This window comes from Tachyglossus aculeatus, chromosome Y4 (assembly GCF_015852505.1).
Source record: "Tachyglossus aculeatus isolate mTacAcu1 chromosome Y4, mTacAcu1.pri, whole genome shotgun sequence".
Taxonomy (NCBI): domain Eukaryota; kingdom Metazoa; phylum Chordata; class Mammalia; order Monotremata; family Tachyglossidae; genus Tachyglossus; species Tachyglossus aculeatus.
This window is the reverse complement of record NC_052096.1, coordinates 451,125-523,213: the sequence shown is the minus strand read 5'-3', so window position 1 is coordinate 523,213 and position 72,089 is coordinate 451,125.

Here is a 72,089-nt window from a genome sequence, read left to right as displayed (position 1 = left end):
TCAGCCCTGTAATTCAATTACATGTTAGAGAAATAATAGGGGCTTAGTTATATTCTGGACTCTGTAGGAGTTCTTTCTCAAACATATTTTCTTTCATGTTTGACTGAGCAGTTCACAATTATTTTAGTTGAATAACTTTTGGAGAGAAAAACAATTATCTTATGTTTAGTTAATTTTGCTACTGTGCTGTCCCCCAGAGTACCATGGAGGTAGTGGAACTTAAAATATTTAATACTTAAAATTTTAATAATCGAATCAACCTATAAAGACATCAACATACCTCTAGGACAGTCTATAATAATATTAATTCCACTAATAATAACAACAACAATAATAATAACAGTGGTACTTGTTAAGTGCTTACTACATGTCAATCACTGTTCTAAGCACTGGGGTAGATACAAGTTAATCAGGTTAGACACAGTCCCTGTCCAAAAAGGGGCTCACTCTCTTAATCCCCATTATACAGATGAGATAACTGAGGCACACAAGTGAAGTAACTTGCCCAAGGTCACACAGCAGACATGTGACAGAGCTAGGATTAGAACGCAGGTCCTCCTGACACCCAGGCCAGTGGTCAATACACTAAAGCATATAGTGTGTAGTGTTGCTTCCTTTGCTTATGCTTAGAAACTGAGATGCAGATTGCTAAACAAAATTGCACAGGAATCTCCACCAAGGCCTAGTACGAGGGAATCTTAGTGATTTAGTATGATGATGATGATGATGATGACACTAAAATAATATCTGTGGGATTTGCAAAGTGCTTACTATGTGTTCAGCACTGTACTAAATACTGAGGTACATAATAGATCATCCAGTTGGACACAGTCCCTGTGTCATGTGGGATTTACAAGTAAAAGGGAGACCATCAAACAATCAATGGTATTTATTTAGCACTTCTATTGTGCAGAGCACTGTACTGAATGCTTGGGAAAGTACAACACTACAGAGCCCCATAAGGGACTTAGATCTTATAAGGAAAGATAGATATTAAAATAGATCAGAGATAGGATGTGGCCACTTTTCTCATCCTACCAGGTGCTGCAAGGTAGGATGGGAAAAAGGGGCATAGCAGAAGTTTAGTTGATTATGTGGCCATACCACTATGTTCTGGTGTCACATTATGTGGGGGAAAACATTCTCATTGCTTCAGGAGAGCAGGAGCTCTCCTTTGCTGCTCCTATTCACTGTACCAAAGCAGTCCTCAGTTTGAAAAGCTATAGTTGGGTCCTATATATGCCCAGCATTCCCTCTGTTGAGCCTTCAATTCATGCTGAGAGAGCCACTTGGTTTTAAAATAGGGATATTTTTGCCCAATACTTTAGCACTTCCAGATTAAATTCTCTTACAAAATAATAGCTTGGCTTGGAATGAAATTCCTTAAAAGTTATTATCAGAGTTACTTAAATGGGATCATGTTATGACAAAGCTTTTCTTTCTTGCTTGCATATATTTTTTCTCTTTCCTTTTAAGTATATCTTAAAAGGATTTTCCAGCTTGCTGGGAATTTGAAGTGGCTTTCTGGACCCAGTAATACTCTTTGAAAAGGCTATATTTATTCAGTGGTGGAGCAACGAGGCAGTTATAGGAGTTCAGGATAATGGGTTTATCTGATAGCCTGCAGTGACTGTAGCTGAATGAACAGGCTACTACCACTAACTTCCATTTAACTGGGCTACCATTTGGGGTAAAGCCCCAGAAAAAAAAATAGAATGACTTTTGGAAATAGAGTGAAGCAGGGGCATAAATAGAACTGAACTGATGATGTCCGAGTTCTCTGACCTCTTTGGGGTCAAAACTAAAATTGATTTTCATCTACAGTTCAGAACTGAAACACATTTTGTCCTAAATTGCCTTGCTACTTTTTTCCTTCTGATTCACAACGAGAATGATTTTCCAGTGGCCAACGATCCCTGTCATATCCCAACCAAATGCTTTTAAAGCTGTCTTTATTCCAACTGGGGATAATTCTTCTCCTTTCTCCCCACGAGGGCCTGGGGTTGTGGGTTGGGTAGTAGAACAGGAAGGTCAGGATAGCACCATACTTTCTTATTAATATGGAATTTTTATGATATTTGTTAAGTGCTTAATATGTGATAATAACAATGAACGTGGTATTTGTTAAGTGCTTAGTATGTGCCAAGCACTGGGGTGGATACAAGCAAATCAGGTTAGACACAGTTCCATGCGGGGCTCACAGTCTCAATCCCTGGTTTACAGATGGATTAAGTGAGCACAATCACGTGAAATGACTTGCCCGAGGTCCCACAGCAGACATGCGATCGAGTCAGGATTAGAACCCATGACCTTCAGACTCCCAAACGTGTCCTCCATCCAATACGTGCTGATATGCCAGGCACTGTATTGAAAACTGGGGTGGCACAAGCTGATTAGGACACAGTCTATGTCCAGGTGGGACTCAAAGTCTTAATCCCCATAGGAGGCCTTCCCAGACTGAGCCCCCTCCTTCCTCTCCCCCTTCTCCCCCTCCCCATCCCCCTCGCCTTACCTCCTTCCCCTCCACACAGCACCTGTATATATGTATATATGTTTATATGTATTTATTACTCTATTTATTTATTTACTTTACTTGTACATATTTATTCTATTTATTTTATTTTGTTAATATGTTTTGCTTTATTGACTGTCTCCCCCTTCTAGACTGTGAGCCTGCTGTTGGATAGGGATCATCTCTATATTTTACCAACTTGCACTTCCCAAGCGCTTAGTACAGTGCTCTGCACACAGCTAAGTGGTATTGAGCACACAGTAAGTGCTCAATAAATACGATTGAATGAATGAATGAGGTAACTGAATCCCAGAGAAGTGAAGTGACTTTCACAAGGGCTGAGAGCAGACTAGTGGTGAAAATAATAATAATAATAATAATAATAGTTTTGGTATTTGTTCAGTGCTTACTATGTACCAATAATAATAATAATAATGATAGTATTTGATAAACGTTTACTATGTGCAAAGCACTGTTCTAAGCACTGAGAGGATACAAGGTGATTAGGTTGTCCCATGTGGGGCTCACAGTCTTAATCCCCATTTTACAGATGAGGGAACTGAGGCACAGAGAAGTTAAGTGACTTGCCCAAAGTCACACAGCTGACAATTGGTGGAGCTGGAATTTGAACCCATGACCTCTGACTCCAAAGTCCATGCTCTTTCCACTGAGCCATGCTTCCAAGCACTGGGGAGGATACAAGGTGATCAGATTGTCCCATGTGGGGCTCACAATCTTAATCCCCATTTTACAGATGGCGTAACTGAGGCCCAGAGAAGTTAAGTGACTTGCCCAAAGTCACACAGCTAAGTGGTGGAGGTAGGATTTGAACCCACAACATCTGACTCCCAAGCCCGGAGTCTTTCCCATGAGTCATGCTGCTTCTCTGAAGCAATGTCCTAAAGTAAGCACTCAATAAATGTGATTGAATTATTGAATGAATGAATAAAATGGTTAGAGGATGGTCCTAGGATTCAGAAGGCCATGGGTTCTAATCTCTGTTCTGCCAGTTGCCTGCTGTGAGACCTCAGGCAAGTCACTTCACTTCTCTGGGCCCCAGTTACCTCAGTTACCTCAACTGTAAATTGTCCCTATGTGGGACAGTGCTTAGTACAGTGCTCTGCACATAGTAAACGCTCAATAAATATGATTGAATGAATGAATGAATGAATGTCTAACCTGATTTGCTTGTATCCACCCCAGCACTTACTACAGTGTCAGGGGCATAGTAAGCACTTAACGAATACCATAATTATCATTATTATTATTACTTACCTCCTGACTTCAGTCTCATTCTAATTCTGCTAGGCCACACTGTTAATATAAGAATAATGGGATTTATTAAGCGCTTACTATGTACAAAGCACTGTTCTAAGCGCATGAGGAAGAAGTATGTATGAGGAAGCAGATCTGACTTTTCAATACTTCAGCCACTGGGAGGAAGATGGCAGTTGTGAACTCAATATTCATGGCTGGAGATTTGAAAACTCAGGGAGTTGAATTCCTTCCTTAGAGAGCTGCCTCCATTCATGCACAAGGGGCTGTTCCATTTTCCCTTATAGAGTCCTGTGAATTGTAGCGTTTTACTTCAGCCTCTGAGACCCTTCCAAAACAGAACGTATGCATCAGACAAAAACTCCTCACCCTCGGCTTCACCTCGCCCCCTCCTACCTCACCTCCCAGTCCAGGCTGCACCCTCCACTCCTCTGCCCCTAATCTCCTCACGTACCTCGTTCTCACCTGTTCCACCGTCGACCCCCGGCCCACATCATCCCCCTGGCCTGATGCCCTCCCTCTGCAAATCTGCCAAGCTAGCTCTCTTCCTCCCTTCAAAGCCCTACTGAGAGCTCACCTCCTCCAGGAGGCCTTTCCAGATTGAGCCCCCTTCTTTCTCTCCATCTCCTCCCCCTCCCCATCCCCCCTGCCTTACCTCCTTCCCCTCCCCACAGCACCTGTATATATTTATGTATGTTTGTACGTATTTATTACTCTGTTTATTTATTTTATTTGTACTATTTATTCTATTTATTTTATTTTGTTAATATGTTTTGTTTTGTTCTCTGTCACCGCCGTCTAGACTGTGAGCCCACTGTTGGGTAGGGACCGTCTCTATATGTTGCCAACTTGTACTTCCCAAGTGCTTGGTACAGTGCTCTGCACACAGTAAGTGCTCAATAAATATGATTGAATGAATGAATGAACAGAGACTGTCAGTTCATTGTCTTGCTACCCTCTGCTACAGAACCGAGTCTGTGTTTCACAGTGTGTAAGTGCTTAATAAATGACTAGGAAAGCAGTGATTGTAATTTTAAAGCACATTGGTCTTCACATGACATACCTGTCTGTCACTGCCTCCAGGGAAAAGATCGCTTTTGTTTGTTGTTGTTTCCCCAGTGATTTGTGGAACTTCATAACCCACCAAAGGGGAGTTAAATTCCAAATAATCTACTGGACTGATTATTTAAATGCAGTGCAATGGGTTGAATTTGTATGACCATTCTAAAAGCGGCCCAGGCCAACCTGTCAGGTTTTGGTTAACTGTTAAAGAAATAATTGGCTTGTTTACAGTGAATGGAGCCCAGTGCTGGAAATCAGAGGTCCTGCGTTCTGGCCCTGAATCTGCAAATTGAAAGACCATCAATGATTAAGGAGTCTGACTCAGGAACCACTTAGGGTTAGGGTGTTTTGTGAGATGCACAGGCAACATGTCAGTTGCCTCACCTGTAAAACAGGGATTAAGCCTGTGAGCCCATGTGGGCCAGGGACTGCGGCCAACTTGATTAACTTATATTGACCTCAGAACGTAGAACAGGCTTTGACATATAGTAAGCACTTTGCAGTTACCGTAATTATTATCATAATTATCATAATTATTACTAATATCATTGCACCATACCAGAGTTCATTCATTCATTCAATTGTATTTACTGAGCAGCTACTGTGTGCAGAGCACTGTACTAAGCACTTGGGAAGTACAAATAAGCAATATATAGAGATGGTCCCTACTCAAGATCGGGTTCACATTCTAGAAGGCGGTGACAGACAACAAAACAAAACAAGTAGACAAGTGACAAAACAAGCAGAGTTGGTGTATATGTTCCCTTCCCACAAGGACCTTACAGTCTAGAGGGAAACCACTAGGCTTCCCATTAATTGAACAGCAAAATTTTTCATGAGACTCATTTAACACTTAGAACAGTGCTCTGCACATAGTAAGTGCTCAATATACACCATTGATAATAGTGATGAATAGCTCCACCATTATCAGAAACTGACAACAGCATAAGTACAACATCAGGTATAAAAGTTATTGTGACTTGAAATTAATTTTGGGAGTTAGTGAAAGATGATATAGTGGCTATCGAAATACATGGGTCCCTCGGCAAGAATCAGGAATAAATCATTTATTGGCATGGATTAGCTTTTTGGAGGCAGGAGTTTAACCTAGATAATGTCAAAGATCCTCTCGGCTCAAGTCTGTGATTGTACATAAGAAGGACTCTCTACATATAAATCAAGGGAGAAGTAAGTATATTCACTACACACACACACACACACACACACACACACACACACACACACACACACACACACACACACACACACACACACACACACACACAAGGATTAGAGAAAATGATGAATTAGATAACCATGATGTGTTACTTACGGGAAATTTAAGAATTCTAGATAGTACATTCATAACCTTTAGGGTGTGTGATCTTTTGAATATCTTGGAGGTTCATTAGCAGCAAACTCTAGTTTGGATGAGCTATCCGCTTGACTCAGTAAAGGTGTTTCAGAGATAATATTGATAACCGCTATGTGCAAAGCATTGTGCTATGAGTTTGGGGGAATACAATAGAAGGGGAAGACACAATCTCTGGCCACAGTGAGCTTACAATTAGGCAATCCATTCATCAGTAAGTAGTGTTTTTTGAGTACCAACTATGTACAGAACACTTGCATGGCTTAGTGGAAAGAGCACGGGCTTGGGAGTCAGAGGTCATGGGTTCTAATCCTGGTTCCACCATTTGTCAGCTGTGTGACTCTGGGCAAATCACTTAACTTCTCTGTGTCTCAGTTACCTCATCTGTAACATGGGGATTAAGACTGGGAGCCCCATGTGGGACCACTTGATAACCTTGTATCTATCCTAGTGCTTAGAACATTGCTTGGCACATATTAAGCGCTTTTGCAATTTGTCAGCTGTGTGACTTTGGGCAAGTCACTTAACTTCTCTGTGCCTCAGTTACCTCATCTGGAAAATGGGGACTAAGACCGAACAGTACTTTGCACATAATAAGCACTTAATAAATGCCATTATTATTATTATTATTATTATTATTATTATTACCACAATTATTAATAGGAAAAGCTAGATGATGATCACTGTGCTCAAGGAGCTTAAACTCTATCTGTTTTTATCTCTCTCTTCTTTCCTCTCTTTCTGTCTCTCTCTTTTTGTATATATTCATATATATTTATGCATATATGTAATGCAATACACATTTTATATAACCTTTTCATGACATTTTAATATAAGATTTCATTGAATTTTGGTAAGTAACATGAGGAAATAAAACCTCATTTAGTTCTAGATAAGTCTGTAAAATTGATGTTATTGTTAATAATAATAATGGTACTTGTTAAGCACTTACTCTGTGCCAAGCACTCTTCTAAGCACTGAGGTAGATACAAGTTCATCTGCTTGGACACAGCCCTGTCCCACATGGGGCTAACACTCTTATCCCCATTTTACAGATGATGTAACTGTGATGTAACTGAGGCACAGAGAAATTAAGTGACTTGCCCAAGGTCACACATAAGACAGGGGTGGAGCTAGGATTATAGCCCATAACCTTCTGATTCCCAGATCCATAATCTATCCAATAAATTGCAGTGTTCTTGGTTAACAATAAACAACAAAACTTTTTACAGGTTTCATTTTCTCCTGGATCCAATGTTTCAATTTTGTTTATCATGAGGGAAAAAAAGCAGATGATATTCCCCAAGCTACAACAAATTTTTCTCAACAGTAGCCTTTGAGATACCAAGATTTTTCAGTGCCTTTAAATGAATATGGTTGCTTGCTACAATCCATACTTAGCAGCTTTCCAGAGTTGAAGGGTAGCAACATACCCCAGGTGAAAAGACATGTCCTAAGGGTATACTGAAAGAGAAACCAAAGCAAGGTAATAAAACCTAATAACAGCTGGGAAATGACAGTTCTATACAGAGTGCAGTGTGCTGACATACGGGATGACAAATTATCAAAAGTGAAACGTTCAAATATCAGTAAAATTTTTATCAACAGAAACAAGGTTTAAAGTTTAACCTCCACTTCACTGAGGTTTTGTGGGCACAAAAGTTCGATTCATGAAATAAACAAACTTGTAGCTACAAGTGATTAAAAAGGCAGGGGTAGTCAACAAAGAACAAAGACAAGCAAGAAAGTATTTCAATCCTTTAACAGAAAACAGCACAAATTCATATCACCTTTTCTTTCTGCCTATCTATAAAGTATTTCAGTGTCCCTGCCAAAATGTATGCTTCTTGCGGAGGAAGAGGAAGAGTAATAATGATATTTATTAAATGTCTACTCTATGAAAAACAAAAATCAATCAATCAGTTATACTTATTGTGCACTTATTGTGTACAGAGCACTGTACTAAGCACTTTCATTCATTCAGTCATATTTATTGAGTGCTTACTGTGTGCAGAGTACTGTACTAAGCGCTTGGGAAATACAAATTGGCAACATATAGAGACGGTCCCTACCCAACAATGAGCTCACACTTGGGAGAGTACAATAAAAAAAAACTTGATAGACACATCCCCTGGCTACCAAACAATCAGTAGTGTTTACTGAGTACCTACTATGTGTAGAGTACCATACTGTTGGCTTGGAAAGGTGCAATACGACAGAATTAGCTGACGTGCTCCGTGCCTGTAACGAGCTACAGCCTAGAGGGGGAGACAGACATTAAAATAAATTATGGATATGTAGGTAAGTGCTGTGGTAGAGAGACTGGGGTAATTATGAAGTGCTTAACAGGTGCAGAGCCAAGTAAATAGGCATTGCAGAAGGGAATGAGTGAGTCAAGGAAAATGAAGGCTTAGTCAGAGAATCAATCAATCAATCAATCAATCATATATATTGAGCACTTACTGTGTGCAGAGCACTGCACTAAGCACTTGGGAAGTACAAGTCAGCAACACATAGAGACAGTCCCTACCCAACAACGGGCTTACAGTCTAGAAGGGGGAGAAAGAGAACAAAACCAAACTTACTAACAAAATAAAATAAATGGAATAGATATGTACAAGTAAGATAAATAAATAAATAGAGTAATAACTATGTACAAACATGTATACATATATACAGGTGCTGTGGGGAAGGGAAGGAGGAAAGATGGGTGAGACGGAGAGGGGGACAAGGGGGAGAGGAAGGAAGGGGCTCAGTTTGGAAAGGCCTTCTGGAGGAGGTGAGCTCTCAGTAGGGCCTTGAAGGGAGGAAGAGAGCTAGCTTGGCAGATGGGCAGAGGGAGGGCATTCCAGGCCCGGGGGATGACCTGGGCCGGGGGTCAATGGCGGGACAGGTGAGAACGAGGCACGGTGAGGAGATTAGCGGCGGTGGAGCGGAGGGTGCGGGGTGGGATGTAGAAGGAGAGAAGGGAGGTGAGGTAGGAGGGGGCGAGGTGCTGGAGAGCCTTGAAACTGAGGGTGAGGAGTTTCTGCCTGATCTGCAGATTGATTGGTAGCCACTGGAGATTTTTGAGGAGGGGAGTAACATGCCCAGAGCGTTTCTGGATAAAGATAATCCGGGCAGCAGCATGAAGTATGTTTTGAAGTGGGAAGAGACACGAGGATGGGAGATCAGAGATAAGGCTGATGCAGTAGTCCAGACGGGATAGGATGAGAGCTTGAATGAGCAGGGTAGTGGTTTGGATGGAGAGGAAAGGGCGGATCTTGGCAATGTTGTGGAGCTGAGACCGGCAGGTTATGGTGACGGCTTGGATGTGAGGGGTGAATGAGAGAGCGAAGTCGAGGATGACACCAAGGTTGCGGGCTTGTGAGATGGGAAAGATGGTAGTGCTGTGAACAGAGATGGGAAAGTCAGGGAGAGGGCAGGGTTTGGGAGGGAAGACAAGGAGTTCAGTCTTGGACATGTTGAGTTTTAGGTGGCGAACAGACATCCAGATGGAGATGTCCTGAAGGCAGGAAGAGATGCGAACCTGGAGAGAGGGGGAGAGAGCAGGGGCAGAGATGTAGATCTGGGTGTCATCAGTGTAGAGATGATAGTTGAAGCCGTGGGAGCGAATGAGGTCACCAAGGGAGTGAGTGTAGATCGAGAACAGAAGGTGACCAAGCACTGTGCCTTGGGGAACCCCCACAGTAAGGGGATGGGAGGGGGAGGAGGAGCCTGCAAAAGAGACTGAGAATGAATGACCGGAGAGATAAGAGGAGCACCAGGAGAGGATGGAGTCTGTGAAGCCAAGGTTGGATAGCGTGTTGAGTTTGGCAAGCAGGAGGTCATTGGTGACCTTTGAGAGGGCAGTTTCCATGGAATGTAGGGGACGGAAGCCAGACTGGAGGAGGTTGAGGAGAAAGTTGGTGTTGAGGAATTTGAGGCAGTGCGTGTAGACGACTCGTTCAAGGAGTTTGGAAAGGATTGGTAGGAGGGATATGGGGCGATAACTAGAAGGTGAGGTGGGGTCAAGAGAGGGTTTTTTTTTCAGATGGGAGAGACATGGGCATGTTTGAAGGCAGAGGGGGAGGAACCAGTGGAGAGTGAGCGGTTGAAGATGGAAGTTAAGGAGGAGAGAAGGAATGGAGTGAGAGATTTCATGAGATGAGAGGGAATGGAGTCTGAAGCACAGGTGGCCGGAGTAGCACTTGAGAGGAGGGAGGAGAGCTCCTCTGAGGATACTGGTGGGAAGGATGGGAGAGTAGCAGAAAGTGTTGAGAGCCAGGGGTTTGGAGAAGGTGGGGGGGAGTGACTTTGGGGAGGTCGGACCTGACGGATTTAATTTTGTTAATGAAGTAGGAGGCCAGATCGTTGGGGGTGAGGGAAGGAGGAGGGGGAGGAACCAGGGGCCTGAGAATGGAGTTGAATGTAAGGAAGAGCTGGCGGGGATGATGGGCATGGGTGTCAATAAGGGAGGAAAAATAGCTTTGTGTGGCAGAGGAGAGGGCTGAGTTAAGGCAGGAAAGGATAAACGTGAAGTTAACGAGGTTGGCATGGTGTTTAGACTTTCGCCAGTAGCGTTCGGCAGCTTGAGCATAAGAGCGAAGGAGGTGGACAGTGGCAGTGATCCAGGTCTATGGGTTAGTGGTACGAGAGCAGCGAAGGGAAAGGGGAGCGAGTGAGTCTAGCTGAGAAGAAAGGGTAGAGTTGAGAGCAGTAATCTGATCATCAAGACTGGGCAGAGAGGAGAGGGAGGTGAGGTGGGGTGTGAGGCACTCAGAAAGATGGATGGGGTCAAGAGAATGGAGATCTCTGTGAGGGAGTAATATGGATTTACAGGGGAAAGGAGTGTGAGTGAGGAGGCAGGTGAGAAGATTATGATCAGAGAGAGGGATTGCAGAGTTGGTGAGGGTGGACACAGTGCAACCTTAGGGGATGATGAGGTCGAGGGTATGACCAAGTTGGTGAGTGGGTGAGGTGGAGTGGAGCAAGAAGTTGGCAGTGTCGAGGAGAGATAGAAGACAGGTGGCAGAAGAGTCATCAGGGTTATCCATGTGGATGTTGAAGTCTCCGAGGATCAGAGTGGGCATGGAAAAGGAGAGAAGAAAGGTGAGGAAGGGGTCAAAATCGTTAAAGAAGTTGGAGGTGGGGCCGGGGGGGGGCGGTAGATGATGGCTACAAGAATCTGGAGGGGGTGGTAGAGGCGAATAATGTGGATTTCAAAGGAAGGGAAGGAAAGGGAAGGGAGAGGAGGGATAGTGCGAAAGCGACATTGGGGGGTGAGAAGGAAACCAACACCTCCTCCTTTTCCGGTGAGTCTGGGGGAGTGGGAGAAGAAAACGCCTCCACTAGAGATAGCAGCAGGAGAGACCGTGTCGTCTGGAGACAACCATGTTTCAGTTAGGGTGAGGAGGTGTAGAGAGCTGGAAAGGAATAGGTCCAGGTTGAAAGGGATCTTTCTTAAAACGGAGCGGGGGTTCCAGAGGCCACACTAGGCAGTAGCTGCTGAGGGAGTGGAGGGAGGGGGAAGGGTGCGAGGGGTGGGGAGGGTTTGGATGAGTTGGTGGGGGCCTAGGCGGGGAGAGTGGGAAGAGGGGTGGCGATGAGAAAGGAGAACTGGGATGGAGTGGGGGTGGGGAGAAGGGAAGGGAGGGGGCTGGGAGGGAGGAGCAGAGGGCTGGCGCTGGTACACAGGGATCCTTGGTAGGGGGTCAGGGGGAGTGGTCTTGGTTGGGGAGAGGGAGGGAAAAAACTGAGTGGGAGAGGGGAAAGAGAAGGTGAGGAATGGGAATGGCAGTTGGGAGCAAGGGAATTGCAAGTTCATGGTGAGGTCAGCAGGGCGAGTGACAGTACAACGGGAGGTTAGCAATTGAGATGCAGAAGTGATAAAACAGTAGCAATGATATAAGTAGGTGAGGGCATCACAGGGGGTAGTTAAACAGTTAACATGGTATGGCAATATTAAAATTGGCAGATAATGATGTCATAAAGAGCAGACACAAACTATTATGTGCTGGAGTAGGGTGGACCTGTTAAGGGGGTCAGGGAGCAGAGATACCTGCGGGGAGGAGTGAACAGCCAACTAGCATGAAAGGGCTTGAGTAGGTGCGAATGAGGTTGTCGTTAATGTAACTTGGTGATAACAAGGGCCTTTTTCCCGGGGTTGGGGGGGTGGGGGGGAAGAGTCAGTCAGGACTGGACCGGGAAGGTGGGGGATGGGGGGGCACTTTAATGAAGGTCGCTTAAATGGGGGGGTGGAAGCAGGGGGCGTCTATGGGGGGCGCTGTGAGGGGAGGATCCTTCCGGGAGCAGCGGGGGCCATGCGGTGTGATGGCGGGTGGGCGGGCCTCTCGGGAATGGAGTCCCGGACGTCTATGGCGGTGCTCTGAGGAGAGTATCCTTCCGGGAGCAGCAAGGCCGCTTGGTGTGATGTCCTCTTAGTGGAGATATGATGTGTCAAGAGTGAGTGGGAAATGAATGCCATCATTATCTTTCAAGGGAATCACAAGGGAAAAATAAAGGAGAAATTGGAGACTTGTGTCTGACAAACAAGGAAAGATGGAACTATAAAACTTGAATAACATCAAACAAGGAAAAAATAAATATATATTTAAAACAATGAAAGCAATAGCCTTGTGACTAGAAGAGAAGAATTTCAGTGTCCTTACATGTTAGAATTCAGGGGTCCCACCAGCAGACACAGTGACCACCATAGCTGAGGCCTTTTCAGTCTTCAGCCTTTGTCGGAGGTGGCGTATGTCTGCTTCATTCATTCAATCGTATTTATTGAGTACTTACTGTGTGCAGAGGACTGTACTAAGTGCTTGGAAAGTACAATTCAGCAATAGAGACAATCCCTGACCACACAGGGTTTACAGTCTAGAGGGGGGAAGACAGACATCAAAATTAGTGTACAGGCATCAATATAAATAAAAAAGAATTATACATTTGTTCTGTGGGGTGGGGAGAGGGGGAATGAGCAAAGGGAGTGAGTTGAGGTGATGTGGACGGGAAGGGGAGCTGAGGAAAAGAGGAGCTTAGTCTGGGAAGGCTTCTTGGAGGAGTTGAGCCTTCAGTAGGACTTTGAAGTGGGGAAGAGTGATCTTTTGGCAGATTTGTGCTCAATAAATTCCACTGACTGACTGATTATGGAAAAGAAATCATACAAGAGAAGCAGCATGACTCAGTGGAAAGAGCACGGGCTTGGGAGTCAGAGGTCATGGATTCTAATCCTGCATATATGTTTGTACAGATTTATTACTGTATTTATTTTACTTGTACATATTTACAATTCTATTTATTTTGTTAATGATGTGCATTTAGCTTTAATTCTATTTGCTCTGGTGACTTGACACCTGTCCATATGTTTTGCTTTGTTGTCTGTCCCCCTTCTAGACTGTAAGCACATTGTTGGGTAAGTACCGTCTCTATATGTTGCCAACTTGTGCTTCCCAAGGGCTTAGTACAGTGCTCTGCACACAGTAAGCGTTCAATAAATATGATTGAATGAATGAATTTGAGGAGGGAGGGCATTCTGGGCCAGAGGCAGGGCATGGGCCAGGGGTCAACAGCAGGACAGGTGAGATCAAGGCACGGTGAGAAGGTTAGCGCCAGAAGAGTGGAGTGTGCAGGCTGGGCTTTCCGGAGAAGACCAGGATGCCAAACTGGAAGTGCTGGGTTTAGGCCAGATGCCACTTGTCTGGTAGCTGGCCCACTAGGCTGCCCCTCCTTGGGAGCAGGAGACCCCAGCCCGAGGAGGCCCCCGGATATGGGGAGACCCTGAGAATACAGTGGAAGCATCTCCTTGTGCTGGTTCAGAAGACAAGGTTGTACGGAAGCGATTCTGCTGGATTCCCGGGCCGCGGGGGCCGGTGGCTCAGTCATCTTGATCATTCGGTCAGCTTCCTCACCTTCTGCAGCACCTCTTGCACATAGTAAGTGCTTAACAAATACCATGGTTAATGGAGAGCAACCTTTGAGGCTGGGTAGGATCCACGCTCTCCCATGGCTCTAGATTTGAGGACCTGCTGAGGCAATCCGTCTGGCTTCCCCAAGGTTCCTGAAGATAGTTCCATGTCACAGGAGTTTCAAGGAGTCTGGACCCCACAACATGCCATCCTGGTTCACATCTTAAGTGCTTAGATGCTTTGGCCTTTGCTTCTTATGTCCTTCCAACTACGTTGTTGCAGTATAGGCTGGGATGGTAATAATATCAATAATTATGTTTCTTCTTAAACACTATATGCCAGGCATTGTACCAAGTGCTGGGGTGGATATAAACAAATCAGATTAGATACAGTCCCTGTCCCACATAGGGTTTACAGTCTTAAACCCTAGTGACTTCTAGACTGTGAGCCCATTGTTGGGTAGGAACCATCTCTATACGTTGCCAACTTGTACTTCCCAAGTGCTTAGTACAGTGCTCTGCACACAGTAGGCACTCAATAAATACGATTGAATGAATGAATGACTCTGGGAGGGAGAATCAAGCACAGGCAGATCCTTCCCATTCTTAGCTTGGCCAGTGGCTAGTGAGTGGGAAGCAATCTGTTACAAGTCAGAACTCGCCTGTGCTGGGCAACAGAGGCATGGAAGAGAGTTGAGGGCAGAGATTCTAGTTGACTGTGTGGAAGGAGGCAATGGTAAAACACTTCTGGATTTTTACCAAGAAAGTTCTATGGATCCATGACCAGAACGATTGCAGATGGAGGTGGGGCGTTCTGGCAGAGATGTGTCCGTGGTGTCACTATAGGCTGGAGATGACTCGACAGCATGAGACAAGACAAGTATTTGCTCACAAAGAATAGTTGTGTATGCAGTGTCATCCAGTGCAAAGAGCACAGACCTGTGAAGCAGTGTGGCTCAGTGAAAGAGCACGGGTTTGGGAGTCAGAGGTCATGGATTCTAATCCCAGCCCTGCCACTTGTCAGCTGTGTGAATGGGCAAGTCACTTAACTTCTCTGTGCCTCAGTTCCCTCATCTGTAAAATGGGGATTAAGACTGTGAGCCCCACATGGGGCAACCTGATTATCTTGTAACCCTCCCAGTGCTTAGAAAGGTGCTTGGCACATAGTAAGCACTTAACAAATACCAGCATTATTATTATTATCAGAGGTCCTGAGTTCTAATTCCAGCTCCATTGCTTTCCTGCTGTGAGCAAGTAATTTAAGTTGTCAATACTTCAGTTTCCTCATCTGTAAAATGGAGCTGAATACCTGCTCTTGGACCATCTCTATATGTTGCCAACTTATACTTCCCAAGCGCTTACTACAGTGCTCTGCACACAGTAAGCACTCAATAAATACGATTGAATGAATGAATGAAAAAACATAAGCCTCATTTGGGACAGCGACTGTGTCCATCAGTCAATTGTATGTATTGAGTGTTTACTGTGAGCAGAACACTGTACTAACCACTTGGGAGAGTACAATCTTGCACCTACCCTTTTGTTTAGTTTGCTGCTTGGCACATAATAAAAGCTTAACAGGCACCACAATTATTAGTACTGTTGTGTAATTACTTGCTCCCAGTGTGTTGCACTCTGTCTTACATTCTGTCTTTCTCCCAAGCAAACCTCCTACTTGTAGCTCACGGATGACGTTCCCTTTTCCAACAAACTGTTCATACCTTTCCCTCTGCAAGAGAGTCTCCTCTGTTCAAGTGAATGAAGCTGTGTTCCTCCCAATCAATCAGTCGATGGTATTTATTTAATCTCGTTGTGGGAAGGGAATGTGACCGTTATACTGTACTCTCCCAGGTGCTTAGTACAGTGCCCTGCAGGCAGTAAGAGCTCAATAAATACCACTGACTATCAGAACTCAATCCCTGCTCACACAGTCAATCAAAAGCACAATATTAAACACTTGGGAGAGTACAGTGCAAAACAGTTGGTAGACATGATCCCTGCCCACAAGGAGCTTACAGTCTAATGGGGGAAACAGTCGTTAAAATAAATTGTAGCTGTGAATAGATCAGAGGGAGGAGCTTACAGGCCAGAGGGAGGAGCTTGCAAGAGTACAGGAAAGAGCAGGGACTCCCCTCACCTTCTTAACCTTTCTAAAGAGGCATCTCTTCGAAGGAGAATTCTCTGACTAACCTTCAACTCCATCAACCACATTACCATTGATATGTTCAGCTATTTGCCTATTATCTATTTTATCACTTAATTGCTTACTTTTGTTTTTATCATTATTTCACAATTACTCTAGTAATTACAGTAATCAATGTAATAACAATAATAATAATGATAATTGTATTGGTTAAGTGCTTACTGTGTGCCAAACAACTGTACTAAGTGCTGGGGTAGATAACAAGATACTCAGGTCTCACAGTCTTAGTATGAGGAAGAACAGGCTTTGAATCCACATTTTGCAGGTGACAGAACTGGGGCATAGAGAAATTAAGTGACTTGTCCAGAGTAGACCAGTGGTGGAGAATGGATTAGAACCCAGGTCCTAATCAGTACTGCTTAAGCCATTACTGTGTGCAGAGCACTGTGCTAAGTGCTGGAAGAGATACACAGGTGGGAATTAGTCATAATAATATAATAATAATGATGGGATTTGTTAAGCACTTACTATGTGCAAAACACTGTTCTAAATGCTGGGGAGGATACAAGGTGATCAGGTTGTCCCACATGGGGCTCAGAGGCTTCATTCCCATTTTACAGATGAGGTAACTGAGGCACAGAGAAGTGAAGTGACTTGCCCAAAGTCACACAGCTGATAATTGGTGGAGTCAGGACTTGAACCCCTATCCTCTGACTCCCAAGCCTGTGGGCTCATTCCACTGAGCCACACTGCTTCTCTCACAATCCCTGACCACAGGCCTCACAAAGTAAAAGGAGTACTCTTTCCCCTAGATAATCCTCTTCACTACCCTGCAGAATAATTGCAATATAGACTGTAAGCTAGTCCTCTAGACTGTAAACCCGTGGTCAGGGAACCTGTCTACCAACTCTGTTTGTTTGTTTCATTTTAGGGTATTTGTTAAGTGCTTAATATGTGCCAGGTACTGTTCTAAGCACTGAGAGGATACAAGCAAACCAGATTGAACAGTGTACATGTCCCCTTGGGTTCACACTTTTAATCCCGATTTTACAGATGAGGTAACTGAGGCATAGAGAAGTTAAGCAACTTTTCCAGGGTCACACAGCAGACAAGGGGCAGAGTTGAGATTGGAACTCAGGTCCTTCTGAATTCCAGGCCCGTGCTTTATGCGCAGCCCAAAGTAAGTGCTCAATAAATGCCATTGATTGATAAATCTAGAATTCCAAATCTGTTCTTTTTTCCTCCAACAAATGTAATATTGATTCAGCCCAGGCTAGTGGGCTACAAAGAACAAAGTAAATAACAAGAGGCCACACTATAGTCTAAGAGGCCTTGCGGGTATATTTCACGTTCCCTGACTTATAGTTACAATAGAAATGAAAATGGCCACTGATTCACACTTCAGCAACAGGACACATTGTCATGTATCCCTTGTTCCCCTGAGATCCTGATAAACGAATTTACATGTCAGTGAACTTCTCTGTGCCTGTTACCTCATCTGTAAAACGGGGATTACAACTGTGACCCCTATGTGGGACTGTGTCCAAACAGATTGCATTGTGTAACAATAATGATAGCATTTATTATGTGCTTACTATGTGCAAAGTACTGTTCTAAGAGCTGGGGAGGTCACAAGGTGATCAGGTTTTCCCACGGGGGGTCTACAGTATTAATCCCCATTTTACAGCTGATGTAACTGAGGCACAGAGAAGTTAAGTGACTTTCCCAAAGTCACACAGCTGACACGTGGTGAAGCCAGGATTTGACCCCATGACCTCTGACTCCAAAGCCCGTGCTCTTTCCACTGACCCACATACCCCAGCACTTTAGATCAGTGCATGGCAGATAGTAAGTACTCAACAAATACCATTAAAAAATAAAATAAAAACTGTGGACTGAGTCCAACCTGATTAGCTTGTATTCATTTATTCAACTTTGTTTAGTTAGTGCTTACTGTACTGAGCACTGTACTTACCACTTGGGAGAGTACAGCGTAAGCCAGCACAGTACAGTGCCTGGCACACAGTGAGAGCTTAACAAATGCCATTAAAAAAAGAGAGACTGAGAAAAAAATGCATATTTTAGTGATGCTGTGAATGTAGAACCAACAGGACTTGCTGAATGAATTTATGGATTAAATGAGACAGATGAGAAATGGAGAAGCAGCGTGGTTCAGTGGAAAGAGCATGGGCTTTGGAGTCAGAGGTCATGGGTCATGGGTCATGGGTCTACACTCACTCCCTTGGTGACCTCATCCACTCCCATGGCTTCAACTATCATTTCTACGCTGATGACACCTACATCTCTGCCCCTGCTCTCTCCCCCTCTCTCCAGGCTCGCATCTCCTTCTGCCTTCAGGACATCTCCATCTGGATGTCTGCCCGCCACCTAAATCTCAACGTGTCCAAGACTGAACTCCTTGTTTTCCCTCCCAAACCCTGCCCTCTCCCTGAATTTCCCATCTCTGTTGACGGCACTACCATCTTTCCCGTCTCACAAGCCTGCAACCTTGGTGTCATCCTCGACTCCGCTCTCTCATTCACCCCTCACATCCAAGCAGTCACCAAAACCTGCCAGTCTCAGCTCCACAACATTGCCAAGATCTGCCCTTTCCATCCAAACCGCTACCCTGCTCGTTAAAGCTCTCATCCTATCCCATCTGGACTACTGCATCAGCCTTCTCTCTGATCTCCCATCCTCGTGTCTCTCCCCACTTCAATCAATCGTATTTATTGAGCGCTTACTATGTGCAGAGCACTGCACTAAGCGCTTGGGAAGTACAAATTGGCAACATATAGAGACAGTCCCTACCCAACAGTGGGCTCACAGTCTAAAAGAAAATCCATACTTCATGCTGCTGCCCAGATTGTCTTTGTCCAGAACCACTCTGGGCATGTTACTCCCCTCCTCAAAAATCTCCAGTGGCTACCAATCAATCTGCTGATCAGGCAGAAACTCCTCACCCTCAGCTTCAAGGCTCTCCATCACTTCGCCCCCTCCTATCTCACCTCCCTTCTCTCCCTCTACAGCCCACCCCGCACCCTCTGCTCCTGTGCCACTAATCTCCTCACTGTGCCTCGTTCTCGCCTGTCCCGCCATCACACCGCGCAGCCTTGCTGCCCCCGGAAGGATCCTATCTTCAGAGCGCCGCCATTGATGCCCGGGACTCCGTTCCCAAGAGGCCCACCAGCGCACCAACACACCGCGTGGCTCCCGCTGCTCCCGGAAGGCTCCTCTCCTCGGAGTGCCCCTATAGATGCCCCCTGCTTCCACCCCGCGCTCCCCCTTAAGCGACCTTCCTTAAAGTGCCCCACATACTCCCCTTCCCGGTCTGGTCCTGACTGACCCTCCCCGCCCCCCGCCCCCCCGGAAAAAGGCCCTTGTTATCACCAAGTTACACTAAGGACAACCTCATTCGCACCTACTCAGCCCTCATTCGCACCTACTCAGTTGGCTGTTCACTCCTCTCCCCAGGTATCTCTGCTCCCTTACCACCTTAACAGGTCCACCCTACTCCAACACATAATAGTTTGTATCTGCTCTCTGTGACATCATTATCTTCCAATTTTATTAGTGCCATAGCATGTTAATTGTTCATTGCCGCCATGATGCCATCGCCTATTTATATCGTTGCTACTGTTTTATCGCTTCTGCACCTCAATTGTCAACCTCCTGCTGTACTGTCCCTTGCCCTGCTGACCTCATCATGAACTTTCAATTCCCTTGCTCCCAACTGCCATTCCCATTCCTCACCTTCCCCTTCCCCTCTCCCACCCAGCTTTTCCCTCCCTCTCCCCCACCAAGACCACTCCCCCTCACCCCCTACCAAGGATCCCTCTGTACCAGCACCAGTCCTCCGCTCCTCCATCCCAGCCCCCTCCCTCCCCTCCTACCCACCCCCACCCCATCCCAGTTCTCCTTCCCCATTGCCACCCCACTTCCCACTCTCCCTGCCTAGGCCCCTGCCAACTCATCCCTATCCAAACCCTCCCCACCCCTTGCACCCTCCCCCTTCCTCTCCTCCCCCTCCTACTGCCAAGTGTGGCCTCTGGAACCCCCGCTCCATTTTAAGTAAGATCCCTTTCATCCTGGACCTATTCCTTTCCAGCTCTCTACTCCTCCTCGCCCTAACTGAAACATGGCTGCCTCCGGACGACACGGTCTCTTCTGCTGCTCTCTCCAGTGGAGGCCTCTTCTTCTCCCATTTCCCCAGACTCACCGGAAAAGGAGGAGGTGTCAGTTTCCTTCTCACCCCCCAATATCGCTTTCACATTATCCCTCCTCCCCCTTCCCTTTCCTTCTCTTCCTTTGAAACCCACATTATTTGCCTCTACCACCCCCTCCAGATTCTTGTAGCCGTCATCTACCACCCCCCCGGCCCCACCTCCAACTACTTTAACGGTTTTGACCCCTTTCTCACCTTCCTTCTCTCCTTTTCCATGCCCACTCTGTACCTCGAAGACTTCAACATCCACATGGATATCCCTGATGACTCCTCTGCCGCCCACCTTCTATCTCTCCTTGATGCTGTCAACGTCTTGCTCCACCCCACCTCACCCACTCACCAACTTGGTCATACCCTCGACCTCATCATCTCCTACCGCTGCACTGTGTCCACCCTCACCAACTCTGAAATCCCTCTCTCTGATCATAACCTTCTCACCTGCCTCCTCACTCACACTCCTTTCCCCTGTAAATCCGTATTACTCCCTCACAGAGATCTCTGCTCTCTTGACCCATCCATCTTTCTGAGCGCCACACACCCCACCTCACCTCCCTCTCCTCTCTACCCAGTCTTGACGATGAGATTACTGCTCTCAACTCTACCCTTTAACTCAGCTGGACTCACTCACTCCCCTTTCCCTTAGCCACTCTCGTACCACTAACCTACAGCCCTGGATCATTGCCACTGTCCGCCTCCTTTGCCCTTATGCTCGAGCTAATGAACGCTGCTGGCGAAAGTCTAAACACCATGCCAACCTCGTTCACTTCACGTTTATCCTTTCCTGCCTTAACTCAGCCCTCTCCTCTGCCAGACAAAACTATTTCTCCTCCCTTAATGACACCCATGTCCATCATACATTCAGCTCTTCCATACATTCAACTCCCTTCTCAGGCCCCCAGTTCCTCCCCCTCCTCCTTCCCTCACCCCCAACGATCTGGCCTCCTACTTCATTAACAAAATTAAATCCATCAGGTCTGACCTCCCCAAAGTCACTTCCCCACCTTCTCCAACTCCCTGGCTCTCAACGTTCTGCTACTCTCCCATCCTTCCCAGCAGTATTCTCAGAGGAGCTCTCCTCCCTCCTCTCAAGCGCTACTCCGGCCACCTGTGCTTCAGACCCCATTCCCTCTCATCTCATGAAATCTCGTGCTCCGTCCCTTCTCCCCTCCTTAACTTCCATCTTCAACCGCTCACTCTCCACTGGTTCCTCCCCCTCTGCCTTCAAACATGCCCATGTCTCTCCCATCCTAAAAAAGCCCTCTCTTGACCCCACCTCACCTTCTAGTTATCACGCCATCTCCCTCCTACCATTCCTTTACAAACTCCTTGAATGAGTCGTCTACATGCGCTGCCTCGAATTCCTCAACACCAACTCTCTCCTCGACCTCCTCCAGTCTGGCTTCCGTCCCCTACATTCCACAGAAACTGCCCTCTCAAAGGTCACCAATAACCTCCTGCTTGCCAAATCCAACGGCTCCTACTGTATCCCAATCCTCCTCGACCTCTCAGCTGCCTTCAACACTGTGGACCACCCCCTTCTCCTCAACACGCTATCCGACCTTGGCTTCACAGACTCCGTCCTCTCCTGGTTCTCCTCTTATCTCTCTGGTCGTTCATTCTCAGTCTCTTTTGCAGGCTCCTCCTCCCCCTCCCATCCCCTTACTGTGGGGGTACCCCAAGGTTCAGTTTTTGGTCCCCTTCTGTTCTCGATCTACACTCACTCCCTCGGTGACCTCATTCGCTCCCACTGCTTCAACTGTCATCTCTACACTGATGACACCCAGAGAAGCAGCGTGGCTCAAAGGAAAGAGCACTGGCTTTGGAGTCAGAGGTCATGGATTCGAATCCCGACTCCGCCACATGTCTGCTGTGTGACCTTGGGCAAGTCACTTAACTTCTCTGAGCCTCAGTTATCTCATCTGTAAAATGGGTATTAAGACTGTGAACCCCACATGGGACAACCTGATCACTTTGTACCCTCCCAGCGCTTAGAAAAGTGCTTTGCACATAGTAAGCGCTTAACAAATGCCAACATTATTATTATTATTATTATTATTATCTACATCTCTTCCCCTGCTCTCTCCCCCTCCCTCCAGGCTCGCATCTCCTCCTGCCTTCAGGACATCTCCATCTGGATGTCAGCCCACCACCTAAAACTCAACATGTCCAAGACTGAACTCCTTGTCTTCCCTCCCAATCCCTGCCCTCTCCCTAACTTTCCCATCACTGTTGATGGCACTACCATCCTTCCCGTCTCACAAGCCCACAACCTTGGTGTCATCCTCAACTGCGCTCTCTCATTCACCCCTCACATCCAAGCTGTCACCACAACCTGCCGGTCTCTGCTCTGCAACATTTTCAAGATCCGCCCTTTCCTCTCCATCCAAACTGCTACCCTGCTCGTTCAAGCTGTCATCCTATCCCATCTGGACTACTGCATCAGCCTCCTCTCTGATCTCCCATCCTCGTGTCTCTCTCCACTTCAAAACATACTTCATGCCGCTGCCCGGATTGTCTTTGTCTAGAAACGCTCGGGCATGTTACTCCCCTCCTCAAAAATCTCCAGTGGCTACCAATCAATCTGCGGATCAGGCAGAAACTCCTCACTCTCGGCTTCAAGGCTCTCCATCACCTCACCCCGTCCTACCTCACCTCCCTTCTCTATGTCTGCAGCCCAGCCGGCACCCTCTGCTCCTCTGCTGCTAATCTCCTCACCGTGCCTCGTTCTCACCTGTCCCACCGTCGACCCCCGGCCCATGTCATCCCCCTGTCCTGGAATCCCCTCCCTCCCAACATCCACCAAGCTAGCTCTCTTCCTCCCTTCAAGGCCCTACTGAGAGCTCACCTCATCCAGGAGGCCTTCCCAGACTGAGCCCCCTTCTTTCTCTCCCCCTCGTCCCCCTCTCCATCCCCCCGTCCCGTCTTACCTCCTTCCCTTTCCCACAGCACCTGTATATATGTATATATGTTTGTACATATTTATAACTCTATTTATTTATTTATTTATTTTACTTGTACATATATATTCTATTTATTTTATTTTGTTAACATGTTTGGTTTTGTTCCCTGTCTCCCCCTTCTAGACTGTGAACCCACTGTTGGGTAGGGACTGTCTCCATATGTCACCAACTTTTATTTCCCAAGCGCTTAGTACACTGCTCTGCACACAGTAAGTGCTCAATAAATACGATTGATTGATTGATTGATTCACCCCCGGCCCACGTCATCCCCCTGGCCTGGAATGTCTTCCCTCCCAACATCCGCCAAGCTAGCTCTCTTCCTCCCTTCAAGGCCCTACTGAGAGCTCACCTCCTCCAGGAGGCCTTCCCAGACTGAGCCCCCTCCTTCCTCTCCCTCTTCTCCCCCTCTCCAGCCCCCCGCCTTACCTCCTTCCCTTCCCCACAGCACCTGTATATATGTCTATATGTTTGTATATATTTATTACTCTATTTATTTATTTATTTTACTTGAACATATCTATTTTATTTATTTTATTTTGTTAATATGTTTTGTTTTGTTCTCTGTCTCCCCCTTCTAGACTGTGAGCCCACTGTTGGGTAGGGACCGATTCTATATGTTGCCAACTTTTACTTCCCAAGCACTTACTACAGTACTCTGCACACTCTGCACACTATGTCCTCGACCCCCTCCAGTCTGGCTTCCGTCCCCTTCATTCCACGGAAACTGCCCTCTCAAAGGTCACCAATGACCTCCTGCTTGCCAAATCCAACGGCTCATACTCTGTCCTAATCCTCCTCGACCTCTCAGCTGCCTTTGACACTGTGGACCACCCCCTTCTCCTCCACACGTTATCTGACCTTGGCTTCACAGACTCCATCCTCTCCTGGTTCTCCTCTTATCTCTCCGGTCGTTCTTTCTCAGTCTCTTTTGCAGGCTCCTCCTCCCCCTCCCATCCTCTTACTGTGGGGGTTCCCCAAGGTTCAGTGCTTGGTCCCCTTCTGTTCTCAATCTACACTCACTCCCTTGGTGACCTCATTCGCTCCCACGGCTTCAACTATCATCTCTATGCTGATGACACCCAGATCTACATCTCTGCCCCTGCTCTCTCCCCCTCCCTCCAGGCTCGCATCTCCTCCTGCCTTCAGGACATCTCCATCTGGATGTCCGCCCGCCACCTAAAGCTCAACATGTCGAAGACTGAGCTCCTTGTCTTCCCTCCCAAACCTTGTCCTCTCCCTGACTTTCCCATCTCTGTTGACGGCACTACCATCCTTCCCGTCTCACAAGCCCGCAACCTTGGTGACATCCTCGACTCCGCTCTCTCATTCACCCCTCACATCCAAGCCGTCACCAAAACCTGCCGGTCTCAGCTCCACAACATTGCCAAGATCCGCCCTTTCCTCTCCATCCAAACCGCTACCCTGCCCATTCAAGCTCTCATCCTATCCCGTCTGGACTACTCCACTAGCCTTCTCTCTGATCTCCCATCCTCGTGTCTCTCTCCACTTCAATCCATACTTCATGCTGCTGCCCGGATTATCTTTGTCCAGAAACGCTCTGGACATATTACTCCCCTCCTCAAAAACCTCCAATGGCTACCGATCAATCTGCGCATCAGGCAGAAACTCCTCACCCTGGGCTTCAAGGCTCTCCATCACCTCGCCCCCTCCTACCTCACCTCCCTTCTCTCCTTCTACTACCCAGCCTGCACCCTCCGCTCCTCCACCACTAATCTCCTCACTGTACCTCGCTCTCGCCTTTCCCGCCATCGACCCCCGGCCCACGTCATCCCCCGGGCCTGGAATGCCCTCCCTCTGCCCCTCCACCAAGCTAGCTCTCTTCCTCCCTTCAAGGCCCTGCTGAGAGCTCACCTCCTCCAGGTGGCCTTCCCAGACTGAGCCCCTTCTTTCCTCTCCCCCTCGTCCCCCTCTCCATCCCCCCGTCTTACCTCCTTCCCTTCCCCACAGCACCTGTATATATGTATATATGGTTGTACATATTTATTACTCTATTTATTTATTTTACTTGTACATTTCTATCCTACTTATTTTATTTTGTTGGTATGTTTGGTTCTGTTCTCTGTCTCCCCCTTTTAGACTGTGAGCCCACTGTTGGGTAGGGACTGTCTCTATGTGATGCCAATTTGTACTTCCCAAGCGCTTAGTACAGTGCTCTGCACATAGTAAGCGCTCAATAAATACGATTGATTGATTGATTGATTGATTTAAGCACTCAGTAAATACAATTGATTGATTGATTGATTCTGTACCACCTAAGTACTTGGGTTGCCATACCCTCCGTATTCCATAGCACTTATGCGCATATTTCTACATTCTTACTTCATCCTTACCTGAATTTTATTTTAATTTCTGCCTTCACCATTTGATTGTAAAGTCTTGGAGGGCAGAGAATTTTTCTACTAATTTTATTTCATATTTTGAAACACTTGTTCGGTGCTCTGGATTCTCACTAAATACTACTGACTCGCAAAAACTTCTCACTCTCGGCTTCAAGGCTCTCCATCACCTCACCCCCTTCTACCTCACCTCTCTTCTCTCCTTCTCCAGCCCAGCCTGCACCCTCTGCTTCTCTGCCACTAATTTCCTCACCGTGCCTCATTCTCGCCTGTCCTGCCATCGACCCCCAGCTCACGGCATCCCCCTGGCCTGGAATGCCCTCCCTCTACACATCCACCAAGCTAGCTCTCTTCCTCCCTTCAAGGCCCTACTGAGAACTCACCTCCTCCAGGAGGCCTTCCCAGACTGAGTCCCCTTCTTGCTCTCTTCTCTTCCCCATCCCCATGCCCCCCACCTTACCTCCTTCCCCTCCCCACAGCACCTGTATATGTGTATATGTTTGTACGTATTTATTACTCTATTTATTTATTTCATTTGTGCATATTTATTCTATTTATTTTATTTTGTTAATATGTTTTGTTTTGTTGTATGTCTCCTCCTTCTAGACTGTGAGCCCACTGTTGGGTAGGGACCATCCCTATATGTTGCCAACTTGTACTTCTCAAGTGCTTAGTACAGTGCTCCGCACACAGTAAGCACTCAATAAATATGATTGAATGAATGAATGAATGCCCATTTTACAGATGAGGTAACTGAGGGCACAGAGATGTTAAGTGACTTGCCCAAAGTCACATAGCTGATAAGTGGTGGAGTAGAATTAAAACCCATGACCTGCAACTCCCAATCCCATGCTCTTCCCACTAAGTCATGCTTTTTCTCATAATTTGATAATGGTTCTGAGGAGATTCAAAGGTCACTACCTTTGACCTATAAGCTCAGTCTATAAATTCTCCCCAAGTTCATTTAACTACCTAATATTTAGTGTGTGTGTGTGTGTGTGTGTGTGTGTGTTTAGTAGCAGTATTTATTAAGCACTTACTCTGTATAATTGTGGCATTTGTTAAGCACTTTCTATGTGCCAGGCACTATACTAAGTGCTTGAGTGGATACAAGCAAATCAGGTTGAACACAGTCCTTGTCCCATATAAGGCTCACAGTTTTAATCCCCATTTTATAGATGAGATAACTGAGGCACAGAGAAGTGAAGTGACTTGCCCAAGGTCACAAGCAGACAAGTGGAAGAGCTATAATTAGAACCCATGGCCTTCTGACTCCCAAGTCAGTGCTCTATCCAATACACCATACTGCTTCTTAGTACATGCTGGGAAAGAATGCACAGGTTGTAAAGTGACTCCCCCACCCAGGGCAGTCTAGTCAACCCCACATTATGGAAAACGTTTACGGAAATATACTGACCTTTCAACCTCACGGATGGCTCCTAGGACAAGACTGGAGGTCAGGAGGTCCTGGTTCTCATCCTAGCTTGGTCACAACCTTGCTGTGAGATCTGGGGCTGACCACTGACTCTCTTTCCACCTCCACATCCAACAGGAAGTCTTTACCATAATCTTTAAGGTGCCCAATCAATTCTCTCCCTCCTACCTACCTTCCTACCATACGGAGAAGCAGCATGGCTCAGTGGAAAGAGTAGAGGTTTTGGAGTCAGAGGTCATGGGTTCATATCCCAACTCCACCACTTGTCAGCCATGTTGACTTTGGGCAAGTCACCTAACTTTTCTGTGCCTCAGTTGCCTCAACTGTAAAATGGGGATGAAGACTGTGAGCCCCCTGTGGGACAACCTGATCACCTTCTACCCTCCCCAACACTTAAAATAGTGCTTTGCACATAGTAAGTGCTTACTAAATGCCATTATTATTATTATTATTATTATTATTATTATTATTATTATTACCTTACCTTACTGATCTTCCATTACAAGCCAATCCATCCACTTCACTCCTCTCATGCTAACCTATTCTCTGAACCTTAAATATTTCTGTCTCTCTGTTGGCCACATTGCCCACTTTCTCCCTCTGGCCTGGGATTCACTCCTCCCTTACATCTGACAAACCACTTCCCTCCTCACTTTGAAGCCCTGCTGAAATTGCACTTCCTCTAAGAGGCTTTCCATGTCTAGGCCTTCATTTCTCCCTTCTTTTTGCCTATGCAGTTGGAGCTGTACCTTTTAAAAATTTTATATTTACCCCATCTCCAGTTCCACTGCACGTATGTACATATCTGTATATTCTTTCATTCTCCCATCAATCTCCCCCTCTAGACTGTATGCTCCTTGTGGGCAGGAACAGTATCTACCAACTCTACTTTATTATACTCTCCCAAGTACAACATGGCCTCGTGGATAGAGCACAAACATGGGAGTCAGAAAGATGTGGGTTTTTATAATGGATATGCCACTGGTTTGCTGTACGACCTTGGGCTTAACTTAACTTGGCACTTAACTTTTCTGTGCCTCAGTGACATCATCAATACCATGGAGAATAAGATTGGGAGCCCTTTGTGGGACAGAGACTGTGTCCAACCTGGCAGAGAATATGTCTGTTTATACTGTACTGCCCCAAGTGCTTAGTAGAGTGCTCTGCACACAGTAAGTGCTCAACAAATATGGTTGAATGAATGAACTTGTATTTGTTCATTATTCAGTCATATTTATTGAGCACTTACTGTGTTCAGAGCACTGTACTAAGCTCTCGGAAAGTACAGTTTGACAATATCTAGAGACAGTCCCTACCCAACAAAGGGCTCACAGTCTAGAAGGGGGAGACAGCAAAACAGAACAAGTAGACAGGTGTCAGTACCATCAAAATAAATAGAATTATAGATATATACACATCATTAATAAAATGGAGTAATAAATATGTACAAATATACACAAGTGCTGTAGGGAGGGGAAGGGGGTAATGCAGAGGGAGGGAGTGGGAGTGATGAGGAGGGGAAGTGGAAAGAGCATGGGTTTTGGAGTCAGAGGTCATGGGTTCAAACCCCAGCTCTGCCAATTGTCAGCTGTGTGACTTTGGGTAAATCCCTTAACTTCTCTGTGCCTCAGTTACCTCATCTGTGAAATGGGGATTAAGACTGTGAGCCCTCCGTGGGACAACCTGATCACTTTGTAACCTCCCCTGTGCTTAGAACAGTGCTTTGCACAAAGGAAGCACTTAATAAATGCCTTTATTATTATTATTATTACCCCAGCATTTAGTACAGTGCCAGGTATATCATAAGATATTAACAAAAATAGGACCTAAGATTGTGCCCGGCATACAGTAAGCACTCAATAGATAACATTAATTGTATCTGACTGAATCCGACCCAATTACCTTATACCTACTATGGGATTTAGATCTACTCCTTGGCATATAATAAACCTTTAACAGATATCGCTTTCATTTGAGTTTCTAATCTGAGCAAGATTAGGATTACCATATATGTATATATGCAAGATTACTATATATGTATATATGTTTGAACATATTTATTACTCTATTTATTTATTTATTTATTTTACTTGTACATATCTATTCTATTTATTTTATTTTGTTAGTATGTTTGGTTTTGTTCTCTGTCTCCCCCTTTTAGACTGTGAGCCCACTGTTGGGTAGGGGCTGTCTCTATTTGTTGCCAATTTGTACTTCCCAAGCGTTTAGTACAACAATGGGCTGACAGTCTAGAAGGGGGAGATAGACAACAAAACAAAACATGTGGTCAGGTGTCAAGTCATCAGAATAAATAGAAGCAAAGCTAGATGCACATCATTGACAAAATAAATAGAATAGTAAATATGTACAATGTGTACAAGTAGAATAGAGTAATACATGATAGAGTAATTAATCTGTACAGAAAAGTTGCATAAGGGATGTTTGGCCCAATAAGTGAATGAACTTCACCCCCCATGCCTTACCTCCTACACCTCCCCACAGCACCTATATATATGTATATATGTTTGTACATATTTATTACTCTATTTATTTATTTATTTTACTTGTAAATATTTATTCTATTTATTTAATTTTGCTAATATGTTTTGTTTTGTTGTCTGTCTCCCCCTTCTAGACTGTAAGCCCACTGTTGGGTAAGGACCATCTCTATATGTTGCCAACCTGAACTTCTCAAGCGCTTAGTACAGTGCTCTGCACACAGTAAGTGCTCAATAAATATGATTGAATGAGTGAATAAGTGGAGAGAATGATGCTACTAGAAATTCCTGTGAACGTCGGATGGAATTCAAAAGCAGTGCCCACACAGCTGTCTTGAGGAGATATAAATCACATTAGCTGTATGACCATTTTTGGAGCAAGCTGTCCTCACAGCTTAGGGGTCATCTTTATGCACTGTTTCAGAACCAAACAAGGTTTTTCATGTGAAAATATATAGTAAGATCCATAATGAATCTCTTTTACATTGATGAACTGATCGTTACATCCCTTCCCGAGCGATAAAGTAATCTATGCCCTAATTATCCAAGGTTGCACAAGGGGAATCATTACCCAGCCTCAATGAAAGCCACACCCCTTTACCTCCTAAGCAAAAGTAGATGATTTCCCTAACCATATCCTACCTATTTTGTGGACAATAAAACTTAGGTTTTCCATCCAATGAATACAAACAAGTCGTTTGTTAACAAACTCACTAGCTTTTAAGCAATCCATTTTACTGGATCTGCAAGGAATTACAGACTCAGTTTAAATCACAACTCTTCCAGAAGGCCTTCCCCTCTCCCTCTCCTTTCTGCTTCACCTATGTACTAAGTTCTGTTCCCTTTATGTACTTGATATTTCCCCAACTCGCAGTCCCAAAAAACTTATGTACATATCCCTAAGTCACTTATTCATCTTAATGTCCATTTTCCCCTCTAGATTGTAAGCTCCCGGTGGTCAGGGGCTCTGTCTACCAACTCTGTAGTAGTGTATTCTTCCAAGTGCTTAGTACAGTGTTCTGCCCACAGTAAGCACTGAATAAATTCCATTGATTGCTTGATTAAGCATGCCAATTACAAAGTAGATAATGATGTTTAGTTTGAGTTAGAATAAACTTAAGCATTTGCCAAAGAGACCAAATCTCTTATTTCTGTACAACAAACTTTTCAAGTGTTATATTTCCTGAGATTCTTCACTGGTTCTCCGTAGCCAGTGCAATCTCAGTGGAAAACCCTTCCACTCACGGATTTTTGCTTTCCAGCCTCAAAATTATGTCGAGAAAATTAGACTTTATATCACTGAAAGGAAAAGGAATCTATCTACACAAATTAAATGAAACTATTTTAATATTGTCAAAATAAAGTATATCATATGCAAAAATTCTGGAGAATATGGTATTTTCTACTTATGTATGATGGATAATCTGCACATACCTGTGGAGAATGGCAAGCGTTTTATAATTTCCATCATATCTGAGTTGAATTCACTGTATTCATTTGCAAATGATATCTTTCTCTTTGCCAGTGTAGGAACTGTATTCTATCTATTATTTCCTAGATAATTGATCAATCAGTCATTTATTGAATGCTAACTCTGTGCAGAACATTGTATAGAAGTGCTTGGAAGAGTACACTAGAGATGATACTTGCCCTCAAGGAGCTTAAAGCTTAGTGGGGAAAACAGACATTAAAATTAAATTATAGGCAGGGAACCAATTTAGCATAGAGATATGTGGATAAGTACTTTTGAGGTAGGAGATGGGATAGGTATCTACATGCTTAGGGGGCAAAGACAAAATTCATAGGTGAATTTCACCTCACATCGAATAGTAACTCCTCACCATTAGCTATAAAGCAGTCAATCACCTTGCCCCATCCTACCTATATACAGATATTTGTATATGTGTGTGCATGTGTGTGTATACCTTTACCCCTTCTAATTAGACTAAGCATGGAATAAATTTTTCTGCTAAAGTCCAAGACTGAGGTCCTTATCTTCTCTCCCAAACTCTGTCCTCTCTGTGACTTTCCCGTCACTGTAGGCGGTACTACCATCCTTTCCGTCTCACAAGCCCGCAACCTTAGTGTCATCCTTGACTCCACTCTCTCATTCACCCCACACTTCCACTTCCTCACCAAAACCTGCCAGTCTCACCTCCACAGCATCTCCAAGATCCATCCTTTCCTCTCCATCCAACCTGCTATCTTGCTGGTTCAATCTCTCATCCTATCCTTACTGGATTACTGCATCAGCCTCCTTTCTGATCTCCCATCCTCCTGTCTCTTTCCCACTTCAGTCTATACTTCACTCGGTTGCCTGGATTATCTCTGTACAGAAACGCTCTGGACATGTCACTCCCCTCCTCAAAAATCTCCAGTGGTTGCCCGTAAACCTTGAAATCAAGCAAAAACTCCTCACTTTTGGCTTCAAGGCTGTCCATCACCTCGCCTCATCCTACCTCACCTCCCTTCTCTCCTCCTCCGGCCCAGCCTGCAACCTCCACTCCTCTGCCACTAACCTCCTCACTGTACCTCGTTCTCGCCTGTCCCACCATCGACTCCTGGCCCACATCCTCCCCCTGGCCTGGAATGCCCTCCCTCCACACATCCACCAGTCTAGCTCTCTTCCTCCCTTCAAAGTCTTACTGAGAGCTCACCTCTAGGAGGCCTTCCCTGACTGAGTCCCCTTTTATCCTCTCCTCCTCCTCCTCCCCTCCCCATTGCCCCCGTCCCTCCCTCTGCCCTATCCCCCCACGACAGGACTTGTATATATTTGTACATATTTTTACTCTATTTATTTTATTTGTACATATTTACTATATTCATTTTACTAAAGATGTATATATAGCTATAAGTTCTATTTATTCTGATGGTATTGACATCTATCTACTTGTTTTGTTTTTTGTCTGTCTCCTTCCTTCTAGACTGTGAGCCCGTTGTTGAGTAGGCACCTTCTCTATATATTTCTGATTTGTACTTCCCAGTTGCTTAGTATAGTGCTCCGCATACAGTAAATGGTCAATAAATATGATTGAATGAATATACAGTAATGGTTTAGTTTCACTTTGAACTTTCATTCATTCATTCAATCATATTTATTGAGCGCTTAATGTGTGCAGAGCACTGTACTAAGGGCTTGGGAAGTACCAGTCAGCAACATATGGAGACAGTCCTTACCCAACGACGGGCTCACAGTCTAGAAGGGGAAGACAGAGAACAAAACAAAACATGTAGGTGTCAAAATCGTCAGAACAAATAGAATTGAGCTATATGCACATCATTAACAAAATAAATAGAATAGTAAATATGCACAAGTAAAATAAATAGAGTAATAAATCTGTACAAATATATACACAATTGCTGTGGGGAGAGGAAGGAGGTAGGGTTGGGGGGATGGGGAGGATGAGAGGGAAAAGGGGGTTCAGTTTGGGAAGGCCTCCTGGAGGAGGTGAGCTTTCAGTAGGGCTTTGAAGGGAGGAAGAGAGCTGGTTTGGCAGATGTGTGGAGGGAGGGCATTACAGGCCAGGGGAAGGACATGGGCTGGGGCTCGATGGTGGGACAGGTGAGAATGAGGCCCAGTGAGGAGGTTAATGACAGAGGATCAGAGGGTGTGGGCTGAGCTGGAGAAGGAGAGAAGGGAGGTGAGGTAGGAGGGGGTGAGGTGATGGAGAGCCTTGAAGCCAAGAGTGAGGAGTTTTTGCTTGATTGACAGGCAGCCAATGGAGATTTTGCAGAGGGGACTAACATGCCCAGAGGGTTTCTGCACAAAGATAATCTGGATAATAAATTTTCTTGATAAACAAGATAATAAACAAGATAATAAACAAGATAATAGACTTGTCATTGAGCACCTGACCATAGGGGGAGGTGACTCCCCAGAATAGGGCTCATGGCAAGGTTATACTGGGAGAAGAGTGAGGATACATTGTGGGGAGATGTCAGATAGACTGCCTTAAAAGCAATGATGAGTAGTCTCTCCTTGATGTGGGGAAGGATGAGCAAACTTTGGAGGTTTCTGAAGTGTGGGGAGTTGTATGCAGAGTGCTGTTTTAGAAACATGATCAGGGCAGCAGAGAGAAGTATAATCTGGAATGGTAGAGGCTGGAGCCAGCAAGGTCAGGAAGGAGGATTCTCGTAGCTGCGATAGTTGTGTGCAGTATTCATTCATTCCTTCACTCCAGAGTATTTATTGACTGCTTATTGTGTGCAGAGCACTGTACTAAGCGCTTAGGAAGTACAAGTCAGCAACATATAGAGATGGTCCCTTCCCAACAATGGGCTCATAGTCTAGAAGGGGGAGACAGATAACAAAACAAAACAATATACTTTAGATGTGCAGGAAAAAAGATCATATGGCCAAAAGAATAGATACTAGGTTTTATCAGTGGTCCAGGGGATAAATGGGTCCATGGCATACCAACTGCAGAATAATCACAGTAAGATTCCCACACTGAGCCAGCATCTATCACTGGCGGACAATCTGGTCATCTCTGGAATGTCTCAAAGAGAGGTTCACACACACTACCATTAAAACAAAGATCTCTCAGCAAAAGAGTTTCCACATTCTACCAACAGAAGGGGAGAATCAATGCTGTTTGCATCATCTCTCTGCTACTCTCCCATCCTTCCCAGCGGTATCCTCAGAGGAACTCTCCTCCCTCCTCTCAAGTGCTACTCCGGCCACCTGTGCTTCTGACCCCATTCCCTCTCATCTCATGAAATCTCTCGCTCCATCCCCTCTCCCCTCCTTAACTTCCATCTTCAACCGCTCACTCTCCACTGGTTCCTTCCCCTCTGCCTTCAAACATGCCCATGTCTCTCCCATCCTAAAAAAACCCTCTCTTGACCCCACCTCACCTTCTAGTTATCGTCCCATATCCCTCCTACCATTCCTTTCCAAACTCCTTGAACGAGTTGTCTACACGCGCTGCCTAGGATTCCTCAACAACAACTCTCTCCTCGACCCCCTCCAGTCTGGCTTCCGTCCCTTTCATTCCACGGAAACTGCCCTCTCAAAGGTCACCAATGACCTCCTGCTTGCCAAATCCAACAGCTCATATTCTGTCCTAATCCTCCTCGACCTCTCAGCTGCCTTTGACACTGTGGACCACCCCCTTCTCCTCAACACGCTATCTGACCTTGGCTTCACAGACTCCGTCCTCTCCTGGTTCTCCTCTTATCTCTCCGGTCGTTCTTTCTCAGTCTCTTTTGCAGGCTCCTCCTCCCCCTCCCATCCTCTTACTGTGGGGGTTCCCCAAGGTTCAGTGCTTGGTCCCCTTCTGTTCTCAATCTACACTCACTCCCTTGGTGACCTCATTCGCTCCCACGGCTTCAACTATCATCTCTACACTGATGACACCCAGATCTACATCTCTGCCCCTGCTCTCTCCCCCTCCCTCCAGCTCGCATCTCCTCCTGCCTTCAGGACATCTCCATCTGGATGTCCGCCCGCCACCTAAAGCTCAACATGTCGAAGACTGAGCTCCTTGTCTTCCCTCCCAAACCTTGTCCTCTCCCTGACTTTCCCATCTCTGTTGACGGCACTACCATCCTTCCCGTCTCACAAGCCCGTAACCTTGGTGTCATCCTCGACTCCGCTCTCTCATTCACCCCTCACATCCAAGCCGTCACCAAAACCTGCCGGTCTCAGCTCCGCAACATTGCCAAGATCCGCCCTTTCCTCTCCATCCAAACCGCTACCCTGCCCATTCAAGCTCTCATCCTATCCCGTCTGGACTACTGCACCAGCCTTCTCTCTGATCTCCCATCCTCGTGTTTCTCTCCACTTCAATCCATACTTCATGCTGTTGCCTGGATTATCTTTGTCCAGAAACGCTCTGGGCATATTACTCCCCTCCTCAAAAATCTCCAGTGGCTACCAATCAATCTGCACATCAGGCAGAAACTCCTCACCCTGGGCTTCAAGGCTCTCCATCACCTTGCCCCCTCCTACCTCACTTCCCTTCTCTCCTTCTACTGCCCAGCTCGCAACCTCCGCTCCTCCACCGCTAATCTCCTCACTGTACCTCGTTCTCGCCTGTCCCGCCATCGACCCCCGGCCCACGTCATCCCCCGGGCCTGGAATGCCCTCCCTCTGCCCCTCCACCAAGCTAGCTCTCTTCCTCCCTTCAAGGCCCTGCTGAGAGCCCACCTCCTCCAGGAGGCCTTCCCAGACTGAGCCCCTTCCTTCCTCTCCCCCTCGTCCCCCTCTCCATCCCCCCATCTTACCTCCTTCCCTTCCCCACAGCACCTGTATATATGTATATATGGTTGTACATATTTATTACTCTATTCATTTATTTATTTATTTATTTATTTATTTTACTTGTGCATTTCTATCCTATTTATTTTATTTTGTTGGTATGTTTGGTTCTGTTCTCTGTCTCCCCCTTTTAGACTGTGAGCCCACTGTTGGGTAGGGACTGTCTCTATGTGTTGCCAATTTGTACTTCCCAAGCGCTTAGTACAGTGCTCTGCACATAGTAAGTGCTCAATAAATACGATTGATTGATTGATTGATTGATCATCATGAGAAGAATTTCTTATGAGAAGAGAAGCAGCGTGGCCTAATGGAAAGAGCCCAGGCCTAGAATCAGAGGGAGTCATTAGGATAATTGCAGTCAATCTGTATACACATAGTTAGGAGAGCGTCATAAAGAGCTAGATATAAAGGAGGAATGATACCATAGCAGCATTCTTCTGCTTTGAGGGAGGTCTGGGTTCTCAAGCAGACCTTCTGTTCTCACACTGTTTCTGGTTGCCTGGCATCACCTGCAGCATTTCTGGACCCAAGGCTGAGGTTCAGCTTCCTAGATCTTTCCAGGATTCATTCCTTCATTCAATCGTATTTATTGAGCACTTACTGTGTGAAGAACACTGTACTAAGTCTCTTGGGAAGTATGTCAGCAACATGTAGAGACGGTCCCTACCCAACAACGGGCTCAAAGTCTAGAAGGGGGAGACAAAGGAGCTTGGCTTAGTGGATAGACCATAGGCCTCGTAGTTGGAAAGACCTGGGTTTGTATTTATTGAGCGCTTACTGTGTGCCGAGCACTGTACTAAGGCTTTGGAAGTACAAGTTGGTAACGTATAGAAAGGGTCCCTACTTGTCACAAGCCCCTGGCTCGTACCAACCAGGATTTTCCTGTACCAGGGGAGCCTCAGTGACACACAGTACAGTCAAACAACACCACTGACCACCGAGGTTACTGTGGAAAGTTTTTTTACTTAGTTTTACCAATCTGCAAAAGAGCAAAACATAGTATCAATCTCGCACTCCTCTCCACCAAGGGTCCAATCCTAGTCTGCCAACACAGACTGCTGATACCATATGCCTCCTCTGCACACCACTACCCCCAAATGCTGCTTCCTCTGTGCTTCTAAGTTCTGCTACCTTCTGCTGCTTTTTAGTGCTGCTCCCCTGCTACCTCTCTCCTCATGCTTCTGATTCTTCTGCTTCTGCTTTGAGTGCTTCCCTTTATCCTTGCTTCTGCATGCCTTTTCGTGATTCAAACCTTCTGCCTTTTATCTGCCTTAGGCATCGCAGCTTTGGCTCTATGTGGAAATCATTGATCATTCCAGTACACATTGGGGAGAGTAAGGCGAGAAGGTAACACTTCCCTACATGTTCTACCCCCTCAGTCTAGCAATCACCTCAGGTAGAGCCCATTAGTGCCCTCGCCAGTCTCTTCTTTGTTGTTAGCGGGATCACAAACAGTCGCCAGTAGGGCAGCTTGTTGTGGGGTTCACCACACTTGTCCGCTATGTGACCTTGAGTAAGTCACTTCACTTCTCTGTGCCTTGGTTCCCTCTGTAAAATGGCGAATAAGACGATGAATCCCATGTTGGACATAGTCCATGTCCAACCTCATTACCTTGTATCTTTCCCAGTGCTTACTACAGTTCTTGGCACATAATGAGTGATCAACAAACACCATTAAAAAAAAAAGACTGTCCAGCATGCATATGTTGCTGGGCCTCCAAGGCTTGCCAATTGATAAACATCTCTTCCTGATTTGTGCCCATTTGATTGCCTGTCAGAATGCTTAGTGCTTTTGTGGAAGCACACATATCAAAGTGTTATGGAAACTGTGTTGGGATCCCACAGGAACTGTGGTCAATTTATTCCTCTGCTTAATCCTAGATTTTCCTCCTTGAGTACAACGTTCTTGTGCTGGGCCTATGTGTACAGACATAGGCGTGCAAACATCCTTCAGTCTGCTGCCCTGCTCATTTTTCTACAAAAACTTTCAGGACATGTCACCCCACTTCTCAAAAAACTCCAGTGGTTGCCCTCCACCTCCGCATCAAACAAAAACTCTGCTCCATTGGCTTTAAAGCACTCCATCACCTTGTCCTTTCTTACCTCACCTTGCAACTCTCCTACTACAATCCAGCCCACACACTTCACTCTTCTAATGTTAAGCTTCTCAAAATGCCTCGATCTCTCCTACCTCACCACTGACCCCTTGCCCATGTCCCGCCTCTGCCCCGGGAGGTCCTCCCTCCTCAAATCTGACAGTCAATTACCCTCCCCCCTTTCAAAGCCTTATTGAGGGTGCACCTCCTCCAGGAGGCCTTCCCAGACTGAGCCCCTTCCTTCCTCTCCCCGTCACCCCCCTCTCCATCCCCCCATCTTACCTTCTTCCCTTCCCCACAGCACCTGTATATATGTATATATGTTTGTACATATTTCTTACTCTATTTATTTATTTATTTATTTATTTATTTTACTTGTACATATCTATCCTATTTATTTTATTTTGTTAGTATGTTTGGTTTTGTTCTCTGTCTCCCCCTTTTAGACTGTGAGCCCACTGTTGGGTAGGGACTGTCTCTATATGTTGCCAATTTGTACTTCCCAAGCGCTTAGTACAGTGCTCTGCACATAGTAAGTGCTCCATAAATACGATTGATTGATTGATTGATTGATTGATTGATTGGTTAGAACAGTGCCTGGCACATAGTAAGCACTTAACAAATTACCACCATTATTATTATTATTATCTTGTAGAGAAGGAGCGTGGCTTAGTGGCAAGAGCTTGGGCCTGGCCTGGGAGTCAGAGGACATGGGTTCTAATTCTGGCTCTGCCCTTGTCTTCTCTGTGACCTTGGGCAAGTCACTTAACTTCTCTGTGCCTCAGTTACCTCATTTGTAAAATGGGAAGTAAGACTGTGAGCCCCACGTGGGACAACTTGATTAGCTGGAATCTATCCCATTGCTTAGATCACTGCTTGGCACTTAGTAAACACTTAACAAATACCATAACAAGTATTATAAATATTATTATTGTTATTATAACCCAAAGCTTAGTTCAGTGTCTGGCACATAGTAAGCATTTAACAAATACCATTTAAAAAAAGTCTTAGTAACAGGTGTTCAGTCAATAAATGGTATTCATTGAGGACTTACACTGTGTCAAGAACTTAGGCCTTGGAAGAATACAGTATAACTGAGTTGATAAACACATTCCTTACCCACAGTGTGCACCCAACACAGAACTGGATGGGACCAAGAGTTTCCCAGAAAATGTCCACCTACTGAAAGTATTCCATAATTAGAAGGGGCTAGAACTGCTGAATTGTTTTGTAAAACCAATTAAACTTTAATGAGTATTGGTTTCAGCTGTGCTGGGGGATGATTCACTGTTTAAGTGGACCATCTTTGCACAGGGTTATCAATCCACCCTTTCTGCTTTTATAGGTGTTTCTAAATGTCCCTTTGAATCTCCTTAACATGCAAAATCAGAATGTTTGCTGTCATAGACAACAATGATAACTTGCTCCAGGGAGCAGGTCCCAAGATAAACAGCCTTTTAGGTTTCCTAGCTATTAGCTATGTATTCATTTATTCAATCATATTTATTGAACACTTATTATGTGCAGAGCACTTACTAAGCACTTGGGAGAATACAATATAACAACAAACACATTTCTTGCCCACAATGAGCTTACAGTCTAGAGTACAGGAGACATTTTAATATAAAAAATAAATTACAGAGATATACAAATGTATGCAGGGCCTTGAAGGGAGGAAGAGAGCTAGCTTGGTGGATGGGCAGAGGGAGGGCATTCCAGGCCCGGAGGATGACGTGGGCCCGGGTTCGATGGTGGGACAGGCGAGAGCGAGGTACGGTGAGGAGATTAGCGGCGGAGGAGTGGAGGGTGCGGGCTGGGCTGTAGAAGGAGAGAAGGGAGGTGAGGTAGGAGGGGGCAAGGTGATGGAGAGCCTTGAAGCCCAGGGTGAGGAGTTTCTGCCGGAGTTCTAAGCGCTGGAGGGGATACAAGGTGATCAAGGTTGTCCCCCATGGGGCTCACAGTCTTAGGCCCCATTTTACTACAGTTCCAGATGAGGGAACTGAGGCTCAGGGAAGTGAAGTGACTTGCCCAAGATCGCAGAGTTGACAAGTGGCAGAGCCGGGATTAGAACCCATAACCTTTGACTCCCAAACCCAGTCTCTTTCCACTGAGCCACGCTGCTTCAGGTGATCAGGTTGGACACAACCTATGTCATTCATTCATTCATTCATTCATTCATTCATTCATTCATTCATTCATTCATTCATTCATTCATTCATTCATTCATTCATTCATTCACTCACTCACTCACTCACTCATTCATTCATTCATTCATTCACTCATTCATTCATTCAATTGTATTTATTGAGAGTCTACTTTGTGCAGAGCACTGTACTAAGCACTTGGGAAGTACAAGTTGGCAACATATAGAGATGGTCCCTACCCAACAGCGGGCTCACAGTCTAGAAGGGGGAGGCAGACAACAAAACAAAACATATTAACAAAATAAAATAAATAGAATAAATATGTACAAATAAAATAAATAGAGTAATAAATACATACAAACATATATACAGGTGCTGTGGGGAGGGGAAGGAGGTAAGGCAGGGGGATGGGGAGCGGGAGGAAGGAGGGAGGAAGAAGAGGGTTCAGTCTGGGAAGGCCTCCTGGAGGAGGTGAGCCCACATGGGCTTCACAGTCATAATCCCCCATTTTACAGATTTGAAAATTTAGGCACAGAGAAATAATATGACTTGCCCATGATCCCACAGCAGATGAGTAGCAGAACCAAAATTAGAGCCCAAGTCCTTCTGACTTGAGTAGATCCATGCTCTATCCAGTGCTTTGAACAATCAAGCACTCAATAAATACCACTGATTGATTGATTTACTATCTGCTCAGATATCTCGATACCACAGAACCTTTGGTTTCCTCTCCATTCCATCCCAAGGCTGGTAAGCTCAGTATCTTGGACCCCTCGAAGCCACCTCCACTCTGTCCAAGTAGCCAACTGGGATCATGGGATATTGTGTCCCCCATTTTTTTTTGGTACTTTTTAGGCACTTACTATATCTCAAGTACTGTTCTAAGCACTGGGGTAATAATAATAATAATAATAATAATTATATATATATATATATATATATATATATATATATATATATCCAGTGCTTACTATGTGCCAAGCACTGTACTAAGCACTGGGGTAGAGTCAAGGTAATAATAATAGTAATAATATTTGCTAAGTGCTTCTATGTGTCAGGTATTGCACTAAGTCTTAGGGGGTTACAAGTAAATTGGGTTGGACACAGTCCCTGACCAGAGTCTTAAACCCCATTTTACAGACGGGGCAACTGAGGTACAGAGAAGTGAAGTGATTTGCCCAAGGTCACACAACAGATATGTGGTAGAGCAGCAATGAGAACGCATGTACTCTGACTCCCAGACAATTCTCTTTCCACCAGGCCAAACTGGGATAGATGTTCCAGCCCTGTGATTCCCATCATCAGTTTGTTTGCACATGTGTGTGGCTTTGCAGTTGTGTGTGTTTGTCTATCCAGAGTAGTGATAGTGAGCACCTACAATCAGTCCTCTCATGCTGGGCTGCCAGAAACATGCTTTGGGAGAGATGGGATACACCCCCTTGCTCTCCCAAACTCCTGTACTCCTATAGGTCTTGCCTTCTTTCATTCATTCTTTCAATCATATTTGAGTGTTTACTGTGTGCAGAGCACTGTACTAAGCGCTTGGGAAGTACCCGCTGGGGAGGGTGAGGTGACAGTGTCAGTGAGAGCCCAAGTTCACTCTTTGTTCACTGGGCAATGGGGAGGTAGGCCACTCTTCCCAACCCCCCCCACCACACACACAAACACGCACTCCACTAGGACTCTCAGCAGTCTCTCCTTCTCCACAGGGGAGAATGAGACAGCGGTGAGAGCCCAAGCCCCCAGTCTTCTTTCACTGGACTGTGGGGGCTGCTAAATGGAGGGGGGGAAGCTAGGTCACCCCCCTCCACTCCACAAAACACACATAAGCACACACTCACACTCCACCAGGACTTCCACAAGTCCTTTCATCTCCATCGGGGAGTGTTAAGTGGAAATTGCAGGGAGAGCACCAGAACAGTGTTCTTTGACTGGACGCTGGGGCCGGCCAAGTCGGGGAGGTAGAACACTATCACTAACACTATGACTCTGGGCAAGTCACTTAACTTCTCTGTGCCTCAGTTACCTCATCTGTAAAATGGGGATTAAGATTGTGAGCCCCCCGTGGGACAACCAGATCAGCTTGTAACCTCCCCAGCGCTTAGAACAGTGCTTTGCACATAGTAAGCGCTTAAAAAATGCCATCATTATTATTATTATTATTATCAGCCTTCCACCGCCCCCCCCTCCCCCCAACACACAAACACACACACTTTACCAGGACTCCGATCAACCTCTCCTCCAGTTGGGAGCGTGAGGAAGCATTGATGGGGAGAACCCATGCCCAGTTCATGGGAATCTTCCCCTAATATTCTTTGTTCCTTCCAAATCTATGTTCCACCTTTCCCTCATCCTGCCCTTCTCTTTTCTCTCCCCCTCACACTCCATCAGAATTCCCATCATCTCTTTCTTCTCTTACAGCCCAACTGAGAAAATAGCAGGAGCATGAGGTTTTCTCAGCTTTCTAAATATTAGGAACTCTGTGGCTGCTGCAGTAACTATAACTGCAGCTGTGGCAGTGACTGCTGGTCTACTAAATTCACAGTTCTTCCAAGCGGCCTTCACTAACTAAATCTTCAGAAACTCCTCACCACTGGCTTTAAAGCACTCAATCTCCCTGCTCCCTCCTACAACACCTCACTATTCTACTACATCCCAGCCTGTACACTTTGCTCTTCTAATGCTGATCTTCTCACTGTACCTCAATCACATCTATCTCACTGACAGTGTTTTGTTCATGCCTCTGGCTTGAAACACCCTCCTTCTTCATGTCTGACAATTACTCTACCTGCCTTCAAAGCCTTACTGAAGGCGAAATTCCTCCAAACTTCCCTGACAAAGCCCTCCTTTCTTCTTCTCCTCCCACTCCCTTCTGTGTCATTCTGACTTGCTCTCTTTATTCATCCTCCATCCCAGCCCCCCAGCACTTATGCATATACCTGTAATTTATTTATTTATATTAATGTCTGTCTCCCCTTCTAGACTGTAAGCTTGCAGGGGACAGGAAATGTGTTTATCTATTGTTGTATTGAATTCTCCGAAGTGCTTAGTACAGTGCTCTGCACAGAGTAAGCACTCAATAAATGATTGCCTGACTCACCCTATCTCACCTTCATTGTCAATGTATTTGGATTTGTACTCGTTAAGCACTTGGTTTTCACCCACCTTCAGCCCCACAGCACTTATGTACATGTCTATAATGTATTTATTATATCCCCTGATATACAAGCTCTTGGTGGGAAGAGCATTTTTTCTACCAACTCTGTTGTACTCTCCCAAGAGTTTTGTACAGTGCTCAGTACAGAGCAATCACTCATTCAGTGTCATTGATTGATTGATTGATTCTAAGCCACAAGGAGCCAAAATTCTGCTCTTGTAGCAACAACGCCTAACCCCTCTGGTATTATATCACTGTCCTTTTCTTTTACATTGCTTTTGTGTGCTCAGAGAAACCAGGGCAACATGTCAACCAAGGAACCTCAGTGAAGAGCAAACCCCAGATGTAACAAAACTTCATAGGGCCTCTGAGAGATGGGACTCTGATCTGGGGAAATGAGGAGAACCAGTCCCCAATAATGATATTAGTAATGCTCAATCGATCAAACAGTTCTATACATTAAGCATTTCCCATGTGCCAAGCACTTTACAAAGCATATGAGGCAATGCAATGGAGTGTGTAGACATAATTCCTGAACTCAGTGAGCTTTCAGTCTATTGGGGGAGAAAGACATTAAAATAAAGTACAGGTAGTATAAAAGGCAGAGTACATAAGCAAAGTACATAAGTACTGGGGGCTGAGTTTTGGAAAGTATCAAAATACTAAAGGGGTGATTTGGGGTTAAGTTGGGAAAAAATCAAAGGGTTTAAGGGATACAGACCCAAGGGCATAGATGGTACAGGAGGGAGGAAGACTTGTCAAGGAAGAGGGAAGTCCTAATGAAGGAGATATGAATTTAATAAGGCTTTACTTCCCCGCTTCAAAGCCTTATTGTAAGTGCATCACCTTCATGAGGCCTTGCCTCACTAAGCCCCCCTTTTCTGTTCTCTTATTCAACTGCATATTCAGTCTGTCTTCAAATCTTGTCAGTTCTTCCTTTACAACTGCTCTAGAATCCATCCCTTTGTCTCCATCAGAACTGCTAGATGGTCCGAGCACTTATCACATTCACTCATTCGTTTATTCATTCATTCATTTATTCAATCATATTTATTGAGCACTTACGGTGTGCAGAACACTGTACTAAGCGCTTGGGAAGTACAAGTTTGCAACATATAGAGACAGTCCCTACCTGACAGCGGGCTCACAGTCTAGAAGAATCATATTTACTGAGCACTCACTGTGTGCAGAGCACTGTACTAAGCACTTGGGAAAGCACAAAACAGCAGAAAATAGGGACAATTCCTGCCCATAATTAGCTTGCAGTCTAGAGGGGAGAGGCAGACATCAATTGAAATAAACAAAATTACAGATACGTACATAAGTGCTGTGAGGCTGGGGGTGGGGGGCATAGAGTAGCAGTGTGGCACAGTGGAAAGAGCACGGGCTTTGGAGTCAGAGGTCATGGTTCAAATCCTTGTCCCACCACTTGTCAGCTGTATGACTTTGGACAAGTCACTTCACTTCTCTGTGCCTCAGTTACCTGATCTGTAAAAGGGGGATTAAGACTGTGAGCCCCATGTGGGACAACCTGATTACCCTGTATCTACCCCAGTGCTTAGAACAGTGCTTGGCACATAGTAAGCACTTAACAAATGCCATCATTATCATTATTATTATCCCACCCTACTACTGCTATTTGGATTATTCTTCTAAAAACATTGTTTACATCTCTCCACTGCTCAACAACCACCAATGGTTGCCCTATTGGAAAGTATGGCCTATAGGAAAGAGCACAGGCCTGGGATTCAGAGGACCTGTGTTGTCATCCCATCTCTGCCCATTGCTTACCGGGCAAGTCACTAAACCTCCCTATGCCTCAGTTTCCTCGAATGTAAAATGGGTTTTCAGTGCCTGTTCTCCCACCTGCATAGACTGTAAACTCAAAGTAGGACAGGGAGTGCATCCAGCCTGAATAAATTGTATCTTCCGCAGCACTTAATAGGGTGCTTGAATAAGAGAGCTGAGGATAAAGCCACGATTACCAACTCATGAGGTGAAGAAGATGGTGGTGCTGTCTGTGGTGATGGGAAAGTTTCAAGGAGAGGGAGATTTGGGAATCATCTGTGTCAAGCTGGTTGTTGAAGGCATGGGAGCAAGTTGTTTTACAGGGGAATGGGTGTAGAATGGAAAATAAAAGTGGACCTAAACTGAACTTTAGGGGACTCAATCAATCAAACAATCACATTCATTGAGTGCTTATTTGTGCAGAGCACTGTACTAAGCACTTGGGTAGATACAAACAAATCAGGTTGGAAACAATACCTGCCCCACGTGGGACTCAAAGTACTGATCCCATTTTACAGATGAGGTAACTGAGGCCCAGAGTAGTGAGGTGAGTTTCCCAAGGCCACACAGCAGACAAATGGTGGAGCTGGAATTAGAACTCATGACCTTTCAACTCCCATTCTCATGCTCTATCCTCTATGTCATGCTGCTCCATACTATGCTATGCTGCTTCATATATAGATTCATGTGTGGATGTATATATAGTTATATGTATGTATATATAAAGATGTATATGTGGTAATATTATCATGATATAAATATGTTAAGTATTCACTGGTTTGCTTTCTTCAAATAGCCTTCTGTCCCGATTTCCTTGAATAACACAACAATCTGTCACTTAGCTCTTGCAATTCCCCTTGCCTGATACTCTCACTTCCAAATCATCTGACCAGACTCTCTCAGTCCTTTCAAAAGCCCACTTCCTCCAGGAAGCCTTTCCTGTTTAAATCTTGTCTCCTCCAGAAAGTCTTGTCTGATTAATTAGTTACATCATTTTACAACCAAGATTCCTTGTGCATTTGCAGTTGTCTTCAGGATGTGCATATTTAGCAATATTTAGATTGATGCTATAATTGGGGTCTACCTGTTTCTCCATTAGATTATAAAATCCTTGAGGGTACTGAGCAAGTATTTTTTCCCTTCTAATGTACAGCTACTATCGATCAATCAATCAGTTAGTGGTATTTATTGAGCTCTTACCATACTAAGAACAATCAATCAATCAATCAATCAATCAATCAATCGTATTTATTGAGCGCTTACTATGTGCCGAGCACTGTACTAAGCGCTTGGGAAGCACAAATTGGCAACACATAGAGACAGTCCCTACCCAACAGTGGGCTCACAGTCTAAAAGGGGGAGACAGAGAACAGAACCAAACATACCAACAAAATAAAATAAATAGGATAGAAATGTACAAGTAAAATAAATAAATAAATAAATAAATAAATAAATAGAGAAATAAATATGTACAACCATATATACATACATACAGGTGCTGTGGGGAAGGGAAGGAGGTAAGATGGGGGGATGGAGAGGGGGATGAGGGGGAGAGGAAGGAAGGGGCTCAGTCTGGGAAGGCCTCCTGGAGGAGGTGAGCTCTCAGCAGGGCCTTGAAGGGAGGAAGAGAGCTAGCTTGGCGGAGGGGCAGAGGGAGGGCATTCCAGGCCCGGGGAATGACGTGGGTCGGGGGTCGACGGCGGGACAGGCGAGAACGAGGTACAGTGAGGAGATTAGCGGTGGAGGAGCAGAGGTTGTGGGCTGGGCAGTAGAAGGAGAGAAGGGATGTGAGGTAGGAGGGGGCGAGGTGATGGAGAATCTTGAAGCCCTGGGTGAGGAGTTTCTGCCTGATGTGCAGATTAATTGGTAGCCACTGGAGATTTTTGAGGAGGGGAGTAATATGCCCAAAGCGTTTCTGGACAAAGATAATCCAGGCAACAGCATGAAGTATGGATTGAAGTGGAGAGAGACACGAGGATGGGAGATCAGAGAGAAGGCTGGTGCAGTAGTCCAGACGGGATAGGATGAGAGCTTGAATGGGCAGGGTAGCGGTTTGGATGGAGAGGAAAGGGCGGATCTTGGCAATGTTGCGGAGCTGAGACCGGCAGGTTTTGGTGACGGCTTGGATGTGAGGGGTGAATGAGAGAGCGGAGTCGAGGATGACACCAAGGTTGCGGGCTTGTGAGACGGGAAGGATGGTAGTGCCGTCAACAGAGATGGGAAAGTCAGGGAGAGGACAAGGTTTGGGAGGGAAGACAAGGAGCTCAGTCTTCGACATGTTGAGCTTTAGGTGGCGGGCGGACATCCAGATGGAGATGTCCTGAAGGCAGGAGGAGATGCGAGCCTGGAGGGAGGGGGAGAGAGCAGGGGCAGAGATGTAGATCTGGGTGTCATCAGTGTAGAGATGATAGTTGAAGCCGTGGGAGCGAATGAGGTCACCAAGGGAGTGAGTGTAGATTGAGAACAGAAGGGGACCAAGCACTGAACCTTGGGGAACCCCCACAGTAAGAGGATGGGAGGGGGAGGAGGAGCCTGCAAAAGAGACTGAGAAAGAACGACCGGAGAGATAAGAGGAGAACCAGAAGAGGACGGAGTCTGTGAAGCCAAGGTCAGATAGCGTGTTGAGGAGAAGGGGGTGGTCCACAGTGTCAAAGGCAGCTGAGAGGTCGAGGAGGATTAGGACAGAATATGAGCCGTTGGATTTGGCAAGCAGGAGGTCATTGGTGACCTTTGAGAGGGCAGTTTCCGTGGAATGAAGGGGACGGAAGCCAGACTGGAGGGGGTTGAGGAGAGAGTTGTTGTTGAGGAATTCTAGGCAGCGCGTGTAGACAACTCGTTCAAGGAGTTTGGAAAGGAATGGTAGGAGGGATATGGGACGATAACTAGAAGGTGAGGTGGGGTCAAGAGAGGGTTTTTTTAGGATGGGAGAGATATGGGCATGTTTGAAGGCAGAGGGGAAGGAACCAGTGGAGAGTGAGCAGTTGAAGATGGAAGTTAAGGAGGGGAGAAGGGATGGAGTGAGAGATTTCATGAGATGACAGGGAATGGGGTCAGAAGCACAGGTGGCCGAAGTAGCACTTGAGAGGAGGGAGGAGAGTTCCTCTGAGGATACCGCTGGGAAGGATGGGAGAGTAGCAGAGAGTGTTGAGAGCCGGGGGGATGGAGAAAGGGGGGAAGAGACTTTGGGGAGGTCGGACCTGATGGATTTAATTTTGTTAATGAAGTAGGAGGCCAGATCGTTGGGGGTGAGGGAAGGAGGAGGGGGAGGAACTGGGGGCCTGAGAAGGGAGTTGAATGTACGGAAGAGCTGGCGGGGGTGATGGGCATGGGTGTCAATAAGGGAGGAGAAATAGTTTTGTCTGGCAGAAGAGAGGGCTGAGTTAAGGCAGGAAAGGATAAACTTGAAGTGAACGAGGTTGGCATGGTGTTTAGACTTTCGCCAGCAGCGTTCGGCAGCTCGAGCATAAGAGCGAAGGAGGCGGACAGTGGCAGTGATCCAGGGCTGTGGGTTAGTGGTGCGAGAGCGGCGAAGGGAAAGGGGAGCGAGTGAGTCTAGCTGAATAGAAAGGGTAGAGTTGAGAGCAGTAATGTGATCATCAAGACTGGGTAGAGAGGAGAGGGTGGCGAGGTGGGGTGTGAGGCGCTCTGAAAGATGGGTGGGGTCCAGAGAGCGGAGATCTCTGTGAGGGAGTAATACGGATTTACAGGGGAAAGGAGTGTGAGTGAGGAGGCAGGTGAGAAGATTATGATCAGAGAGAGGGATTACAGAGTTGGTGAGGGTGGACACAGTGCAGCGGTAGGAGATGATGAGGTCGAGGGTATGACCAAGTTGGTGAGTTGGCGAGGTGGGGTGGAGGAAGAGGTTGGCAGCGTCAAGGAGAGATAGAAGGCGGGCGGCAGAGGAGTCGTTAGGGATATCCATGTGGATATTGAAGTCTCCGAGGATCAGAGTGGGCATGGAGAAGGAGAGAAGGAAGGTGAGGAAGGGGTCAAAGTCGTTAAAGAAGTTGGAAGTGGGGCCGGGAGGGCAGTAGATGACGGCTACAAGAATCTGGAGGGGGTGGTAGAGGCGAATAATGTGGGCTTCAAAGGAAGGGAAGGAAAGGGATGGGGGAAGAGGGATACTGTGAAAGCAACATTGGGGGGCGAGAAGGAAACCGACACCTCCTCCTTTTCCGGTGAGTCTGGGGGAGTGGGAGAAGAAGAGGCCTGCACTGCAGAGAGCAGCAGAAGAGACTGTGTCGTCCGGCGACAGCCATGTTTCAGTTAGGGCGAGGAGGAGTAGAGAACTGGAAAGGAAAAGGTCCAGGATGAAAGGGGTCTTACTTAAAACGGAGAGGGGGTTCCAGAGGCCACACTTGGCAGCAGCTGTCGAGGGTGGGGAGGGAGGGGGAAGGGTGCGAGGGTTGGGGAGGGTTTGGATTGGGATGAGTTGGCGGGGGCCTGGGCGGCGAGAGTGGGAAGGGGGGTGGCGATGGGGAAGGAGAACTGGGATGGGGTGGGGGCGTGGAGAAGGGGAGGGAGGGGGCCGGGAGGGAGAAGCGGAGGTCCTGCGCTGGTACAGAGGAATCCTTGGTAGGGGATGAGGAGGAGCGGTCTTGGTGGGTGAGAGGGAGGGAAACAGCTGGGTGGGAGAGGGGAAAGGGAAGGTGAGGAATGGGAATGGCAGTTGGGAGCAAGGGAACTGAAAGTTCATGGTGAGGTCAGCGGGGCGAGTGACAGTACAGCGGGGGGTTAACAACTGAGATGCAGAAGCAATAAAACAGTAGCAATGATAAAAGTAGGTGATGGCATCACAGGGTGTAGTTAAGCAATCAATATGCTATGGCAATAATAGAATTGGCAGATAATGATGCCACAGAGAGCAGATACAAACTATTAAGAGCTGGAGTAGGGTGGGCCAGTTAAGGGGGGTCAGGGAGCAGAGATACCTGGGGAGGGGAGCGAACAGTCAACTAGCATGGGACGGCTGAGGATGAAGAGGGAGGATGGGAGGGCTGAGGATGAAGAGGGAAGATGGGAGGATGAACTTACAGTACAGCAGAACAACCTTAGGAATGTTTGCAGTACTGCAAACTCATATGTAGCAGAAACAGTGTGATCCATTGGAAAGACCATGGGCCTGGGATCAGAAGGAACTGGGTTCTAATCCAGCCCCTTCCACCTTTCTGCTGTGTGACCTTGGGCAAGTCACTTTGCTTCTCTGTGCCTCAGTTTCCTCACCTACAAAATGGGGATTTAGACTGTGAGCCCCACGTGCGACAGGGACTGTGTCCAACCTGATTATCTTGTATCTACCCCAGCACGTAGATTAGTGCTTGACACACAGTGACTGCTTAACAAATACCATTACTATTTTTCTATAATCCAAGCTCATAGTGACTCTACAACCACTGGGTTAAAAAGTGGCCTCCAAGATGCCAAGACACCCCTGGAAAATGAGAACGTCCTCAAGAGACTCTGTAGCAATATTTCAATGAGCCTTTGGAAACAGGAAACCCAAACCACAGACCCCATTGTAACTAAAAGATGTTCATTTTCCCATGATTCTTTCCATGTCATAGGCAGTATTCAACCCAGTGGCTATAGCTAAGTGTAGTCAATAAGACCGAATCAAAAGAAAATGACTTTGAGATTAAATGGCAGCTTGCTACAAATTAAGAGCAAGTCCTCCTAGAGCAAGTTCAAGCCTCTGCACTTTGGTCACTGCACCAAATTGATTCCAAACAGAAACTTTCACTGTAATATGCAAATTAAATTGAAGAATATGACCACCAGACTACATTTGTCGACTGTAAGCTTTTCCTCTAGATTATACATTCCTCCTGGGCAGGGACTACATCTACCAATTCTGTTGTATTTTACTCTCCCATGGACTTAGTACGGTTCTCTGCACGCAGTAAATGCTCAATAAATACGATTGATTGATTGGCGGGTGGGGGGATACCAAAGCTATTCAGCTCACCACAAAACCAACAACCTTTACACAATTATTGAAAATGAAATACGACCCCATTTATGAGGGCGACTTCAGCCTCATCGAGAACAAGGAGGGAATTTTGACGAGATGACAACAGTCAGACAGTCAATCATACCTATTGTGTGCTTACTCTGTGCAGAGCACTGTACAAAGCGCTTGGAAGAGTATAGTACAATAATAAATAGCCATATTCCCCTCTCATAATGAGTTTATGACCTAGAGGACAGTTTTTAAGTGTCCACTTCAACACAACTGCTGAAGAGTCCCTTCAAAACCCAGGATCCCTTCTGATGACACAGCACTTGACCCAAATCTTAACGAAGTTACCATAAAAGTCAGATCCATAAAAATAGAGAACACTGCAACCCAATGTCTTACCTAATCAAGATCTTCAGGCAAGGAAGTCTCCATCTGCTCTCTAAAATTTACACAAGCTTTTCCCCAGCATATCCCTGGTAATACTCTGATTTCTGCCTTCCCACTTTCCTCTGAATCTTTCTGTCTTTACTGATCATAGTGAAAACTCCATGATGGTCTGTTAATAATTTAATAGACTGCTTATCAGCATTCACACATCACTAATGAAGAGCTGCTTTCCTTCTGGGCAAATTCCAACTCACTGGGTTTTCCCCTCAGCCACAACTTTGGCTGTCATTCATCATTTCCCTTGCTTGCGGTTCTGTAAACTCTGCTAAAATCCATATGAAAAGGATCTTCAGTAAGTCGATTTGAATTAGATCTTGAGTATGATTCTATGAGACTCCAAATCAAATTCTTTAGTAAAATTAAGATATATTGTGTCTGCTGCATTCTCCTCCTCTACTAATCTTGTAATTTTATCTACAAAGCAATTAAATTAGCCTGACCCTACTTGTCCTATTTAAACCCCAGTGTCACTCCCTGTTCTTGTTTCTGCTGTTCTGGGGATGGTTTAAGAGAGAAAAAAAGATCTGTAATTTTCTTCCATTGCTTTGCCAGAGATTGAGTATAGACTTTCAGGAAGGCAATTGCCATATTTGATTTACTTCAGTTGATTTATAAGATGCTGAGGGCTTTAAAGACCTTTCCCAGAGGAAATTTATTTTCTATGACTTTATTTTGCTAGTGGAAGTTTCCTCACTAGGCTTCTGGTGCTTTTATAACCTACAGAGGTGTTTATTCAATAAACTTTATTAATGTTTGCATAAGAACTTCTCTATTTTTTTTGTCTGGAAGTTTGATAAAGGATGAGCTCTGAACACTGGCCCAGATTCAGAACTACAAGGTCTAGATCCTGTCATGGTCTCCAGAAATACTGCTATCCCGTAGACAACGGTATCTGATGACGATGATGGCATTTGTTAAGCACTTACTATGTGCAAAGGACTGTTCTAAGTGCTAGGGGGATACAAGGTGATCAGGTTGTCCCACGTGGGGCTCACAATCTTAATCCCCATTTTATAGATGAGGTAACTGAGGCTCAGAGAAGTGAAGTGACTTGCCCAAGGTCACACAGCAGCCATGTGGTGGAGCCAGTATTAGAACCCATGACCTCTGACTCCCAAGGACCATACCAATCTCTGTTCCACATGCCAAGGCAGTCTATGGTCTAACCACTGTTGTCGCTTTCCTGCTGAGTGAACTTGGTTAAATGATCTGACTTCTCAGTACCTCAAACTGCTCATCTGTAAAATCAAAAATAAATATCCACTTCCCTCCCTCTTAGATCGTGAACACTGTGTGGGATAGAGACTGTGTCTGATCTGATTTCATTTTATCTGTACTTATCACAATGCTTGGATTAGTCAGTCAATGTTATTAATTGGGTGCTTACTATGTACAGAGCACTGTGCTAAACACTTGGGAGAGAACAATCACAGGTGGTAGACAGAAGCTAATACTAATTATAATAATGAAAATTGTGGTATATGTTAAGTGTATACTATGTGACATGCAATATACTAAGCCCTAGTATACATACAAGTTTATTCATTCAATCAATTGTATTTATTGAGTGCTTACTGTGTGCATAGCACTGTACTAAACGCTTGGGAAGTACAAGTTGGCAACATATAGAGAGGGTCCCTACTTAACAACGGGCTCACAGTCTAGAAGGGGGAGACAGACAACAAAACAAAACATGTAGACGAGGCTCACAGGCTAATTATTCATCCATTCAATCATATTTATTGAGCACTTACTGTGTGCAGAGCACTGTACTAAGCGCTTGGGAAGTACAAGTTGGCAACATATACAGATGGTCCCTACCCAACAACAGGCTCACAGTCTAATTAGGATGGAGCACAGGTACTGAATCCCTGCTTTTCAGATGAGGGAACTGAGATTCAGAGAGAAGCATTAGAGAAGCAGCATGGCTCAGTGGAAAGAGCACGGGCTTTGGAGTCAGAGGTCATGGGTTCAAATCCTGGCTCCGCCAATTGTCAGCTGTGTGACTTTGGGCAAGTCACTTAACTTCTCTGTGCCTGTTACATCATCTGTACAATGGGGATGAAGACTATGAGCCCCACATAGGACAACCTGATCACCTTGTATCCCCCCCAGTGCTTAGAACAGTGCTTTGCACATAGTAAGTGCTTAACAAATACCATTATTATTATCATTATTATTATTCAGTGCAGTCAAATGATTTGCCTAAGGTCACCCAGCAGACAAGTGGTGGAATTGGGATTAGAACCCAGGTCCTCAGACTCCCAGGCTCATGGTCTTTCCACTACGCTAAGCTTCTTATTGACAGGTTATGGCTCTGGTGAGATCACGGCAGGGCAAGTCGAGGCATACAATCAGGTGACCTTCTGAGAATGCAGTGGTTCCCCTATTTCTACATCGGAGCTCCTGTCATCATTGTGCTGAGCTTAGTACAGTTGCTGGAGGAAGAATGGACAAGAGAAAACATGAGTGTTGTTTCTGCCACTGATGAGTTGATGGAGCCCCAGCTGCCTAGGATTCTTTTGAAATGGTGGCCCCTCTGATGCTCAGAGAGGACCCCAGAAGGAGAGTGAGGTTGGAAGGTGGTTTATCTAATTGTTATTTATAAAAAATGAATTTTTTTTCCTGTATCTACCTTGGCACCAAGAAGACTGGTGTCAGGAAGACTTGGTTGTAGTACTAGTTCTGGCAGTAATTGGAAAATATCAATCAGTTGCATTTACTGAGCACTTTCTGTCCGCAGAGCACTATATTAAGTTCTTGGGAGAGAACAATATAACACCTAACATGGTTAAAGACCACCCACTGATTTCTCAATGGACTACACCCCTGCTTGCCTACTTGCTTGTTGCACTCTGGACCCCGTAGAGACAAAATGAGTAGCGGTGTTGAGGAAATGTGAATAACAAGGCTAAATCAATAAATTGAGGAGCAGATCTTCCGCACAGGTTCTCATTCATGAAATCTCATCCCCGAGGATCTTCTACTGCTCCTTTTGGGCGATGCCAGCAGACACCATCTCTATCTTGGGGGGTCATTCATAAAGGAGGTTGCAGGTTGGATTCTCCTATAAATAGTTTACTGTGGGCAGGGAATGTGTCTACCAACTCTATTTTACTATACTCTCCCAAACGCGTAGTATAGTCTTCTGCCCACAGTAAGTGATCTGTAAATATCACTGATTGGTAAACTTATCCAGTGAATTTGATAACTGATAAGGTATAGTTGTCTTTTGTACTCAAAGAAGATACCATTGTTGGTGAAATTAATTTTTGGGTGCATGAATACTGCAGAAATATTGTACATGCTTAACAAATACTATTATTATAATATCACTGTTATTACTGTTGTTGTTATTATTCTTTGGGTCTAAGAACAGAGGTCCCCAAGTCTGACCAATTCTTAGAGATCAAAGGGTCGGTTCACTTTTCTTTCCATGAGATTCAGATGTTGATAAAAATAAGGCAGAGCCAGTGTGTGCTAGAAATATTTAGGAAATTTACTGGCATAATGATAGTGAATTCAGGTGACAACAAAAGGCTATATTTAAATCCTGGCATGACCAGTGGTAGAGTTGCAGTTTTACTTTTGTGTTAACAAAAGGCCCAGGAGTGAAAGTAGCTATAATTAAGGGTTCCCAGTGATGACCCTAACAAGTCCTTTTGAAGGATTTTGGCAAATCCTTCAAAATCTAGAATGTCATTAAATAGACCATCTGTTGGTTTGAATTAGATATTCTCTCAACAGCCTTATTAAGTAGAACCAAATTTGCTTAAAATAAAAAAACCATCCTGACATCTGTGCTTTAAATTGGAACATTGATTGATATTAATAACAAGTCTTCTTCACCTGAATTCATTGTTAATAGGGAGTTAAATACAAGATGTAAATGTCACATTTTGAAAGGTATAAACCTAAATGAAGAGGCACTATGTATGGGAGTCATAGTGGCAGAGGTCGATAAATTTTATTAATTGAGTGTTTACTGTGTGCAGAGCATTGTACAATATGGAATAGAGCTGGTACCCTAAACCAATCCGGGGATGAGTCATAACATTAATAATAATGATGATATTTTAAGTGTTTACTCTGTTCCAAGCACTGTTTTAAGCACTGGGGTGGTTACAAGGAAATTAAGTTGAACACAGCCCCTGTCCCATGTGGGGCTCACAGTTTCAATCCCCTTTTTACAGATGAGGTAACTGAGGCAAAGAGAAGTAAAGTGACTTGTCCAAGGTCACACAACAGACGAGTGGCAGAGTGGGGATTAGAACCCACGACCTTCTGACTCCCAGGCCTGTGCTATAGCCATTACTCCATGCTGCTTCTCTACTAACATGCATCTTCAAGTCTTGGCTCTGAGTTGTTGGACTCAGGATCATAGAAGGAGCGTGTCTCAAATTGGTAGAAATGATAATAATAATGGTATTTGTTAAGTGCTTCCTGTGTCTCAAGCACTATTCTAAGTGCTGAAGTAAATTCAAGCTTTTCAGTTTGAACACAGTCCCTGTCCTACATGGGGCCCACAATCTTAATCACCATTCTACTGATGTGGTAACTGAGGCACAGAGAAGTGATGTGACTTTCCCAAAGTCACACAGCAGAGAAATCGGGAAGCTGGGATTAGAACCCATGTCCATTTGACTCCCAAACCCATACTCTGTCCATTAGGCCATGGAGCCAGGTGCTTAAACTGGAGAAAAGGCAAGGACAGTGATAATATTAATTATAATCGTGTTATTTGTTTAACACTTATTGCATGCAAAGCACTGCACTAAGCTCTGGGGTAGATACGAATTAATCAGGTTGGAATCAGTTCATGTCCCATATGGGGCTCATGGTCTTAATCCTCATTTTAGAGCTGCAGAAACTCAATCACAGAGAGTCCCTAGGTCATACAGTGGGCAAGTGCTGGAGTTGGGATTAGAACACTGGGCCTTCTGACTCCCAGGAACGAAGCTCCTGGAGGAGATGTTATTTTTGTAAGACTTTGAAGATGGGGAGAACTACTAGATATTATGGCAGAACGAGTTCTAAGCAGGAGGAAGCATATGTGCAAGAGGTCGACTGTAAAAGAAAAGAGAGAGCAAGGATCAGTTAAGTAGGCAGGTACAAGAGGAGTCAAATGTGTGGAGCGAGTTGTAATGGGAGAAGAGAGGGAGGAGAATACTAACTGAGTGCAGAGATGGATGAAATGGAGGTTTTTGAGGACTGGAAAGACATGAGAGAGAAAGAGCATGGCCTAGTGGATCTCTATCCTGGGAATCAGAAGGACCTGGATTCTAATCCTAGCTCCACAACTCACCTGCTGTCTGATCTTGGGTAAGTCACTTCACTTCTCTGGGCCTCATTTCCCTCATTTGAAAAATGGGGATTAAGACTGTGAGCCCCTTGTGGAATGGCGACTGTGACCAACCTGATTTGCTTGTAACCACTCCAGTGTTCAGTACAGTGCCTGGCACATAGTAAGAGCTTATCAATACCACAGTTATGATTACATTAGAATGATGGCTTAGAAATGTATCAGCAACAGAGTGAAATATGGACTAGAGAGAGGAGAGCACAAATACAAAAGAGAACACCTCATGTAACAAAATGTTTTAAATGAACTATTGGGATTTTCTATCTACCCATAGATAAGCAAAATGATCCAGAAGTCCTCGGCCCCTGCCTATCCCCATCAGATTAATCAATATCCTTTTGTTGATAGCTGTAGTGATTTTTTTTAATCTGATTCTTCTATAAATGGCTACCTTGGCCAAAATCCTGTGAATTGAACCTCTGGGAAAACATCCTGCTATGTAGAATCATTGGAAGACCAATTCCCCTTCCTCTTTCAGATCATTAAAAAAAAAAACACAATTCTATAATATGGCTGGTTTTAGCACCCATACAATTTATACATTTCCACATCCTAAACATGGCCATTTATCCCTGTTCTTTGTTTCCTTTTAGCCTGCTTTCTGCCCATCACAGACTGTTCCTACAATTTCCTGACTACCCTGGGGTTTTTTGTGACTTTTTTAAAGCCTTTGGTGTGGAATCCAGTTTAAAGAGCATTGCAAAAAATCTAAACCTAATAAATCTACTGCTTCCTCTATATAACTCCTTGTCTTCCCTCCCAAACCCTGCCCTCTCCCTTACTTTCCCATCACTGTTGAGGCACTACCATCCTTCCTGTCTCACAAGCCCACAACCTTGGTGTCATCCTCGACTCCGCTCTCTCATTCACCCCTCACATCCAAGCCGTCACCAAAACCTGCTGGTCTCAACTCCATAACATTGCCAAGATCTGCCCTTTCCTCTCCATCCAAACCGCTACCCTGCTCGTTCAAGCTCTCATCCTATCCCGTCTGGAATACTTTATCAGCCTCCTCTCTGATCTCCCATCTTCCTGTCTCTCCCCACTTCAATCCATACTTCACGCTGCTGCCCGGATTATCTTTGTCCAGAAACGCCCTGGGCATGTTACTCCCCTCCTCAAAAATCTCCAGTGGCTACCAATCAACCTACGCATCAGGCAGAAACTCCTCACCCTTGGCTTCAAGGCTCTCCATCACCTCGCCTCCTCCTACTTCACCTCCCTTCTCTCCTTCTACAGCCCACACCCTCCACTCCTCTGCTGCTAATCTTCTCACCATCCCTCGTTCTTGCCTGTCCTGCCATCGACCCCCGGCCCATATCATTCCCCTGGCCTGGAATGCCCTCCCTCCCCACATCCGCCAAGCTAGTTCTCTTCCTCCCTTCAAAGCCCTACTGAGAGCTCACCTCCTCCAGGAGGCCTTCCCAGACTGATCCCCCTCCTTCCTCTCCCCCTCCTCTTCCTCTCCATCCCCCCACCTTACCTCCTTCCCTTCCAAACAGCACCTATATATGTATATATGTTTGTACGTATTTATTACTCTATTTATTTATTTTACTTGTACATATCTATTCTATTTATTTTATTTTGTTAATATGTTTTGTTTTCTTCTCTGTCTCCCTCTTCTAGACTGTGAGCCCACTGTTGGGTAGGGACCATCTCTATATGTTGCCAACTTGTACTTCCCAAGCGCTTAGTACAGTTCTCTGTACATAGTAAGTGCTCAATAAATACGATTGATTGTCTGATTGATATCCATTGACCCCTTAAAAGTACTCCAGCTGATTAGCAAAACACAATTTTCCCTCCCAGAAACCATCCAGTCTTTACCAAGTAGGAGTGGTTTACTAAGTGCTCACTAATCCTGAACTTAATCATCCATGCTTCTATTTTTTCAAGGCTTAGAACTATGATAACCTAAGCCAAGATTCCCAGAAATCTTTCTTATGGATGGGAGTTATACTGGCGATTACCCAGTGACCTAACACAGGCCTTTCTCGTATTCCTAAATCAGACCCCCTTGCTCACAGTTCTGAGTTCCTTTAGGACCCTCCATCAATTCCCATCTGAGTACAGGGCTTTGTTTCCAACGAGGCCTTCAGATTGCTCTAAAATAACCTGTGCAGTTGCCACAACTTGATCCAATTCCACTTAGCTGTCTGCTAAAAAAAAAATCAGTTTGGTTATGGAACCCCCTGGTAACATCTTCCTCAGTCGATTCAGAACTAAAGAATTTATTGATTCTTTTGACTACCTTCCCCCTTGATCTCTGAGTGCAATATTTATGTTAGGATGATTAAGTGGCCGCATAGACTCCCTAATGGGCTTCTGGCTTTCAATAGTGACAATCTTTTATTGGGTTCATTACCTGCTCTTCCTGGGTGCTCTTCCAATTCTATTTTGACCTTCTAATTTTCTGCTAGTGTGACTTCCCAAGCTTGAGCTTTAAAATTCCTCTCACTCAAATAAGCTTTCTAATTCCTTAAAGAATGACCTTTTACCCTATTTTGACCACTTTCACTTTACCAGCTACTTAAGCAGGATTTCTCTTCGATTGGACCTATTTTTCAATCCATAAACACCTGTTTGACTTCACCGTTTAATAAAGGTACTTTTGAACATCATCTTCTCCTCTTGTAATGACTCCTCTTGGCTTTATCCTAAGGATCACCATTTACAATAGTTTTTATTTTCAATATGTGTCAAGACCTTGCTTGTGACTGTTTTTCATTTCTCACCCCGGCATGATGGTTAAATTTAGGTTGTGCTTATTATTTATTGCAGGATGGGAGGCAACATGCCTAGCGGGTAGATTTTGGCCTTGAAGGAAGGAAGAGAGCTAGTTTGGTGGACGGGCAGAGGGAGGGCATTCCAGGCCCGGGGGATGACGTGGGCCGGGGGTCGATGGTGGGACAGGTGAGAACGAGGTACGTTGAGGAGATTAGCAGCAGAGGAGAGGAGGGTGTGGGGTGGGATGTAGAAGGAGAGAAGGGAGGTGAGGTAGGAGGGGGCGAGGTGATGGAGAGCCTTGAAGCCGAGTGTGAGGAGTTTCTGCCTGATGCGCAGATTTATTGGTAGCCACTCGAGATTTTTGAGGAGGGGAGTAACATGCCCAGAGCATTTCTGGACAAAGACAATCCGGGCAGCAGCATGAAGTATGGATTGAAGTGGGGGGAGACACGAGGATGGGAGATCAGAGAGAGGGCTCATGCAGTAGTCCAGACGGGATAGGATGAGAGCTTGAACAAGCAGGGTAGCAGTATGGATGGGGAGGAAAGGGCGGATATTGGCAATGTTGCGGAGCTGAGACCGGCAGGTTTTGGTGATGGCTTGAATGTGAGGGGTGAATGAGAGAGTGGTGTCGAGGATGACACCAAGGTTGCGGGCTTGTGAGATGGGAAGGATGGTAGTGCCGTCAACAGAGATGGGAAAGTCAGGGAGAGGGCAGGGTTTGGGAGGGAAGACAAGGAGTTCAGTCTTGGACATGTTGAGTTTTAGGTGGCAGGCAGACATCCAGATGGAGATATCCTGAAGGCAGGAGGGGATGCGAGCCTGGAGAGAGGGGGAGAGAGCAGGGGCAGAGATGTAGATCTGGGTGTCATCAGCATAGAGATGATAGTTGAAGCCGTGGGAGTGAATGAGGTCACCAAGGGAGTGTGTGTAGATAGAGAACAGAAGGGGACCAAGCACTGAACCTTGGGGAACCCCCACAGTAAGGGGATGGGAGGGGGAGGAGGAGCCTGCAAAAGAGACTGAGAATGAACGACCGGAGAGATAAGAGGAGAACCAGGAGAGGACGGAGTCTGTGAAGCCAAGGTCGGATAGCGTGTTGAGGGGAAGGGGGTGGTCCACAGTGTCGAAGGCAGCTGAGGGGTTGAGGAGGATTAGGACAGAATATGAGCCGTTGGATTTGGCAAGCAGGAGGTCATTGGTGACCTTTGAGAGGGCAGTTTCCGTGGAATGTAGGGGACAGAAGCCAGACTGGAGGGGGTCGAGGAGAGAGAGTTGTTGTTGAGGAAATCGAGGCCAGGGGAAGAACATGGGCTGGGGGTTGATGGCTAGACAGGCGAGAATGAGGTTCAGTGAGGAGATTAGCAGCAGAGGAGCAGAGGGTGCGGGCTGGGCTGTAGAAAAAGAGAAGGGAGGTGAGGTCAGTGGGGGCTAGGTGATGGATAGCCTTGAAGCTGAGATTGAGGAGTTTTTGTTTGATTCATAGATATAGTAATATAGTAATACCTATAGTAATACAATAACATTTATACGTTAAATATAGTATATACATATATTGAATACATAATTTATGTGCTGGCAATAGTGATGTGGACCTTGAAGAAGAGGAAATTTGCATAGACAGGAAGGGATCATAGAGTAAATAGCAAAGGAGGGGAAGGTTCCATGGGATCAAGTGGGCTAGGATTCTGATTTCAAAAATTCGTTTTTATCATCTTTCACTGGAGTTTTCACTGTTTTCACTGTTACTCGGGTGGAAAATTAGCATCTTATTAAAATAACAGTTAACGACGATGACTTCTTTAAGAGAGCATGAAAACTTGTAAATCTGAAGGGATGGTAATGGGATTTGGAATACGTTACATAGTATACCCTGGGGAGGAGGTGTATCAGAAAAACACAAACTATCAAGAATAGACATTTTGTCTTTCATGGGAGCAGAGAACAAAACCGAATATTTTCCAAAATTTTGTTTGGCTAAAGTTGAGTCTAATATATAAAAATATATTTTTGTCCTTTATAGAGTAATAATAATAATAACAATAATAATGATTGTTAAGACTGAATATATTCATTCAATCATATTACTGAGCACTACTGTACGCAGAGCACTGTACTGAGCAAGTGCTGTACTAAATGCTGGGTTGGATACAAGATGATCAGATAGGTTGCAGGCTCTATCCCAAAAGGGGTTCACAGACTAAGAGGGAGATTAGGTATTTACCATTTTACAGATGAGGAAGCTAAGGCACAGCAAAGTTATGTGACAGGGCCAAGTTTAGTCAGCAAGCAAGTGTCTGAGGTAGATTAACAGTGCTAAAGCAGCATGTCTCAGTGGAAAGAGGGCTTTGGAGTCAGAGGTCATGGGTTCAAATCCTGCCTCTGCCAATTGTCAGCTGTGTAACCTTGGACAAGTCACTTTACTTCTCAATGTCTCAGTTACCTCATTGGTAAAATGGGGGTGAAGACTGTGAGCCCCCGTGGGACAACCTGATTACTTTGTAACCTCCCCAGTGCTTAGAACAGTATTTTGCACATAGTAAGCACTTAATAGATGCTTATTATTATTATTAACAACAAAACTTAAAGTTTCTGTGCTCTTTAAATTCTTTCCTGAGGCACAGGGGCTTTATATTGTAGTTAATTGGCTATTTTCAAATCAAAATTAATTTGGTGGGATTCACTGAGGCATGGAATTCAGAGAACATGATCTGTATTGAAAGTAATGAATTCCTTTGATATAGAAATAATTCCCATAGCACGGAAATTCTGGCATAAGAGGGGGGAAAAGGAATTAAAAACCCAGGTTAGGTGGCCTTTTGAAGAGAGGATGGTTTTCTTTCCAAACAGTCAGATGATTTATCCTTTTACACTAGAAATAACAAAGACTGACATTCTGAATTTTGTTACCTAAAACTTGCCTACAATTACTTGCTAAATTGGCTCTGATTCAGAGTCAGAGAGCTAATTCTTATCTAAACTTTGAGTCCAAACAGCTGTATAGCAATGTGAGCAAAAGACATAGACTAGATGGAGCTTGAGTACTAGTAAGATTCCAGAAAATTCCCCATAGGCTTCTTTCCAGCTCCTTCACTTCCAACACTGACTCCTGTGTTCCAAAGGCTAGAGCACAGGTGAGGGATTCAGAAGGAACTAGGTTCTAATCCTGTCTCTGCCACTTATCTGTTGTGTGACCTTGCGCAAGTCACTTTACTTCTCTGTGCCTCAGTTACCTCATCTGTAAAATGGGGATGAAGACTATGAGCCCCATGTGGAACAGGGACTGTGCCCAACTTCATTTGCTTGTATCCATCCTAATGCTTAGTTCAGTAGCTGGCACATAATAAGTTCTTAGCAGATGTTATTATTAAATTATGATTATTATTTTTACCATTCCTGTCACCTGGAGCAGCTACCTAGCACAGAGAATGCCATCCCTAAGGCTATTCCTTCCTTCCTTCATTCAGTTGTATTTATTGGGTGCTTACTGTGTGAAAAGCAGTCTACTAAGCATTTGGGAGAGTATATGACAATATAACAGACACATTCCCTGCCCACAGCAAGCGTACAGTCTAGAGGGGGAGACATATTAATATAAATACATTGCAGATAGGTAAATAAGTGCTGTGGAGGTTTTCTGATTCCCTGCCCCATGTTCCTCCCACTAGGTCACACTGCTTCCAGCTTCTTCACTTGTCTGCTGTGTGACCTTGGGCAAGTCACTTCAAAGCCCTACTAAGAGCTCACCTCCTCCAGGAGGCCTTCCCAGACTGAGCCCCCTCCTTCTTCTCCCCTTACTCTCCCTCTCCATCCCCCCTGCCTTATCTCCTTCCCCTCCCAACAGCACCTGTATATATGTATATGTGTTTGTACATATTTATTAGTCTATTATTTTATTTTACTTGTACATATTTAGTCTATTTATTTTATTTGGTTTATATGTTTTGTTTTGTTGTCTGTCTCCCCCTTATAGACTGTGAGCCTGCTGTTGGGTAGAGACCATCTCTATATGTTGCCAACTTGTACTTCCCAAGTGCTTAGTTCAGTGCTCTGCACACAGTAAGTTCTCAATAAATAAGATTGAATGAATGAATGAATGAATGAACAAACTTAACTTCTCTTCGGCTCATTTTCCACATCTATAGAAATAGAGATAAGATACCTGTTTTCCCTTCCTCTCTGGCTGGGAAACAGACTGTATCTGATCTGCTTAGATTGTATCTACCCCAGGGCTTAGTAGAGTCCCTGGCACAAAATAAGCATTTAGCAAATACCATAGTTATGATTAACTACAACAACTCCTGACTTCCAATTTACTTCTGACATGGAAGGTGGAGGCTGAACCAAGTGAGATAACAAGTAGTATTGTGTTTTAATGACAAATTCTTAGACCATATTAAGTGAGCTTCTCACAACTCATCCTTCTAGGCAGTGTGACTTTGGGGTGATTTTTGATGGGGATACAGCTGCACTTTCTTCCAACTGCCTTAGTAATGAACACTGCTACTGGGGTCCTGATGTGGAGTGGGCTGGGCATTAGAGCAAAATGACTTCCCTCCACAGAAGAGCTATTAGAATCCCCAAAGGCACAAGGGAGGTGGGTGTGAATCCATTTTCTGCTGCAGTGCTACCTTGGGCAACTAGGTTGTGTAGATAATTACAATAATGCTACAGGTAAACTGAGCAACCCTATTGAGGAACACAAAAAAGTCACCCTAGGAATTGCTGGCTCATTTCAAATCTGCTCACCAGAGGACTGCAATTTATGAGAAAACTTTTACCTCTGCACAGTGAAGAAGAGATTGGGTATTAGGCTTCTTCAGTCACACTTGCACAGATAAATGTAATCTCACTGTCCTTAGTACCATCTTCAAATACCAAGAACTTTCTTACCTTTTCAGATCTATGTTTCGAAGATTTGCATTTGTAGATTTGCATTTACATTTGGCTCTTCACCTGTTCCAGATCATAGCCAGGTTAATGGAAACAAATAAAAATCACATCCCTAACCTCTAATGAGCAATGTGGATAAGATTTAATAGCATGCTAATAAAAAATGTTGGGGCAAACATGACACTTGTGGGAGATTGAAAGATTTTTAAATGTCACGGGGCACAATATGTAAGGATCAGAACAAGGAGAAACAACAGGTTCAGAAGGGCACATTACAGCTTTCCAAAAAGGATCTACTTTGCTTGAAGTCACTGCTTACTGTCCTCTAAACTGTAAACTCCCAGTGGGCAGTGCATGACAGTGTTTGTAGTGCTTTCCCAAACATTTACTATGGTGTTCTGCACACAGTAACCACCACATAAATACCATTGATTGCTTGATTGATTCACCTCCGTCCCCCACCCTCCTCTAATTGATTCCCTTGTCTTTCGTTTGTCACCATCTGTATGGTGGGAGAATTTGCCTGTTGAGCCCCCTTAGCAAACAGATAAGTGTCCATGAAAAATCCATGGTGTTTTTCCTGGCTGGAACCAAAGTGTTGATAAGAGGTTGCCAGCAATTGAGAGGAAAATCAGAAAAACTATTCTTTTCTCTATGAAACTCTGTGAAAAACCCGTTAATTTTTTTTTCCTTTCTGGGTTCAGAGTGGTAGGAGATGGGGTGAGGTGGGGAGATAATAAACTGCAAACAAGTGGAAGGAAAGCAGAAACCCTTCTTTTCTCCTCCTTCATGAAAAAACCCAATCAGACCCAGACCCATTTTGCCTCCTCTCCCCATTTCTTCACTAGCAATGATAATAATAATAATGACATTTATTAAGTGCTTACTATGTGCAAAGCACTGTGTTAAGCTCCAGAGGAGGTTACAAGGTGATCAGGTTGTCCCACGGGGGGCTCACAATCTTAATCCCCATTTTACAGATGAAGTAACTGAGGCACAGAGAAGTTAAGTGACTTGCCCAAAGTCACACGGCTGACAATTGGTGGAGCTGGGATATGAACCCATGAACTCTGACTCCAAGTCTTGTGCTCTTTCCACTGAGCCACACTGATTCTGGGTAAAATGCCTTGGAAATGATAAATCATTGTGGAATTTACCAAATAAGAGCATTGCCATTCATCAAATCGGGTTGCTTCATGTTACTCTCACAGTCTTTGTGGTAGGGAGAGTGGGTAGTGTATCTTCATTTTACAGATGAGAAAACTTAGGCACAGAGAGGTTGTTATTTACAGAGAGGTTAAGTTATTTGCCCAAGTTACACAGTAGGGAAGTGGCAGACCTGGGACTAGAATTGGATATCTTGACTCTCAGGCCCGCATTTTTCCACTAGGCCATCTATGCCTCTGCTTGCATAAGTCTCTGTTTAGATTTTCACTGCCAGTGGGATGTGCACTTCGGTTGTTTTTCTAGACATAGTTATGTTTACCATTTCTGGGCAGTTTCAGCAATCAGAGAATTGATTCTCTAGCTAGCTAGCTAGAGATTTATTGCTCTTTTCCTCCCTTCAAAGCCCTACTGAGAGCTCACCTCATCCAGGAGGCCTTCCCAGACTGATCCCCCTCCTTTCTGTCTCCCTCCTCCCCGTCCCCATCCCCCCCGCTTTACCTCCTTCTCCTCCCCACAGTACCTGTATATATGTATATATGTTTGTACATATTTATTACTCTATTTATTTATTTATTTTACTTGTACATATTTATTCTATTTATTTTATTTGGTTTATATGTTTTGTTTTGTTGTTTGTTCTAGACTGTGAGCCCACTGTTGGGTAGGGACTGTCTCTATATGTTGCCAACTTGTACTTCCCAAGTGCTTAGTACAGTGCTCCGCACACAGTAAGTGCTCAATAAATACGATTGAATGAGTGAATGAATGAATGGATGGATGGGGGATGAATAGAGGGAGCAAGTCAGGGTTACGCTGAAGAGAGTGGGAGAAGAGGAAAGGAGAGCTTAGTCAGGGAAGGCCTGTTGGAGATGTGTCTTCAGTAAGGCCTAGAAGTGGGGAAGAGTAAATTTCTGTTGGATATGAGGCAGAAGGACATTCTGAGTCAGAGGCAGGACATAGACGAGAGGATGGCAGAGCGATAGATGAGATTGAGTTATGGTGATAGGTTGGCATTAGGGGAGTAAAGTTGGTGGGCTGGGTTATAGTAGGGGCAAGGTGATTGAGTGCTTTAAAGCTGATGGTGAGGACCTCCAAGCGCTTAGTACGGTGCTCTGCACACAGTAAGCACTCAATAAATACGATTAAATGAATGAATAAATATGACTGAATGAATGAATGGTGCCTGTTACATGTTTTGCTGTCTGTCTCCCCCCTTCTAGACCGTGAGCCCGCTGTGGGCAGGGAGGGTCTCTCTATGTTGCTGAATTGTCCTCCCCAAGCGCTTAGCACAGTGCTCTGCACACAGTAAGTGCTCAATAAATACGATTGAGTGAATGAATGGTGCCTGTTACATGTTTTGCTGTCTCCCCGCTTCTAGACTGTGAGCCCGCAGTGGGCAGGGAGGGTCTCTCTTTGTTGTTGAATTGTCCTTCCCAAGCGCTTAGTACAGTGCTCTGCACACAGTCAGCACTCAATAAATACGATTGAATGAATGAATGTCTCCCCTCTCCTATACTGTGAGCCCGGTGTGGGCAGGGAGGGCCTCTCTTTGTTGCCGAATTGTCCTTCCCAAGCACTTAGTACAGTGCTCTGCACACAGTAAGCACTCAATAAATACAACTGAATGAATGAGAAGGTGGGTAGAAAACCACTGGAGGCTACTGAAGAACAGAGTGACATGACTCAAACAATTTTGTAGAAAAATGTTCCAGGTAACAGAATGTGGTATGGCCTGGAGTGGGAAGAGACAGTAGGAAGGGAAGCCAGCAAAAAGGCTGATAGAGTAATCAGGGCAGGATAATCTAATCTAAAATGATATAATCTAATCTAATCTAATATGATATAATATAACATAATATAATATAATATAATATAATATAATATAATATAATATAATATAATATAATATAATATAATATAATATAACATAACATAATATAATATAATATAATATAATATAATATAATATAATATAATATAATATAATATAATATAATATAATATAATATAATATAATATAATATAATATAATATAATATAATATAATATAATATAATATAATATAATATATAATATAACATAATATAATATAATATAATATAATATAATATAATATAATATCATAGAATATCATAGAATATCATATAATACAATATAATACAATATAATGTAATATGATATAATATAATATAATATAATATAATATAATATAAAATATAATATAATATAATAACACATAATATAATATAATATAATATAATATAATATAATATGATATAATATAATATAATATAATGTAATACAACATGATATGATATGATATAACATAAAACATCATATCATATATAATATAATACAATGAAATATAATATAATATAATACAATATGATATAATATAATATCATATCATATAATATCATATAATATCATATAATATCATATAATATCATATAATATCATATAATATCATACAATATCACATCAATCATATCATATCATATCATATCGTATACTATGATATAATCTACTATACTATACTATAATGTAATATAATATAATACCATATAATATAATATAATACAATATAATATAATATAATATAATATATAATATAATATAATATAATATAATATAATATAATATAATATAATATAATATAATATAATATAATATAATATAATATAATATAATATAATATAATATAATATAATATAATATAGTATAATATAGTATAACATAATATAATATCATATAATACAATATAATATGATATAATATTTGATATAATATAATATAAGATGATATAATAGTATTACTCTATTGATTTATTTATTTATTTTACCTGTACATATCTATTCTATTTATTTTATTTCGTTAGTACGTTTGGTTTTGTTCTCTGTCTCCCCCTTTTAGACTGTGAGCCCACTGTGGGTTAGGGACTGTCTCTATATGTTGCCAACTTGTACTTCTCAAGCGCTTAGTACAGTGCTCTGCACACAGTAAGCACTCAATAAATACGATTGATTGATTGATTGCTCTCTCTTCCTCCTTACAGTCTCGTATCTCCTCCTGCCTTCAGGACATCTCCCTCTGGATGTCTGACCGCCATCTAAAACTCAATATGTCCAAGACTGAACTCCCTATCTTCCCCCCCCAAACCCTGCCCTCTCTCTGACTTTCCTGTCACTGAAGATGGCACTACCATCCTACCCATCTCACAAGCCTGCAACCTGCTTGTCATCCTCGACTTCACTCTCTCATTCACCACACACAATCCAATCCAATCGCCAAAACCTGCCGTCTCACCTCCACAACATCGCCCAGATCCACCCTTTCCTCTCCATCCAAATCGCTACCTTGCTGGTTCAATCTCTCATCCTATCCCGACTAGATTACTGCATCAGCCTCCTCTCTGATCTCTCATCCTCCAGTCTCTCCCCACTTTAGTCTACACTTCACTCTGCTGCCCGGATTATCTTTGTACAGAAACACTCTGGGCATGTTACCCCCCTCCTCAAAAATCTCCAGTGGCTGCATGTCAACCTAGAAATCAAGCGAAAGCTGCTTACTCTTGGCTTCAAGGCTCTCCATCACCCCGCCCCCTCCTACCTCACTTCTTCTACAGCACAGCCAGCGCCCTCTGCTCCTCTGCCACTAACATCTTTACTATGCCTCATTCCTGCCTGTCCCACCATTGACTCCCTGCCCACGTCCTTCCACTGGCCTGGACAGCCCTCCCTCTGCAAATCCGCCAAGCTAGCTCTCTTCTTCCATTCAAAGCCCTACTGAAAGCTCATCTACTCCAGGAGGCCTTCCCAGATTGAACCCCCTTTCTCCTCTCCTCCTCCCTAACCCCCACCCTACCTCCTTCCCCTCCCCACAGCACTTATATATATTTGTACAGATTTATTACTCTATTTATTTTACTTGTACATATTTACTATTCTATTTATTTTGTTAATGACGTGCATATAGCTTTGATTCTATTTTTTTCTGACAATTTTGACACCTATCTACATGTTTTGTTTTGTTGACTGTCTCCCCCTTCTGGACTGTGAGCCTGTTGTTCGGTAGGGACCGTCTCTATAGGTTCCTGACTTGTACTTCCCTAGTTCTTAGTACAGTGCTCTGCACACAGTAAGCACTCAATAAATACAATTGAATGAGTGAATGAATCCCTGTTTATATTACAGCAGTAGTAGTTATAGAGAAGTGGTAATAATAGCAACTGTGGCTTTTATTAAGCACTTACTATGTTCATTCATTCAGTTATATTTATTGAGCACTTACTGTGTGGAGACCATTGTACTAAGCGTTTGGGAGAGTATGATACAATGATAAACTGATACATTCTCTGCCTACAGTGAGTTCACAGTCTAGAAGTGGGGAGACAGACATTCATAGAAATAAATTACAGATATGTACATAAGTGCTGTGGGGCTGGGACAGGGGAAAAATCAAGGGACCAAGTTAGGCAACTCAGAATGGATTGAGAGAAGAGGAAAGAAAGGGCTTAGTCTGGCGAGGCCTCTTGGAGGAGATGTTCCTACAGTAAACATTAAGTGGGGCAGAGGAATCGTCTGTCAGATTGAGGAGGGAGGGCGTTCCAGGCCAGAGGCAGGATATGGGCAAGGGGTTGGTGGTGACACAGACAATATCGAGGCTCATTGAGAAAGTCAGCATTAGGGCAGCGAAGTGTACAGGCTGGGTTGTAAAAGAAGAATCGTGAGTTGAGGTAGGAGGGAGCAAAGCGGTGGACTGCTTTAAAGCCAATGCTGAGGAGAGGTCTTTTGATGTGGAGGTGGATGGGCAGCCATTGGAGTTATTTGAAGAGTGGAGTGACATGTCCTGAATGTTTTTGTAGAAAAATGATCTGGGTAGCTGAGTGAAGTGGGAAGAGACAGGAGGTTTGTAAGTCAAGGAGGAAAGGAGGCTGATTCATTAGTCCAGGCAGGATAGGATGAGTGATTGTATTAACATGATAGTAGTGTGGATGTAGAGGAAAAGTCAGATTTTAGCGATGTTGTGAAAGTGGAACATGTCTCACAAACCTCTCACCTTGACTCATCTCTCTCATTCAACCCACATATTCAATGTCACCAAATGATGTCGACTCAGCCTTTGCAACTTCGCAAATATCCACCCCTTCCAATCCATTAAAACTACTACTACGTTAATCCCGGCACTATCCTATCCTATCCCACTTGGATTACTCTATAAATCTCGTTGCTGACCTCCCAACCTCCTGTTTCTCCCCACTCCTGTCCAGACTTCACTCTGCTGCCCAGATCATTTTTTTCTACATGTCCTTCTTCAGGACATGTCAAAAAATTCTAGGTACGGCCCATCTACCTCCGCATCATCAAAAACTCCTCACCATTGGCTTTAAAGCAGTCTATCACCTTGCCCCCTCCTACCTCACCTTGCTGCTCTCCTACTACAGCCCAGCCTTGTACACTTCATTCCTTAAATGCTAAAAAGCTCACTGTACCTCGATCTTACCTAACTTTCCAACGGCTAATCCTGGCTCAGATACTTAGTGCTGCATGACCTTGGGCGACTCATTCAACCTCTCTGTGACTCAGTTCCTTCATCTGCAAAATGGGGATTCAATACCTGTTCTCCCTCCTACTTAGTCTGTGATCCCCATGTGGGACTTGATGATCTTGGGCCTACCCCGGGGCTTAGTTCAGTGCTTGACATGTAAGTGCTTTACAAATACCATAATTATTATTATTATATATAATCCATAAATTGTTTATATTAGTGTCCATTTCCCGATCAAGATTGTAAATTCGTTATGAGCAGGAAAAGTGTCTACCAACTCTGTTGCATTGCACTTATTCAAGTGCTTAGTACAGTGTTCTGCATAAAGTAAGAACTCAATAAATATGATTGACTGGTTGACTGACTCCATGCTGCCCAAGGGGCTTAATTATTATTTAATCTCTGTGACATTTAAGTGCTTACTCTGTGCCAACCACTGTACTAAGTGCGGGAGAGAGACAAAATAATCAGCTCAGATATGAGCCTTGTTCCACATGGGGCTTACAGTTTAATTTGGAGTAAGAACAGGTGTTGAATCCCCATTTGATAGATGGGGAAACTGAGGCATGGAGAAGCTCTATGGTCCCACAGAAGTCAAGTGGCTTAGCCAAGTTCCTCAGTTCCTCGTCATTTCTATTCCATTTCCTTCAGGTTACTTAGGATAGTCCAAAGTTGTATTTAACTGGTTATATATGTAAAACTAGATTCTTTACCCACATAACCCATTGTGCAATAACAAATCCTGTCACCAAATCATTATACGCATCTGAGATTGTCATGGGCTTTTACCTTATGTATTTCATCACATAC